The sequence below is a fragment of the Triticum aestivum genome, chromosome 7B (assembly GCF_018294505.1).
Source record: "Triticum aestivum cultivar Chinese Spring chromosome 7B, IWGSC CS RefSeq v2.1, whole genome shotgun sequence".
NCBI lineage: Eukaryota > Viridiplantae > Streptophyta > Magnoliopsida > Poales > Poaceae > Triticum > Triticum aestivum.
In genome coordinates, this window is record NC_057813.1 from 276,265,115 (window position 1) to 276,337,203 (window position 72,089).

Consider the following 72,089-nt stretch of genomic DNA (forward strand, 5'->3'; position numbering starts at 1 on the left):
ATTTGTGTAGTCTAACTTGGAGTCACGGTCCGGGTCAAAATATGTGGCCATGGAATATCTCGGGCTTAAGAGGATGAGTGTGCAATGTGTGTCACTGCACAGAACACGGAATGTTAGAAAAAAAAGAACGATCGAAATCTAAGAAATCATATGTTACGGGGCGGTGAGGGAATGACTTACTCGGGAAAGTAAGGCACGAGGAAGTTATCCTTATCTGGGTTTGCCAGAATGACGCCTTCGAGGTGTGATCTCGTGACTTGCCGGTCCCCAGCGCTGCCCAAGATCTTGGCACACATGTAGAAGGGTCGACTATCCCGATGTCCGGGGTCTTGTCTCGAATGATCCGCATCTCCATACTCAGCGGAAACAGCCGAACGAAGGTGTAGTGCAGCGGATGAAGGTTAAACATAGCAAAGATGTCATCAAACTGCAGGACGATCGTACCCCCGATGGCGCAATCCACAAAGCCCTTGCCCTCTGGCACCTTGGCCACGAAAACCGGGTATGCCACATCATTCTGGGAGAGACGCTGCTTCTCCAAAGAAAGAACACTGTCATGCAGACTCCGCATAGCACCGGTTGCAGCATTGAGCATATTTGTCGGTAGCATCGCCTTACCCGTCACATGCACCCTCCTCGAGATATCCTTAGGTGAAGGTGGCCCGTCCTGAGCACGGATCGTACTCGGTGCCGGCTGGCTCGCACCGGTGCCCTTGTTAGTCTTTCGTTTCCATCCCTTCTTCTTGATCTGCTATAATGGGACCGAGTTCTGCTCACAGACCGCCTTCTTGAGCATGTGGGGGCTGATAATATTTCGCACCTCAGCTATCTGAGGCTCGGTGAAGGCGGGAGCTGGAGGCGTCTCCTGAGAACTGAACGCCAGACGACGCCTATTGCAATTGGATTTCTCCGCCGTACCAGCTAGATCGCGGTCGTCTTGGTTGGGTTCTTGAGAAGGAGGCTAGCGGAACTCGTCAGCGTACCCATGTTCGGCAAAGTAATTATCGACGTTGGAAAAGGTACCGTCATCGTTGTCGTCGTCGTTCGGATCCTGTGCCATATGCATGTCCGGATCCTGTGCCAGAGGGATGTCCGGCATGTCCGGTAGCGTTGTGGCGTTCTTGCCATGGCTTGGCGCCGGCATGACTGGCGGTCTTGTCTATGGGGTGGTGTCCCCTGCCCCCAAACGAATCTGGCTCTTCGGCCAAAGCAGGGGCCAGCTTACGCAGGCGCTGATGGTCATCTCATCTTCTTCGTCGGCCCCAGCGGGTCGAATCGGAGGTAACAGCTCGTCGCAGCCTGGCAGCACCTGAACCAGTTCAACCCTATACAAGGTGGGTGGCATCGGATTACCGTGGAACACGGGGTTGCCCGGTTGAATGATTCTGCCCTTGGCGACATCAACCAACTTGCCGCCCACGAAGTGCAGGAGAGTGCAAGGAACATCGGCGGCGCCCTGCAAGCATGTAGGGCGTCAGGGATACCCAGTCAAAGGCAAGGAGATGAAGCCATCGGCCGAGAGGCTTAGTTACCATGATGCCATCGAGCTCGGCTAATGTCGAGGCACCGCCAACGGCGGGCATGCAACTAACGGAGGGGGTGCTTGCTGGCGAGGTGCCGGCCGGCGTACACCCGGGTGCATTAAGCTCCAATGCCCGTGCCGGCGCCGGAGACACGAATACCGCCTCCGCCGGAGACACCAATGGCGCCGCCGGAGACACCAATGGCGTGGCCTGTGCGTTGTGCGAGTTGCTGGCCGTGAAGCTGGGAACCGGGGGAGGCCCCTGTTGGCCGCCCGCAATCCACGTCGTCAGCCCATGAATCAACGTAGGCACCATGGCGATGGGCATCGTTCCCAGTTGTTGTTGCACTTGCTCTTGGACAATCTACGGAATCCGCGCCACTTGTGCCTTGAGTGCTTCAACCTCGCGCGACTGGCTTTCTGAGCTGGTCTTTTTCTCCTTTCACCCACCAGTGGTATAGTATGACGACCATTTTGTGGACAAGCCTTTGCCGGCCACACAACCAGCTGACGTCGGCTTACTGAGCTTATCCTTGTTTTTCATTACATTCAACGCCCTATTTAAAGGGGTGTCGAAAGGGGAGCTTTGAGACGACCCCGCGCTACTGCTTTCAGTGTCCTGCGGAAGGAGCGTGAACCATTTAGAAATATTGGGGATTAATTAGAATGCAACCATATGGAGCTAATTACGTGGGGGTGTATTCCTTACCAGAACAAGCTCGAGCACCCTGGTCTTCGGATCTGTGGTAAGCTCCTTTGTTACCGGGTCCTCCTTGTACCGGGCCCTGAGAAAGTTCATGGTCTGCTTGTCATGGTATTTCTCGAAGTGGGGCGGTAGGCCTTGCTCGGCACGCGCCGCGTCCTCCTTGTCCCATATAGGCTCTGCCACTCTGTAACCGCCAGGACCGAGTTGGTGGACTCCTAAGTTCAACTGCCGCATTTCTTTCCCCCACTGACTTGATTCAGAGGTTGCACTGCTCTCGCACTTGATCTTGAACTCCTTGTAGTCATCTTCGCGGATCAAAGGATATTTCGCCTTGATCTTCTCATAGCTATCACCTTTTTCAATCATTGCCTTCACCATGATTCTTCAAGTAGACAGGGCCGTGCTCATCCTCTTGAGGGCGGCACTGTTCACTTTGTTCCCTGAGAGGCGTGTGTTTGCAAATTCAGCGGGGAACTTGTATCGTTCGTGCAGCTTCGTGAAGAGGAGGCTGCGCAAATTCCCTCGGTCCTTATGCCTTAGGTTCTCGGTGTTGATCGAGACGGTGCTCCAGAGAATGCACCCGAGCTAAACCGAGTAACCCTTGACTACTTCTTTGGGCGCCGCCGGATGCCCGCCGGACATCACTTTAGTAAATTCCTCCTTGACTGTGCCGAGCACGCTCGGGCATCGGTCCTTCTGTTGCCTCTTTAGTTGGCTGCCATCTGTGCGTGTGCCGCCATCATCAGTGGTGGCATCCTCGGCGGCACCATCAGTGGTGTCATCCCCGACGCCACTAGGGGTTGTGTAGTCAGGATCGGTGTCTTCTGCAGCGTCCTCATAGCGGTGAGGTTCTTCCTCCAACTCCTGGGACAGCTCCCAGAATTGCTTGCCGCCCGAACCGCCGGCCTCATCGTTGTGGGCCATGTTTGACTGTAAATAGGAAAAAATTTGGTCAAAATGTTGGTTATTGTCAAGGAACAAGATCATGGTCTCATCATTTAGGGTTTGTCGACACCGAGGCATCCTAAAAGCTAAGCTTTTATCATTTAGGGTTTGTCGACGCCGAGGCACCCTAAAATCCTAAGCGTACGTCATTTAGGTTTTCATCGACACTGAGGCACCCTAAAAGCCAAGGTTTCATCATTTAGGGTTTGTCAACGCCGAGGCACCCTAAATGCTACGTTAAGTTTTCATCATTTAGGGTTTATCGATGCCGAGGCATCCTAGGTTGGGCCTAATCACTTGGCACTAATCACTTGGATCTATTGCCACCTATGTTGGGTTTATCATCTAGGGTTTATCGATGCTAAGGAGAATTCTAAGTTGGGCCTAATCACTTGGCTCTATTGCCACCTATGGTTTAATGCAGCAAGAATGGCGGGGCAGTTGATCCTACTTAATTAAGTACTAAGATACGCCGGCCCATGCATTAGTAGCAAGTACCCCATATGTCCGATTTTTAGCAAAGTCATGCTAAAATTCACGGAAAATTTCAGCATGACCTTTGCTGAAAATAGGACATATGGAGTACCCAAATTTGCCGAAACAGAAGTTAATCGACATTCCGGCAAACTCAAGGGCCTCTCGGGGTACAGCAGCAACATCACAAGTTGACAAAATGCCCAAGTAGTACAGGAGCAGCATCACAAGTAGTACCAATGAACATATAGTCCAGCAAGTTGAAAAGGTTGAAGTTCTCAGCATGAAGTAAACAGGAGTATCCAGAATAGTTATTTGCTTGATCTCAAGTTTGACATATACGATAGTGATAGATGTAAGGAGCAGAACAATGCCAAAGCCACAACCTCAAATCAGGAACAAATAAAAACACAAACTACAAATTGATGCGATCTAAATATACTTTTCCCTTACAACACAATAGCACTGTGATTTACAATGTAATTACTCTGAAAATAACACTGTGATTACTCTAAAATTACACTGTAAATAAAATGGAATTACATTCATGAAGCTGCTGTAAACTTAGATGCAATACTGCACAAAACATAGAAAAATAGAAGAAATGCTTGCTTAAGTGTCCCATTCTCTATTTAGTGATGAGGATTGGCAATTTGTGTCCATCTATTTATAATCCTTTTTGCTAAGCATACAGCTGGGCAGAGCTGTGATCTTGTTAACCCATAGAATGAAATTCAAACGATTATATAAAGTTATTGAATTGTATGAAAACAGTCTCATTTTTTGCCTCTGTTTTCCAATCAGTACTTCTATCAGTACTATACATCTTTGCACTTTTGCTCTGCCAAGGAAGACTGTCTTTTTCAAGTTCTTTTCAGGATCAAACATATGTGATGACAACCTTGTATGGAACCCCCTTGATCTATGAACTAACCATATGTATGTTGTCTTTGTTGCAAGGGATGTCAACAAATAGTAATTAGACATTCAGTTTGTTGCCGTACTACTCCAGGCCATCAGCTAGTAAATCGACATGGCAATTGAGTTTTGAGTCCAGCGCTACATCCACACACCGACCACAAGAGCTGCAACATAAATGCCAGCAAAATCCACCGCTAAGACCACACATACACCTACATCAAACACCAGGGAATCGAATGAAACCACCGGCTCTAGAAGAATCCCCACTACGTCAAACCAGGCTGGACTACCGAATGCACCCGAAAAACATGCCGCCTCATAAAGCCAAGTTTTGAAACCAGTTCTCTGTATTCCTCAGAGAACCAAACTGAACCTGAATGCCAAGTACGACCACTAATGGTGTATATACCTCCTATGAGACAGGGCTTTTGCGATGGCACTTGCACATAATCCAGTTCGAGGAATTTCGCATGATGTAAATTATAGCACATGGTACAACCTCGCAACAACAATGGAGCAATGATATTGAGACCAAGCTCTTCCAAAACTTAGGATGAGCACAATTGCGATGATATTAAGAGCGCAAGTCCATCCTGGAGGAATTACAATGCCAAGTCCTACTATTACATTGATGTTCGCTGAGATATCAAGGCACGAGTGATCTGTAATGCATGAACATAAGTACTGACCTGTACTTGAGCATCGAATATGCTATGTATAATCTAGTGCACTGTCAACTTACCAAAATGCAAACAATTTTCAGCCCAAGTATTTGAAGATCAAAGATCAATATTTCATGATGTAATACATGGTACAAACAATAGCAATCGGGAGCAATGGCCTAAGATTAAGCTCTTCCCAGTTTAGGTCCAATTTTGCTGACAAGTTCGGACATCTTCAAGGGCTATGCATCAGCAGGTCAGCAACAAGAACAAGAAACCGTCGCGGCCGATGTTAGTGCTGAAGACACGGCTATGGGCACGGAGAGCAGCAGGGGGAGAGGGGAAGCTCACCGGGTGGCTCAAGGAGGCCGGCGAGAGCTTAGTAGAAGCAGAGGGTGGCAGTGCCCGAGGGGGAAGACGAGGGCGATGCAGCGGAGACGAGCTCGAGGCCAGGGTCGGGGAGGACGAAGCGGAGCTCGTGGACTTGCTGCCGAGGTGCGGGGACGGCGATGGCCGCGGCTAACACAGCGGCGAGGGGGAAGACGAGGGTGATGCTGCGGAGACGAGATCGAGGCCGGGGTCGGGGAGGATGAAGCGCAGCTCGTGGACTTGCCACCGAGGTGCGGGGACGGTGATGGCCGCGGCTAACACGGCGGCGAGGCTCGGGATCTGGCGGAGAAGGCGAGCGGTGGAGAGGGCGAGAGGGCGAGCACGGTGGCGCGGCCGATGGAGCGGGGCGGCGGAAGGAGAGGGCACACGTGAGGGGGGAAGTGGATCTGGGGAGGGAGGGACGAAGGGATCGGGCGACTAGCTATAGGGGGGAAGAATACTAATGGCGCACCCCCGGGCGGTGCGCCATTAGTATGTTTTTTTGATAGCAATGGTGCACCCCCGGGACGGTGCGCCATAAGTAATCTTTTTTATATATAGCAGTGGCGCACCAGCCAGAGGTGCGCCATAAGTAGTTTTTTTATTATTTATTTTTTGTTGCATCTAATATTTTTTTAGAAAATGAATATGAATATGAAACAGTAACAATTTTTAATAAAAACAGTAATAATTTTTTTAAAAATATCATCAAATTTGTGGCGGCGGTGCGGGGGGTCGGCGGCGGTGGAGCAGGGGAGGGTGCGGTGGGTCATCGGCGGCGGTGGATCGGGGGAGGTTGCGGTGGGTCGTCGGTGACCGGTGGAGCGGGGGAGGGTGTGGGGGGTCGGCGGCGGTGGCCGGTGGAGCGGGGGAGGGTGCAGGGGGTTTGCGGCGGCGGCCGGTGGAGCGGGGGAGGGTGCAGGGGGTTGGCGGCGGCGGTGGAGCGGGGGAGGGTGCGGTGGGTTGTCAACGGCCGGTGGAGCGGGGGAGGGTGCGGGGGGTCGGCGGCGGCGGCCAGTGGAGCGGGGGAGGGTGCGGTGGGTCGTCGACGACAGTGGAGCGGGGGAGGGTGCGGTGGATCGGCGACGGCGGCCGATGGAGCGGGGGAGAGGGTGCGGGGGGTGCTCGGCGGCGAGGGGGACCGGATCTGGCAAGGTGGGATAGTGATCGAGATGGAGGGCGATCGAGATCGAGTGTCCATGAAATTTAAAAAATATTCATGAGTTCAAAATTAAAGTGCCCATGAAATACAATCGAGAAATGAAGGCTACAATTTAAATACAATCGATCTTAGCTAGCTATGTGTTCACAATCTTCTTGCCCTTATTTTTCGTAAATGGAGTTCTTCTCTTGAACGGACGTCCTTTAGGTAGGGTGGTCCTGCTTCTTCTTATGGTGTATGCTGATACTTCATCGTCATCGTCATGTTCCATCTTGGGGTCGCCGTACTTGTCGAAGTCTTGCTCATTGGCAACTCCATCCGTTCCGATGATCTTCCTTTTGCCTCTCCTCACAACAACACGACTGGGCTTTGGAGGGTCGGTAATGAAGAAGCATTGGTCCACTTGGGAAGCCAGTACCCATGGCCCATTTTTCGCGGTGACGTTTGCACCCGCGGTCTTGCATTTGACTTCGGGTATAACCATGGTGGTGAAATACCGGTCTTCTTTTATGATGCTCTTGGCCCATCTGACACGGAACATCGGGACCTTCTCTCCAGCGTAGCTCAGCTCCCAGATCTCCTCGATCCTTCCGTAGTATCTGTCCTTGTTGTTACCGGTGTAGGATTCCATCGTTACCCCGGAGTTCTGATAACCATCGCTCTTCATGTCCTTTCCCTCGGTGTAGAATGTGTAGCCGTTGATATCATACACCTCATACGTCATCAGTTTGTGCTCGGCGCCCTGTGATAAGGCGAATATAAGTTGTTCTTCCGCGGAAGAATCCTCATGTAAAGGGTACGACAAAAGCTTCTGCTTGAACCAACGCATGAAACATGAGTTGTGCTCTTTGATTATATCTCCGTCCGTCCTCTGTTGGCCTCGGTCATTGTACGTCTTCTCAATAAAGGTTTTGTGCTCTACCACCCAAGGATCGACCACGTCTATGTGTTGTAGCGCGACTAGGTTTGCTCTTTCAAAGTCGGCGAGTCGACCCTCGAAGTCGACATGCATTTTGCGGCGACCCTCACGGTGACCCCATCCAGCGAGCCTGCCGAGGTGCCTGTTGACGGGTAGACCAACGGGGTTCTTGATGCCTAGATAATTCGTGCAGTAGGAGATGCACTCTTCGGTCAAAAAGCCCTTGGCTATGCTTCCCTCTGGGCGTGACATGTTGCGAACGTATCCTTTGATGACACCATTCATCCTTTTGAACGGCATCAAGCTGTGCAGGAACGTCAGCCCGAGTTGGATGATATCCTCCACGATATGGACCAGCAGATGCACCATAACGTCAAAGAATGCGGGCGGGAAGTACATCTCAAGCTCGCATAGTATCACCATGATCTCTTCCTGTAGCCTTCTGAGTTGCCTCACGCCAACCGACTTCCGAGAGATGATGTCGAAAAAGTTGCATAGGCCAAATAGCGTTTCACGGACGTGTGCGTCCATGATCCCACGGATTGCAACTGGAAGTATCTGCGTCATCAGCACGTGACAGTCGTGAGACCTCATCCCACTGAACTTATGCTTCGCTGTGTCTAGGTATCTGCTTATCTTCCCCGCGTAACCATAAGGAAGTTTTACTCCTACGAGGCAGGTGAAAAACTGATCGATCTCCTCCTGACTTAGAGTGAAGCACGCGGGAGGGTAGTCATTTCCGGTCTTCTTGGCCTTATTGCCTTTGCGTCGACTTTCCGTGTCCCGCTTCACCTCATCATCATCATCATCATCATCATTATTAGCGTGAAGCTCCTCCGTGGTGCCCATTGATTTCAAGTCTGCCCTTGCTTTCGGCCCATCTTTGGTCCTCTCTGGCATGTTGAGCAGGGGTATCAAGCAGACTCTCGCACACGTTCTTCGTGATATGCATGACATCAAGGCTGTGAGGCACACGGTGGATCTTGCAGTATGGCAAGTCCCAGAAAACAGACCTCGTTTTCCATACCTTCAGCAGTGGCTCTGGTGCCTTTTGCTTCTTTCCCGGCTCTGGAGCCTTTTGCTTCTTTCCCGACAGTGGGCAATCTTTCCAATTTTTCAACAGCTGGTCTATTTCCTCGCCGCTCCTCGTACACGGGCGTCTTCAGGGTTCGGTTTCACCATCGAACAGATCCTTGCGTTTCCTCCACGGGTCATCGTCGCGAAGCCACCTTCGATGTCCCGTGAACACGGTATTCGAAGACCCGAGATCTCTATCTAGCTGGCGATACGTTGTGTCATCCATGCACCTGAAGCATCCAGAAAATCCATGGACCACCTGCCCCGCAAGATATCCGTAACCGAGATAGTCGTGCACCGTCGTGAGCAGTGCGGCTCTCATAGGGAAATATTCTTTCTCTGTGGTGTCCCACGTATTGGCTGGCGTTTTCCACAACGTGTCTAGCTCCTCTTTCAGCAGCCCCAGATACAAATTGATTCGTTCCCTGGTTGTTTCGGCCCTTCAATTAGCATACTCACGTGAATGTACTTCCTCTTCATGCACAACCAGGGGGAAGGTTTTACATCCACACAAACACATGCCAGGTGCTATGTGTGCTTCTTTGGCTGCCAAGCAGATTGACTCCATCGGTGCTCGTGCCCAGCACGGTGTTCCTTGGATCCTTCCCAAATTCTGGGTGTTCGAAGTTCAACGCTTGCCACTGGCTCCCATCCTTAGGGTGACTCAACATCTTGTCTTTTTTATTTATCTCCGGATCATTTGCGTCATCTTCTCGCTTCTTCTCCTCCCTATCCGCATGCCAACGCAGGAGCTTTGCTACCTTAGGGTCCGTGAAATACCACTGCAGACGAGGAGTGATTGGAAAGTACCACACCACTTTTCGAGGAGCTTTCTTCCTCTTCTGGTATCTAGTGACGCCGCACACCGGACATATGGTAGACTCCGCGTGCTCGTCCCGATAAATGATGCAATTGTTCATGCACACATGGTATTTCACGTGTGGTAAATCCAGGGGACACACGATTTTCTTCGCCTCCTCGAAACTGGCCGGGTACTTGTTCCCCTTGGGAATACGTTCGTGCCAGAATGACATGTTCTCGTCGAAGCATGCGTCGGTCATTTTGTGTTTTACCTTCATCTCCAGAGCAATGAGCATTACTTTCAGGCGGGTATCCTCGGGACTGCATCCTTCATACAATGGAGTAACCGCGTCTATCTCCAGTTGATCCAGCTTGGCTTTCTCTCGGGCGGCAGCTCTTGTGTTATCCGTCTGCTTGAGAAGCAGCTCTTGAATATGAGGGTCCTGCACCCAGCCCATCGATGGTCCATCATCGTTTGCTCCGCCGGCATCTTCATCTTCATGATCATTCCCTTCATATGCTCCGGCATCTTCCTCATCATCATGTCCTGCATCTTCTACATGATGACTGTGTATAGCATCACCGTCGTGATCATGTCTTGGAGATTCTTCGTCTTCTCGCCCGCCCGAGCCGCGGTGGTTGCCTTGCTGCCCTTCCTCATTTCTTGCCCGGCCCCCATGGACGACTTCATAGTTATCTTCATCACCTTGCCACTAATAGCCATCCATGAAACCACGCAAGAGCAGGTGGTCCCGCACCTGCCCGGAATCCGGGTCCGCAATAAGGCTCTTCAGCTTGCATCTTCGACATGGACATCTTATCTCCGTCTCGTTCTTTTGAAGCATCTCGGCCTTCGCGGAGCTCAAAAACCTATTCATGATGCCTTCGGTCATCGTGCGGACCATGGTCGCCTGCGGGGTAGAGCAAAACGAAATTTTAGAACCAAGAAATAATTTGGCATGACTTTCCCTAAAAATAGGACCAAAAAGAATGCATGGTGCCAAAATTCTCGTCGAAACGGAAATGAATCAACATTCCGGCAAAATATTGGCAACTATCGCATTTCAAATACCGGTACCTGCAAACACAAACATATATGCACCACCACAAACATATGCAACACCACGAACATACATAGATCTAGCTAGGCCATAAAAAGTGCATGTGCACGTTGTTGGAGGGAGAACAACATAAAGATAGCTTCCCCCCTTACTTACCTATCAAAAAAGGTAATTTAACCACTTAATTTGGATGAATCTATGGTGGAAATGAGGTGAGGAGGAGGAGGTAGCCGAGACAAGCTTGGAGGAGGAGGTGGAGACAATGAAGTGGGGAAAGTGAGTGGGTAGGTGTGGCTGTCCAAAATATCTTGTTGGTCCCAGGTTACTAATGGCGCACCACCTGCAAATGCGCCATTAGTAACCCTGGTTACTAATGGCGTACCTACTGGTGGTATGCCATTAGTAGTTTTGCAAAATATATATATATATATATATATATATATATATACACTAATGGCGCACCGTGGCATAGTGCGCCATTACTAGTTTAAACTAGTAATGGCGCACTATGCCACAGTGCGCCATTAGTAGTTTTGCAAAAAAAGAATAAAAAAACTACAGTAGTGGCGCACTGTGTGGCTGGTGCACCATTACTAGTTAGCACTAGTAATGGCGCAGTTTGCCTGGATGCGCCATTAGTATGTTTGGAAAAATAAAAAAAATTGTTACTAGTGGCGCACCATGTGTCAGGTGCGCCATTAGTGTCTTCCACACTAATGGCGCACCTGCACATGGTGCACCACTGCTATACAGTAGTGGCACACCACATGACAGGTGCGCCATTAGTATCCATTTAATCTATAGCCCTTTTCCTAGTAGTGCACCAAGGTTGTCACTGTGACAAATTGGGAAGCACCCACGTCAGTTGGAGAGATCCGGAGTTTTCTTGGACTCGCAGGATACTACAAGAGGTTCATTGAGAATTTCTCTAAGATTGCAAAGCCCATGACACAATTGTTGAAGAAGGACACCAAGTTCAAATGGACTGAGGAATGCGAGGCCCGTTTTAAGGAATTGAAGAAACGTTTAGTTACAACTCCAGTGTTGATTCTTCCAGATCAGTGCAAGGATTATCAAGTGTATTGTGACGCTTCTCGTCGAGCACTTGGAGCAGTGCTTATGCAGGAGGGAAGAGTTGTTTCATATGCCTCATGACAGCTTAAACTCCATGAGTTGAATTATGCTACGCACGATTTGGTAGCAGCCGTAGTGCATGCGTTGAAGACATGGAGACATTTTCTCATCGGAAATCACTGTGAGGTGTACACGGATCACAAGAGTTTGAAGTATATCTTCACACAGAAGGAGTTGAATCTTAGGCAGAGGAGACGGTTGGAGCTCATCAAGGATAATGATATGAGGTTGCATTATCATCCCGGAAAGGCTAATGTAGTAGCCGATGCGTTGAGCCGCAAGAGCCATGTCAACACGCTCATGACAGGAGAATTGCCCAAGGTGTTAGCAGAGGATCTTTGTGAGCTATGTTTGGAGATAGTTCCGAGAGGCTATGTAGCAGCGTTGGAAATTCAGTCTACTTTGATGGATAAGATCAGAGAAGCCCAAAAGACGGACAAGGAGATTGTCGATATCCCTTTGAGAGATACAGTGCCATTGGATTCAGTTGAATAGCGATTTGACTACGAGGAGAAACCAGTGAAGATTCTCGAGTTTGCCAGTCGAGTCACACACAACAAGGTTATCAAGTTCTGCAAAGTTCAGTGGAGCCACAATATAGAGGATGAAGCCACCTGGGAGCGAGAGGAAGACCTACGGAAGGACCACCCTCACCTATTTTCTAGCCAACCCGAATCTCGAGGGCGAGATTCATCTTAAGGGGGGTAGGTTTGTAACATCCCAAATTTTCAATTTGGAATGTTATACATTAGATCATCACTGCATATCATATTTTATTGCATTTTGGGTTGATCCTAGAAATTCTACGCAACTCAAGGACCCACGGAGAGAGTTGAGGATTTCATTATTTTCATATTTGAGTTTTCTCAAATATTGGAAAAAAGGATCATTTGGTTTTAATTATTTTTCTCTTCGAATATTTCCAATATGAAAATAAAAGAGAGGGGATAAAATGACTTCTCCAAAATAAATAAATATTGGAGGAAAAGTATTAAAATCAAATAAGATTTTTATTCGGAGTTTTATTGCTATTTTATTTGAATTAGGAAAAAAATGCATTTTTCAAAATTACATTAGAGGCCCAAATAAATGATCACTTTCTCCGCTATATTTCAGAGGACGGGGAAAATTTATTTCGGGATTTTTAAAGTCCGTTTAGTATTTCTTTTTCTTTGTTTTTCTACGCGTCCGAATACCTTTTTTTTAAAAACGAACAAACCTAGCCGGGCCGTGCCCAACTAGGACTCTGACCCGGCCGACCTTATAAGCCACCGAGGCCTGCCAGCCCCGCCGAACCCTAGCGCCAGCCCTGCCCTGCCTCGATCCGCAGCCGCCGCCGCCTCGCCTCGCCTCGCGCTCGCCGCACACAGCGCCGCCGCCGCCCCGTCTCGCCGTCGCCACCACCGCCGGAGCCCTGCCGCCGGAGCCGCTCGTCGCCGCCGCCACCAACCCCGCCACCGACGAGGTAGTTGGCGCCGCCGGTTTTCGCTGGAAAACCGTTCTGTTTTTTTTAGAAAACCCTAGTTTTGTTTTTATTAGATCGATTTTATTTTTTTCCTGGTTTAGTTAAATAGTGGATGTTCGTCCGTACTTTCATTTTAACGAACTATGTTCAACCGTTAGCCGTAGACAGCGAACGTTCCTTCGTTAGCCTGTTCATTAGTTTTTCTTTTTCCTGGGTTTTTCCGCGATTATTTTCGATCATGATTTCTGCCCTATTTTTCGTTTTAGTTTATCTTTTCGCTCGTTTATCGTAATCAGGCGATTCAAGCGCCTAGATCTTCATCTCGAAGCCCTCTTTCTGTTTAATCAACGTGAACAAGATTTTGTTACTGTAAAGTTTGACTTAAGTCTAGATTAGTAAACGGATCTTGTTTCTTTCGCAGTTTGAGTTTCGTTGCTTCGTTTCATTTGATTCCTCTTGCAAACTGGAGTTCTCAAGTTGAACTTTCTGGTTAGATATCTTATTTGAGTTTTACCCGTGCTTCTAGTTGATTGCTTATTGTATGCTTTCTTTGTTTGCGATCGAGTACCCGGAGTGTGAAGTGTGCTACTATAAGTCTCTAGGTTTCACGGATCATCAGCAAGGCAAGTAACACTTTGATCATACCTCTTTACTCCCCAGTTTTATTGAATTAGATCAACCCTCAAACATTGCATGGTTAGGATCTGAATAATATGTGGGTTTGGGAAGTAGATGATGAGGTAGAACCTATTGCCATGTTTATTATCAAACCTTTGGGAGTTTACTTCTACGTTATGCTTACATTGCTATGCTATGCTCGTAGACGTGATTTGGGTGAGTGTATCCATGACAGATGTGAGTATTGTTAATTAATGGTTAACTTAAGGTGGCTACTTAAATACACATCTAGGTGGATTGCTTGAGGCACCCTGGAGTACCCAGTGGTTGTCAGGACACCTGGAGAATCCAGTGTTTTCCTAGGATATCCCGGAGTACCCGTGTGATCATCCTACGGTCCGCCACTCAGGCTCAAAGGGATCATAAGATTATTCATGCTAGAAACTTCCGTGTGCAGCCACAAGCCAATATGGGCTCTGACATAGTTGAGTAAGTTGTGTGAAGCTCTTGAAGAGGTAGACTAGCAGATGTAGTGGGTTGCAGGTGGTACTGTCTATCCAGAGTAAAGAGTTAATGCTTCAGAAAGACTATGTCTTGAATCTCCGACCATGGATGTATTCGAGTCTTGTGGGGAAAAGTGCGCAAACCTCTGCAGAGTGTATAAACTAATCATGGTTAGCCGTGTCCGCGGTTATGGATATCTTGAGTATCTGGTTCTTGGATTATCATATTGATCTCATCACTCTAAATATAATTTGATTGGGTTTAATGATGATGTTTAATTGGGATTGAGTTGGAGGAACCTTCTCAATGTTTAACAACCACCATGATAGTTAAATAAAATTTATTCCTTTGTTGTAGGGAAAAAATGGCTTTATGCAAAATTGTAATCATAGAGCTTTCCACCAACCATATATGCAGGTAGTGATAGCAATTATTCTGTTCATTCCTCTATGTGTTACGTTGCTAGCATATTCCATGTGCTGACCCGTTTCGGGATGCAACGTTCATGTTGCAGACTTTTTAGACGTAGAATAAGGTGCCATAGGTCGTTGTCTTTCACTCAGTGATGCCGTTGGAGTTGATGGACTCACTTTATCTTCCAAGCCTTCCGCTGTTATCGGTTTTAGATGGCCTTAAGCCATATTATTGTAATAAGTTCTCTTTTGAGACATTCTATGTAATAAGTGTGTGATTTCTACTCTGTTATAAATCCTCGAGTACTGTGTGTGTCAGCATTACCAATCCAGGGATGACACTGATGCACAGAGATCAGACTGTTTGAGGTCTGGTCGCTAGATCCAGCTGCCGCTATTCTCCCTCTTCATGTAAACCTGGTGAAATAAGAGAGAAAAGGCATAACTATTGTGCTATAATGTGTAATAACAACCCATAATGCAATAAATATCAATGTAAAAACATTATGCAAAATGGACGTATTAACTCCCCCAAGCTTAGACCTCGCTTGTCCTCAAGCGAAAGCCAAAATCGAAAAATATGTCCACATGTTTAGAGATAGAGGTGTCAATAAAATAAAATAGGGACATGAGGGCATCATGATCATCTTTAGAACAACAACATACTTTGTCATATATTTTCTTATGCTAAAGTAACATTTCATTCACAAGGTAAAGCATGAATTAAAAACTTCATCGAGAACTAACAAACTATGATCTCAGTCATTGAAGCAATTGCAATTTATCATAACATTGGGAAGAGTCAATTCAAGAGCTTTTCAACAAGTCCACATACTCAATTATCAATTAGTCTTTCACAATTGCTAACACTCATGTGATACATATCATTTCAAAGCTTCAGTCGGACACAGAGAAAATAGGGGCTTATAGTTTCGCCTCCCAACCATTTACCTCAAGGGTAATGTCAACAATAATACTTTATGATAACCTACATCCGAGTGGATATATATATATATATATATATATATATATATATATATATATATATATATATATATATATATATATATATATATGGATCTTTCTCCAACACATAGTGCTTGCCAAAAAGAAAAAGTGTAAAAAGGAAAGGTGAAGATCACCATGACTCTTATATAAGGGTAGAAGATAAAATTAAAAGATAGGCCCGTCGCTGAGGGAAAGGTTGTCATGCACTTTTATGGTTGTATGCACAAAATCTTAATGCAAAATAACATCACTTTATATCACCGCTTATGATAAAGAACTTTATTATGCAGTTTGTCACTTTTATTTCTTCCATATCACAAGTTCGTATAAAGCTTATTTTGTCCACACTAAAAGATCATACATATTTGGAGAGCAATTTTTTTTGCTTGCACCGATGACAACTTACTTGAAGGATCTTACTCAATCCATAGGTAGTTTGGTGGACTCTCATGGCAAAACTAGTTTAAGGGATGTTTGGATGCACAAGTAGTATCTATACTTGGTGCAAAAAGATTTGGCTAGCAAAAGTGGGAAAAGCAAGCTCAACATGTTGGAGGATCCATAATAATATAACTTCTATTCGGATATAAGAAAGCATAACTCATCATGTTGTCTTCCTTGTCCAACATCAACTTTTTAGCATGTCATATTTTAATGAGTGCTCACAATTACAAAAGATGTCCAGGATAGTGTATTTATAGGTGAAACCTCTCTTTCTTTATTACTTCATATTAATTGCAACAATGACCAAAATTATGTTTGTTAACTCCCAACAACTTTTATTCATCATACTCTTTATATGTGAAGTCATCACTCTCCAAAAGATCATTATATGATCTATTTATTTAATTTTTTGCTTCTTTTTCTCATGATCATAGCAAGAAAGAAAACCCTAAACTCAAAACTACTCTTTATTATATATAACTCACGGACTCGGTTACACAGACAGATCTCAAAAGAAAACTCAAAGATAGATCATACTAAAGACTTTATTCTACTAGATCAAGATATAACCAAAAGGACCGAACTAAGAAAAAGCGGTAAAGGTAAAGGTGTGATGGTGATATGATACTGGGGCACCTCCCCCAAGCTTGGCAGTTGCCAAGGGGAGTGTCCGCACCCATGTATTTATGTCTCTTTCTTCGGAGGTGATGATGTGATATTCTTGGCGATGATGCCCCCTTCGGAGGTGGTGAAGGTATATCGCTCCATCATTGGTTGACTTCTTTGTCTATGTGCATCTAGGCTAGATATTATGCTTAGCATTTACATGTGTGCTCGATTTCAAGCGACACCGGAGGAATCACACCACCATGTTGTGAAACAATTTCTTCGATATTTAGCTCACACACCAACACTTGGATTATGGTATCCCAAGGGCTCACCTTTTGATCTAGCTGGATTTTCTGATTCTGAGTACGCTAGAGATCCCGTGGATCACAAGACTACATCAGGCACATGCCATTTCCTCGAAGATCTCTTGTCTGTTGGTCCTCAAAGAAGCAGACTAGCGGGGCACTTTCCAACGCTGAGGCTGAATACATTGCCACTGGTGCCTGCTGCTCACAGTTACTATGGATGAAGCAAACTCTCAAGGAGTATGACATCAACGTGAAGATAGTCCCTCTCTTCTGCGACAATGAGAGTGCTATCAAGATCGCCCACAACCCGGTCAACACTCCAAGAGGAAGCATATTCAGATTCGTCACCATTTTCTTGGCAATCATGTGCTGAAGGGAGACATTGTCATCGACCACGTGAAGAATGAAGACCAGCTTGCTGATATCTTCAGTAAGCCCTTAGATGAAAAGAGGTTATGCAAGTTGCGGTGTGAGCTAAACATCCTAGAATCTTCAAATGTCCTCTGAAGTGGACATGCATCCTAACACTTATGTGTCGGATATCGGGTTCTGTCAAAACCCTTAAGGTTTGAACTCTGGGGTGGGCACCAAGATCTTCTCCCTACCGATCCACGCCCCAAAACCTCGCCACGATTCTAAGCTAGCACAATGAACAACACAAGAGACACAAAGTTTATACTGGTTCGGGCCACCATTGTGGTGTAATACACTAATCCAGTGTGTGGTGTGGTGGATTGCCTCTGGGCCTGATGGTGAACATTACAGAGGAAGAACAACCTCGTGAGGGGTGTTCTTGAGCTGGTGTGGTTTTCTCCTAGGGAAGGATTCGATCCGCCTCTACTGTGGTGGCTATCTCTATTTATAGAGGCCCTGGTCCTCTTCCCAAATATTGCGCGGGAAGGGAGCCAACAACGGCCATTTTGAAAGGGGGCAGCTAGTACAAGCTATCCTGCGTAAAGGTGGTCTTCGACTACCAAAAGCACTAGTGATGACGCCATCTTGGGCTCCATGGTGATCTCCGTCCTGCCGCTCTGCTGGTCTTGGTCTCGTTGCACCGATACAGAAACCTTTGCCTGATGCCTCGGTACTCCGCGTTGGACCCCTTTGCCCCCTTTGCACCAAAGAGGAAACGAGGACACTGCGCTGGCTGGCGCCCGCCAGGTCTTGATCGTCATGGCTTGCATCATAAGCACCTTGCGAGGTACTCTTTTCCTTGATCTCTCCGCCTCCTCGCGAGCCTGCCTGGTGAGGCCGCCCCTGAGGAAGCCTTGCATCGTCCGCCCTGCGAGGCTTGGCCCCTCGCGAGGGTCTTGAGCGTTCGTTGATGAAGACGCGCCATACTGGGCCACTGCTTGACCCACGCTGCAGGCCGCAGGCAGGCAAGTCTGGGGACCCCCATTCCTAAAACGCCGACAGTAGCCCCCGGGCCCAAGGCGCGCTCAGACTTGGCTTAGCAGCGAAGCCAAAGGGCAAGTGCGGAGCGCCGCAGGCCCCAACAGTCCGCGGCCTTGGTCGCCGCGTGGCGGTTGATTGGACGTGGGCATCTCCGCTTCCCCACGCTGCCTCGGCAACTGCCCGATTTGATGAGTCCCTGCTTCATGCAAAAGAGTCATGATTATCTCTTCTCGCTCTGATTGCTCCTTCTTCCTTTCTCCTCCTCCATCTTGCTGCCAATGGCATTGATCCGCTCATTTTCATCCAAAGAGAAAGGAAAGGCCCCCGGGAGGGGCCCGACCCGCTCCAGCCGAAGAAACGGCCGGTCCCCGGCTGCTGCGACGAGGTTGCAAGGTCGGAGATGTCGAGGCCTTGGTACGAGCGGCCGCCTCCTGGGTTCCCGCTACCCCGTTACGCCCGGGCTGAGGGCCCTGGGGAAGGAGACTCCGAGCGGCGTCGCCCGCGCCGTCAGCGAGGTCGACGAGCCATGGCGATGCACGCTGTTGCTCCTGGAGTCCACGTCGCGGACTCCTCTCGCGAGCTCGTGCTCCACGCCGCGATGCCTCTGAGCACGTGGATCTGCTTTCCTCCCTTCTTCGCCTTCGAGATGCCGCCGAGGGGGCCTAGCGAGCTTTGGCTGCAGCACGCCAACTGTGGTACCCCGGCTACCGGAGCGGAGGTTGAAGTCGTTGCTTCGGGCAAGGTCTACATGACCCGAGGCTGGGGCAAGATCGCCCGGGTCTGCCGGACAGGAGGTGCCCTCGTGATTCATTTAGAATACAATGGCCCCTCCTTGATGTTCTTCAAGGTCTTCGATGAAAAAGGCCGCCAACTAGAGTGCTGGCCCAGACGGGGCAGCCAGGACATCAACGTGGCAAGGGCTAGGCCTGCCACCCGCTTCCCCAATGGCTCCTCCGGCAGTAGCGGCGATGCTTGGGAGTCCAGCAACTCTCCCAAGCTCTTCGCGACTCCGGACACGAGCGACGACAGCTACGTGCCCCCGATCTCGCATCGCGCCCGGAGCAAGGTGGCTGCGTTAGGCCGCCGGCGTGGCTGACCTGGATGGGGTTGGCGTCGGCCTCCTATGGCCCACTGTTGATGATGGCATTTGCGGCAGAGGCACCCATAGTTAGGGCTCCTTAGGTTTCACACCTTTTGTTTCCTGCGAGAAATTGAGGAAATATCCCGTGGGGGCATGTAAAGGGTCTGCAATGTCCTTTGTTCATATTATCCTCATTATGAGGCAATGAAAAATGCTTGTCCTATTCTGGCTTGGCTCCACCTTTCTAACCTCGCAGCGACTTGGTGCTCTACGCTGTGGTCAAGGACAGGAGGTGAGCAGCCCGAGGTCCAGTAAGAGCCCCTGAGGCGCGATGCTGAGGAGGTCCCCTTTATCGCCCAAGAAGCCGCCGAGAGGTGAGAAAGGAAGGCAACATCGCCGTCAAAGATCCACATTAAGTGGAGGTTTTGTGTCGCATCGATCAGCTATTCCAGGGGGGAGACTTATCTCGAGAGCCTGGAGTTGTTCATCCGCGAGGCGCCGGACTCGCGCGTCTGCAGCTGGATTGTAGCTGGTTAGGCCTTCGCGAGCTTCCCCTCTCTTCCCTGCACTCTCCTTCGTGCTCTACGTCCTCAGGTCCCGGCCCTCGAGCGAGCTCAGCCACCGCTGGTATGCCAGGTCGCGATGCCATGGACAAGGCCAGGGGGTGAGGGCTGGAGAGCCAGTAAGAGCTCCTGAGTCACGATGCCTAGGTGCCCCCCTTTTAACACGCAAGTGGATCGCGCGAGCAAGAGAGAAAGAGAGCTCGCGATGCCTCCCGTTTTAGGCCTCAGGAAGTTCCTGTAAACCAACACGAGAAAAGCACGGGTTGCCATTACGACTGCCGGCCGGCCATTGGTTGCTCCGAGAGTGGGGTGAGGGCACTGAGGGCCTGGTGAGGTGACGCTTGCGGGGATGCCGTGGGCCAGAGCTCGACCACTCAGATTTGTCGACGTTGCAGGGATGGGCCCATGCACAAGCGCCGTGCCAGCGCGAGCGGCTCCAAAGGTAGGTGTCAATCGAGTAGGCGATTATCACAGGTAGGTTAGGCATGAAAGGCAAATCATCTTAGATAAAAGCAGGAAGGATACATGCCACTGGGTCAGGCCCGAGCGGCTTGGGGATGATGCAGCCCAAGGATCGCCCCCAGCAAGGTAAACTAAAGACATAAGCAAAAGGGACACATGCCGTAGGGACAGACCCACGCGACCTGGGAATGATGCAGCCCTGAGGGTGCTCCCAGCTGAAATGAACTCGAAAGATGTCACCTCATACCATTGTAGAGGACGTGTTGAAGTAGATGAAGACGCGTGGTGATGAAGCCGACCCTCACGACCCACCGGAGGCCTGAGCCTCGGGGGGCTCCGGGGGCCCAGGTGGTTCCTCGAGGACCATCTCCATCTCCGCGAGGACCGCGTGGTGTTTGCCTCCTGAGCTACCAGAATGCTCGGCAGATGCCGCTGGTGAGTGGCAGCCGTGTTTGATAGACCAAAAGGCATGCGAACGTAGCTATGCGGTGGACCCACACAACGTCCCACTCGCGAAGGCTAGAGGCGCTCCTGATAAGCGACTTGGCTGAGCCCTGGGTAGTCGATGTAGACGCGCAACCCGCCATCCTAGCCTGGATGGGGAGCTACGCCGGGCAGACGGTGATCGCTGCGTACGACTCTTGATTCCAGCAGCTCCTGAGTGGTCTTGGTGATGAACTCCTGGGGGTTGGGCCTTCCTTTCCCCATGCCTTCCTGAGGGAAATGTTGTCGGTGTACTAGAGTAGGGGTACCCTTGTATCCCGAACTTGTGCACGGGCAGTTGCAGCGCCCCGCGGCAAGGCTTGCCGGATGGCCGCCGAGGCCCTCCATGGTTCCTTTGGAGCCATTCAAGAACAAAGTATTTAAGCTCAGGAGACAAGGCCCCGGCAAGAGGAGCTTGCCGGGATGGCCAACAAGGCATTTCAAGGAACTTGCCGCGACGCGCCGCATGTCCCGACAAGGCCCGGTGAGCGACAAGCTTCCGGACCCGACAAGACAACAGCCGCGGCAAGGCGCTTGCTGCGGCAGGCTACCACCCTGTACCCACGCTCCAGCACATCCACCAACGTGTCGCTCTAGGGGGCCTTTCCAGGCGCGCGTGGCGAGAGGCTGTGCAGCCAGCGGTGCGCGGTGGCATGCGAAGCTGACAAGATTGCCATCATGGCGAGTGGTGACACCCCTGATGGTCCCTTTTTGCACTGTTTGGGCGACGCAGACGGGCATTTAATGCCTTTGTCCCCTGCCGTCAGGGTTAGGTAGGATGCACTATGCAGGTGGTTGTACCAACCGCAACCCCCTTTTCCATTTTTACCCTTCTCTGTGTTGCCACCTGTCGGTGACCCCTTGAGCATATAAAAGGAGGCCCATGCACAACGTAGAGAGGGTTCGCTTCAGGTGAGAGCCCAGAAGATCACACACGCTCGGTCTCGTTAGCAGCTAGAGTGTACTGTAGCATTCAGCGCTCCCAAGCAAGAACACAATACAATCAGACAAGCAGCAGTAGGAGTATTATCTCTCCGGAGAGCTCTGAAGCTGGGTAAACTGCTCGTGTGCTTCGCCTCGATCTGCTCTTTGTGTGATCTCCGCCCCCCGCCAAACCGAAAGGGGCTTGGTCCGCCGGTCCCATAGGTGTTCGTGGATCAATTTCCCCGACATCTTTGGCGCGCCAGGTAGGGGGCGTCGAGATTGCATGAACCTGATCCGGCGTTCACATGAGCCAGATCTTCTTTTTCTTCATCGACATGCCACCGAAGAAGAAGACTTCGGCGGCAGCTGCTCCGTCCACGTCACTTCCACCACCACCGGAGCAAACGGGTGGTGGAGTAGACGCCGACGGAAGAACGGGCGTCGACAAGGAAGCTCACGATGCTGCCAGGTCCAAGGACAAGCCTGCGCAGACCTCGGCGTCCGTACATGTACCGCGCCCATCTCAGGAGGCGCAGGACCGACAGCGTCATGGTATTCGCAGTACCATACGTTCGTTGGGACAAGATCAAGCTGGTGGATCTCGGGGTGCTCAAGACTAGCATGCACGCCAACGTGCTGGCACAAGCGAGACACGGTCGCCTGGACGGGATACTGCTCCTTCTAACATAGTTAGAAGTCTGAGCATATCCCGCTCCTCGCACCGTTCGCCACTGCCGCCCACCACTCCAGCAGAAGCTTTGGCGCGAGCTCAACTGCTCCTGGATTACCCTCCAGCGGAAGACAAGATCGACCAATGGAGGGCCACCATTCAGAGTCTCATTGGCTTTGCCAACGACGACACTCCGCGGCAGCCAAGTGCATCGCGGCCGCGGCAGGACTGCCAGGCACGGGCTGGTGGCGACGAAACCGGTGGGGGTGCAACCACCATGCACTCTCCACCCCGAAGGCCAAGATCACCGACTCGTCGGATCCACCTCGACTGCAACTCCACTGCGTCATCGGATCCACGAGCTCGTCGTGATCAGCGCCAAGTTCTTCACGAACGACAGCAAGAAGACGCTCGTACTCGCATCGAGCACCGAAGAGAAGCGCGACATCAATCCGACAAGCGCGCTGGGCCCTCTGTTGACATGCATGCGCCAGGGGAGCCAGGCGACTTGCCGTACGCGGTAGGTTGCCCTGCGTTCACTCGTGAGCTGCGGCAAGTCCAGTGGCCCAGCACGAAGAATTTCAAGCCAGATGTACCAGAGAAGTACGACGGCAAGTCGCATCCGTCGGAGTTCCTCAGCATCTACACCATCACGGTGCAAGCTGCTGGGGGGGGGGGGGCAGGACGACAAGATCCTTGCCAACTACTTCCCGCTGGTGCTCAAGCCCAATGTCAGATCCTGGCTCATGCACTTGCCGGACAACTCCATATCCTCCTGGGTTGACCTGTGCCATCAGTTTGTCGGCGCCTTTACAGGCGGCCACAAGCCTCATGGCCAGGAGAGCGACCTTCATCTGCTCGCCCAGAAGGAAGGAGAGCCCCTGCGCAAGTACATTCAAAGATTCAGCCGCGTATAGCACAACATCCCAGACGTCCACCCTGCCGCGATGATCAGCGCGTTCCATCAGAACGTGCGAAACCGCAGGATGCGGGAGGAGATGGCGATGTGCAAGATCAGAGACGTCAGTGAGCTATATGCCCTGGCCGACAAGTGTGCACGTGCTGAGGAAGGGAGGAAACTCCCGGAGAGAACACGGGAGCAGGAGGATCTGATAGTGAGGAGACTGCCTCGGCAAGGAAGAACCGACGGCGGAACAACAGGAAGAAGAAAGGCAATGATGTGCTAGTTGTTGAGCAGTCCGGCAAGAAAGCCGAATATGGTAGCTCCGGCAAGGAGGTTGCCGCAGCTGTGGCAGTCGCCGACAAGCAGGACAGCACCAACAAGCAGTATTGCAAGATCCACCGCACCAAGGGCCATGACCTCCAGAGCTGCAAGAAGGTCGAGCAGCTTGTTGAGCAGCAAAAGGCTGAATACGAGCGGCGCGACAAGGAGAAAGCCCAGGAAGGTGCTGGAGGAGCTGGCAAGAAACGTCCCGGCCGAGGAGGACGCCGCGGCAAGGCCAAGCAGCGGCAAGGAGACAGACCTCCCCGCGGCCGCGACAAGGATGAAGATGACGACGACGATGAAGATATGGATGAAGACGAGACCGACGAGCAGGAGTTCCAGAAAGCCACAGAGGTCCTGTGCGTTGACGGCGGTGCTTCTCTGCATACTTCACACCGCCAGCTCAAGCAATGGGTGCGGGAAGTCAATGCGGCAGAACCACCCATCGAGTCACGCAAGCCTCTGAAATGGTCCAGCACGCCTATCATCTTTGATATTGAGGATCACCCTGATCGCATAACTGCGGTCGGGTGCTTGCCGATGTTGGTTTCACCAACTATCCGCAACCTCAAGGTCACCAAGATGCTAGTTGACGGCGGGGCCGGCTTGAACTTGATCTCCTCCGCGGTACTCCAGAAACTCCAGATCCCTGATAGCGAGCTCGAAGAGACCGGCACGTTCCAAGGAATCAATCCGGGAAGGAGCAAGCCGAAGGGAAAGATCACGTTGCCGGTAACATTTGGCAGCGAGTTGAACTTCAGGACTGAGAGGGTCACTTTTGACGTTGCTGACTTTCCATTGCCTTACAATGGGATACTTGGCCGTCCAGCACTGGCCAAGTTCATGGCAGCCTCTCACTATGCATACAACGTACTGAAGATGCCAGGCCCGATAAGTGTCATCTCTGTCCCTGGCGACAAGAAGGATGCTCTTATCTGCGCCGACAAGATCTACCGGGAAGCAGCAGCCGCAACAGATCGCAAGTCACTTGCCGCTGAAGCTCCCGGGGGGAAGAAGAAGACCAAGTCCGGCAAGAGCTCTGATGCCCACTCCGGCAAGCGCACCTCTTCGGAGTGCTGCGCTACCGTCGAGGACGCACCATCGAGCTCCACCGGCAAGTGTAAGAAGACAATGGCAGCTCCACCAGAGACCAAGAAGGTGTCCGCCAAGGAGGACGGCACTGGTGGTACCTTCACCATCAGTGCCACTCTCGACCCTAAATAGGAAAGCGCGCTCGTTGCTTTCCTGCGGGCGAACGTCGACGTGTTTGCATGGCAACCGTCTGACATCCCCGGTGTTCCCAGGAAAGTAATCGAGCACCATCTTGCCGTCTGTCCTCATGCGCGGCCCGTCAAGCAGAAAGTCAGGAAACAGGCATTGGAGCGCCAAGAATTCATTGCAGAAGAGATCAAGAAATTGGAAGCAGCAGGCCTTGTCAGAGGAGTGCTCCATCCTACGTGGTTGGCCAATCCTGTAGTCGTGCGCAAGGCAAACGGGAAATGGAGGCTTTGTATTGACTTTACCGATGTTAATAAAGCTTGTCCCAAAGACCCATTTCCCTTGCCGCGCATCGACCAGATTGTTGACTCCACGGCCGGATGTGACTTGCTTTCATTTCTTGATGCATACTCAGGATATCATCAGATCTTCATGGCAGAAGAGGATGAGGAGAAGACCGCATTCATTACCCCATGTGGCACATACTGTTTTGTACGGATGCCTTTCGGTTTGAAGAATGCTGGTTCAACATTTGCAAGGGTAGTCCATGACGCTTTTGAACCACAAATACACAGAAATGTGGAAGCCTACATGGATGACGTAGTGGTCAAGAGCAAGGACAAGGCGACTCTGATTCAAGATTTAGACGAAACCTTTGCAAATCTGCGCAAGATCAACCTCAAGCTCAACCCCGAGAAGTGCGTGTTTGGAGTCCCCTCCGGCAAGCTTCTCGGGTTCTTTGTGTCTCAACACGGAATTGAGGCCAATCCCGACAAGATCAAGGCCATTGAGCAGATTGAAGCACCAAAGCGCGTCAAGGATGTACGAAGACTTGCCGGTGGGGTAGCTGCTCTCAGCAGGTTTATCTCTAGGTCTGCTGAGCGCGCCCTGCCATTTTTCAAAATATTGAAAAAGGCAGGACCAATGAAATGGACTCCGGAAGCGGAGGCTGCGCTGCAGGACTTGAAGAGATACCTGTCCTCCACTCCAACACTTGTCGCACCTAAGCCACAAGAGAAGTTGCTGCTATATATAGCGGCAACCAATCAAGTGGTTAGTGCTGCGTTAGTAGCGGAGAGGGAGGCGGATGATGAGCCAGCAACCACGGTAGATGCATCCACCGACAAGCAGAGGACTTCACCGGCAAGCTCTGGTCCCGACAAGGACGGATCTGCGCAGGAGCATGAGAAGATGCAGAAGAGAATGGTGCAGCGCCCAGTTTACTTTGTCAGTTCCCTTCTGCAGGGGGCTAGGTCAAGGTACTCTGGTGTGCAGAAATTGCTTTTCGGCCTCCTCATGGCCTCGAGAAAGCTGCGCCATTACTTCCAAGCACATGAGATCACAGTTGTCACTCGCTTTCCGTTGAAGAGGATACTGCAAAATCCAGAAGCAACAGGCAGGATTGTCGAGTGGGCACTAGAACTGTCAAGCTTTGGCCTCAAGTTTGAGAGCACTTCAACTATCCAAAGTAGAGCATTGGCAGAGTTCATAGCAGAGTGGACGCCAACACCAGATGAAGAAATTCCAGAGACGAGCATCCCCGTCAAGGAAGCAAGCAGAGAGTGGCTCATGTACTTTGATGGTGCCTTCTCGCTGCAAGGCGCCGGTGCAGGCGTGCTACTTGTTGCACCCACCAGAGAGCACCTCAAGTACGTAGTCCAGATGCACTTTCCCAAGCAGCAAGCAATGAACAATACTGCAGAGTATGAAGGATTGCTTGCCGGTCTCAGGATCGCAGCAGACCTTGGGATTAAGAAGCTCGTTGTCAGGGGTGACTCACAGCTTGTCGTTCGCCAAGTGAACAAGAACTATCAGAGTCCGTTGGTGGAGGCATATGTTGATGAAGTGAGAAAGCTAGAAGAGCACTTTGACGGCCTACAGATGGAGCATGTTCCAAGGGCCCAGAATGACATTGCCGATGGCCTGTCAAAGTGCGCTGCACTTAAGTTAACTATGGAACCAGGGATCTTTGTGCTCAAGATGACTCAACCGTCTGTAATGCCATCAACTGCACAGAGCAAGAAGAGGAAGTTGATTTCTGGTGACTATTTTCCGGCAGAGCTCCCCGAGGCCGCCGCCAAGAAGGTCCCCAAAATCAACACCAAGGATGCTGAGGAGCAGTCTGCTCCGACAAGCCTTAGAGTTTGTTCCGTTGAAGCAGACGCTCCCGACAAGTTTTGCTCCGGCAAGCTTGCCGGGGAACATCAAGCTCCGGCAGAGCCACAGGTTCTTGCCGTAGAAGCGGATGTTCCCGCAGCAGCAGATGTGCCTTTAGTCCTTGTTGTCGAGCCGCAAGCTCCAGCATGGGCACACAGATTGTCCATTTCCTTCAGACAGGAGAACTTCCCGAAGAGCAAGAAGAAGCGGAAAGAGTAGCCCGGCAGTCAAGTATGTACCAGTTTGTCGACAACACACTGTACAGAAGAAGACTCAACGGTGTGAAATTGAAGTGTATTCACCGGGAAGACGGACAAAAGCTGTTGGCAGAGATACATGGAGGCATATGTGGTCACCACATTGGCGCAAGAGCACTTGCCGGCAAAGCGTTCCGGCAAGGTTTCTTTTGGCCGACAGCCCTCCAGGATGCAACTGCACAAGTAACCAAGTGTGAAGCGTGCCAGTTCCATTCCAAGCAGATACACCAGCCAGCTCAAGCTCTCCAGACGATCCCTTTATCCTGGCCATTTTCGGTCTGGGGGCTCGATATCCTCGGCCCCTTTCCCCGAGCTGTCGGGGGCTTTGAGTACTTGTACGTTGCAATCGACAAGTTCACAAAGTGGCCAGAAGTGGAACCAGTGAGGAAGGTGACAGCACAGTCAGCAGTCAAGTTCTTCAGGTCGATTGTTTGCCGTTTCGGGATCCCTAACAGGATCATCTCCGACAACGGCACGCAATTCACGAGCCGCACCTTCATGCAGTACGTCCAAGATCTTGGCGCCAAGGTCTGCTTCGCTTCTGTTGCTCATCCGAGAAGCAACGGTCAAGCGGAGAGGGCAAATGCTGAAGTGCTGCGCGGGCTCAAGACCAGAACTTTCGACAGGCTGCGCAAGTGTGGAAGAAACTGGATCGAGGAGCTGCCGGTGGTTCTTTGGTCGATCAGGACGACGCCAAATCGAGCCACTGGCCAGACACCTTTCGCTCTAGTCTATGGAGCAGAGGCAGTTCTCCCCACGGAACTCGTATACGGGTCACCTCGAGTGCTCGCTTATGATGAGCTTGAGCAAGAGCAGCTGCGACAAGATGACGCGCTGCTCCTTGAGGAGGACCGTCTTCAGGCTGCTGTACGAGCTGCTCGATACCAGCAAGCTTTGCGCCGCTACCATAGCCGCAAAGTTAAGCCAGAAGTTTCGAGGAAGGCGACCTTGTTCTTCGGCGCGTTCAGTCCGCCAAAAATTCCAACAAGTTGACGCCGAAGTGGGAAGGCCCTTATCGGGTGAAACGAGTCACTAGGCCTGGCGTTGTCCGCCTTGATAACGAAGATGGCGCACCGGTGAGCAACTCCTGGAACATTGAGCATCTTCGTAAGTTTTACCCGTAGGGCGCGGTTGCCGGAACCCGTTCCGGCAACCACCTTTTGTACAAGTCTTGCCGATGTTGCATGTAATCCTTTGTACAAAGCCGGGCGCAGATCCCGTGCATAAGTAAAGCTCATGTGCTCTGCACATCTTGTCAATTTCATGATTTTTACTTTATATTTGCATGCGTTACCTGACACTTTGTGCAGCACCTACCCCCGGTAAGCAATAACGAGCCGTAAGGCTCCATATCTTTATTTTCTCTTCTTTCTTTTTCTTAAAAAAGAAAAGAAGGTTCCCTCGTACACAAGTTTGCCGGGGGGAAAGGAGAAGATAATGGTGTGGACCAGGCATCGTTCAAGCAAGTTTCGCCTTGCCGGAAAGCAAGGATAATGGTGTGGACCAGGCATCGTTCAAGCAAGTTTCGCCTTGCCGGAAAGCAAACGACAGAAAAGCTAAGTTGCCAAGTTTGAGCAATCAGTTTTTAAATTTTTTAGTTATCTTCCTTGAACGGCCGTACTTTGTATGGAAAACCTGTGCGCAGAGGAACCAACTCGTAGCTAGTTGCGCCCTTACTTTGTTTCGAGTCCGCTCAACAACTTAAGTGAGCTGCGACTAGTTGCAACAAGGTTTCTTGTCGGTAGCGGCACCGCCAGCAGGCTGCTGACGTCCCGCACTCAGCGCTCGCGGCCCAGGTGCCTGCACCGACAAGTTCCCTAAAAGCGTAGGGTAAAAACATACAAAGGAAGGAATCAAGTAAAGGAATAACATAGCAAATCTCTACCCAAAATAGAGTTATATTACAAGATAGCTTGTCGCAGCTCTAATAGATGTTCTCGTGACATGACCAGCAGCGACAAAGAAAAGAAAACGGGCGGCCTAATCTACGCGATCGCCCTCAACCCTCTTAATCTCGCTCACCTTGTCCACAATGGGTGCGACAAGGGCCTTGAGCGAATCCAGATCAGCATCCGGCGGCAAGGATTTGAGGACGTTGGTGAGGTTGAGGCCTGGATTGCGGAAGGCCACCTTCACCAACACCTTCTGAAGAACCCCCGCGCAGATCCTGCGCGACTCGTCGGCCAGCTGCTTTGGGATCTTCTCCCGGAGTCGTTGGAGGGCCGTCGCCACGCCTTTGAAGAACAAGCTGAGCTTGGTGCTGGGTTGGAGATGCTCGTCGGAGGAGTACCCGAGATCCTCCACCCCCAGCTGCGCCAACTCCCCGTCGATGGCGGCGGCAATATTCACCAGACCCTCAGTCCAGTGCTCCACAGTCTCCCTGAAGGCGTCGTGGGCGGCAGCAGCATTCGCCAGCAGCGCCTCGTCGGCCTTGATCTTCTCCGACAAGGCCACCTCCCGCTCCCTGGCGCCGTCCAGCGTCTGAGTCAAAGTAGCGAACTTCAACTCAAGATCCGCATTGGAGTCCTTGGCGGCGCTAAGCTCCTTGCTCCTCTCTGCGAGGAGACCTTGCAGCTCACCATGAGCGGCAGCATCCTTCTCGCGCTCACGCTTGAGAGCGGCAAGCTCCTCGCCGCTCGCCCGGAGATCGGCTTCCAGCTGCGCCACCTTTGTCTCCAGCTCCTTCTTGGCGGCCTCGGCAGCTGCGGCAGCATCCTTTGCCTCCTTGAGAGCCCCGCCAATCGCTTGCTCGCGCGCGGCAAGCTCCTCCTCGTGGCTGTCAAGATTGACCTTGCGCTGCGCCAACTCTCCTTCCTGCGCGAATAAGTTTTCGGCGACAAGCCGTTGCTTCTCTTCAGCTTCAGCCTTCTCGAGGAGGAAGGCTTTCCGCTCCTCGAGAAGTTGCTCCCGCTCCTCCGCCAAGGATCGGAGAGCTTCCTGCCTGAGGCCTCGGAGCTCCTCCGCACGCTTCTCAATATCAACTCCCGCCTTCGCGACAAGTGCTTCTCGGGAGGCCAGCTTGGCTTGTCGGGCACGGTAGAGCGACGTCAGCTTCCGCAGTAGCCGCTCCTCCTCAGGCTCGTCGCTGCTGCTGCTTGGCGCGTCGACCACCGTCAGCCCAGCGGAGGCGAGCACCTCTCCGTCCAGGATTTCTCCCTTGACCGGCACCCTGGAGCTTGACGCCCAGGGAAGCTTGATGAAGATACCATCGCCGGTCTTCAGGTAGGCGCCGGGCTATGGCTCTTCGGAGCCTGGCTCTGTAGCAGCGGCAGGGGGATCGGCGGTCGGTGTAGCGCCAGGCGCTCCTGCGGCCTCGGGGCCATCAGTGCGATCGCCGGGTCCCTCGCCAGCTTCTGCGGCGGCAGCTTCGGCGGTCTCTTTGCCGGCAGGCTCATCAGCACCGGCCTCTCCTTCGGCGGCGACGGCGTCGTCGGCACTGCCACGCGCGCCCTCCTCGCCGGCGTCCTCGGTCTCCATTGGCTCTGTGGCAGGGGGATCTGACGAACGGAAAGGGGAGGGAAGTCAAGCAAATATACAAGAAGAAAATCAGAAGAAGAAGATCCCAAGGGAAGTTTTCAGGCAAGAAAATTACCTGTGCTAGGATCTGCGGTCGCGGTCTCAACCACCGGAGGATCACTGGTGCCGTCTCTTGCCGGAGAACTGTCCCTTGCCGGAGAGTTCTCCCTTGCCGGAGAGCGCTCCCTTGCCGGGGACTCCTCCCTTGGCGGCGTAGTCGAAGCAGATGGCACTTCGGGAGCAGCTTCCGGGCATTCCTGGTGAGGCTGTTCTGCTCCTACACAAATCCAACAGTCAAGATATCAGTAGAGAAAAGAGCACCCATGCGCGCCTGATGGCAGGAAGTAAACTATAAACTTACGCTGGGGGCTGCGCTGGGGGCTGCTTTGGGGAGTAGTTGCCGGGTCCGTCAAGGTGGTCTCAGACACACCCCCTGCTGACACGGTGGGATCATCTTCGATGACAATCACCGGGGCCTTGGCTCTCTTCGCCGCTCTCTGGGCCAGCGTCCTGAAAAGGAATGGATTCAGATCGAAGCAAGTCAGATACAAGACGAAAGCCAACAAAGATCGAAGAACAACAAGAACGGCAAGGGATCTTACTCTTCTTCTTCCTCGTCGGAGCTGAGCGCGGAGAGATCGAAGTCCGGCTCGCCTCCGGTGCGACGAGGCGGAGGAGTAGGCTCCCTCGCCCGCTTGGCAGGAGCAGTGGCGGTAGACCTGGAAGACCCCGCTCCAGTTGCCGCAGCGGCGTGAGGCGCTCCCGCGGCAACATTGCTTGCCGCGGTAGAGCGTTTCGCACGGCTCGGCGGCTGTTGGCTCATCTGCCGCCCCGCTGCGTCCCCGGCCTTGCGGAGACGCCTCCTTGCCGGAGCCGGGGGCTCCGCCTGCGGCAAGCTGTCTGAAGGTTCGGGCTCTTCCTCGCCGGGCTCGCTCGGCTCAGCTTCAGGGCCGGCAAGATCTTCCTCGCCGGCAAACTCCTCGCGCTCGGCAAGGCTTGCCGCCTCTGCTGCCTCTGCCTCCTCCACGGTGAACCCGAACTCGCCCGCGGCAACTGCTGCCGCCACCTCTTCCAGCCTGGTGGCGATGTGCTGCATCTCGTCATCAGTGGTGTCGCGGGTGAGGCTCTTCTGCTCATCAGCGCGGACCGGCACTTCTACCAAGTCGTCGAAGAACGCCCGCACGACGTCATCCGCAGGTTCTTGCCAAGTTGGGGTGATTCCGTGCGAATCGCACAACGGCATCATTGCGCGGATCCGGTCGAGCGAAGAATTGTTGCACAACGGAACAACATTCCTCGGCAACGTGAATGGATGCTGAGGATCGCGTTTGAACAGCTCCAGGAGCATCGCATCCAGCTCCAGGACGGTGAAGTTGAAGTTGAGGCCCGGGCGCAGCCTCATGATATCCGCCGAGTTCTTGAACTCCCAGGCGGGTCTCCCCCTCTCCTGCAGGGGGGCGATGCGGCGGCGAAGGAAATCTGCGCCAACTGCGCCCACAGTGAGCCCGGCAAGCCTGAGGCGTAGGATCCGGGTGACGGCGATCTTCAGCCTGTCGTCTTCCGGGGCCACGTTGCTCCAATCGTTGCCGCGCACTATTGGGGCTTGGCGCAGGGCGGTAAATGGCTGTGGGTTCTCCTCGACGATCCAGCACCACTCAGCTCTCCACTCCTCCCATTTGCTGCGGAGCTCTCCCTCCAGATAGGCTTCCTTCTTGCCGACCCTCGAGATCCAAGCGATTCCTCCGGCAAGGGGCTCTCCTCTCTCGACTCAAGGCATGAAGAAGTGGCGGAAAAGGGCTACGTTTGGGTGGACTCCAACAAAGTTTTCGCACAGATGTGCGAAAACTGCCATGGTCAGAACGGCATTGGGGGTGAAATCAAGGACGCGGAACCCGTAGGTGTTCATGATATCGCAGAAGAATTCAGAGAAGGGCGGGCAGAGCCCGCAGTAGAAGAATAACGCGAAGAAGGGGTACCCGTTCGGAGCCAATCTCGAAGCGCTGGCCGGGAGTACCTTCGTGCGCGGATGTGCTCGCGTCTCCGTCGACCAAAAGAGGTAGTAGTACTCCCTCAGCTCCTTCGCGTCAAGCTGAGGGGGGAAAATGGCCCGCTCCTTTCGCAGCGCCGCGAGCCGCTGCGCCTCGGCCGATTTCACGCCCTTCCCCTTGTCGGCTTTCGGAGCCATGGCGGAGGTGGCGGGGGAGATCGGCGGCGTCGGTGGAGCTGGTGGCAATGGGGGGCGGAGCGCTGCTCTCTTTCGGCTTCGGGAAGAAGGGGGGAGCGGCGGAGATTTTCGAGAATGAAGTAGCAACCGGCGAAGTAGGCAAACTGCCCCTGTTTCCCCTGCTTATAAAGAGGGAGGGGGCGGACATTTCGCCCTTCCGAATAAAGAAACCACCCATGATCTCTCCCACGATGCCGCATTCGACGCGTGCCGTTGGGGAGGGCGCGGTGGATACGGAGTAAGATACGGCGTAATCCAGGCCGCGCGTGCCCGTGCCCTGTTTTGGGCCTGGCCCAACAGCGCTCGGCACCGTGTGTGGCCCAGGCCCGGGGGCTCCTGTCGGTGTACTAGAGTAGGGGTACCCTAGTATCCCGAACTTGTGCACGGGCAGTTGCAGCGCCCCGCGACAAGGCTTGCCGGATGACCGCCGAGGCCCTCCATGGTTCCTTTGGAGCCATTCAAGAACAAAGTATTTAAGCTCAGGAGACAAGGCCCCGGCAAGAGGAGCTTGCCGGGAAGGCCAACCAAGGCATTTCAAGGAACTTGCCGCGACGCGCCGCGCGTCCCGGCAAGGCCCGGTGAGCGACAAGCTTCCGGACCCGACAAGACAACAGCCGCGGCAAGGCGCTTGCCGCGGCAGGCTACCACTCTGTACCCACGCTCCAGCACATCCACCAACGTGTCGCTCTGGGGGCCTTTCCAGGCGCGCGTGGCGAGAGGCTGTGCAGCCAGCGGTGCGCGGTGGCATGCGAAGCTGACAAGACTGCCATCGTGGCGAGCGGTGGCGCCCCTGACGGTCCCTTTTTACACTGTTTGGGCGACGCGGACGGGCATTTAATGCCTTTGTCCCCTGCCGTCAGGGTTAGGTAGGATGCACTGTGCAGGTGGTTGTACCAACCGCAACTTCTTTTCCATTTTTACCCTCGTCTGCGTTGCCACCTGTCGGTGACCCCTTGAACATATAAAAGGAGGCCCATGCGCAACGTAGAGGGGGTTCGAACCCAAAAAATCACACACGCTCGGTCTCGTTAGCAGCTAGAGTGTACTGTAGCATTCAGCGCTCCCGAGCAAGAACACAATACAATCAGACAAGCAGCAGTAGGAGTATTATCTCTCCGGAGAGCTCCGAAGCTGGGTAAAACGCTCGTGTGCTTCGCCTCGATCTGCTCTTCGTGTGATCTCCGCCCCCTGCCGAACCAAAAGGGGCTTGGTCCGCCGGTCCCATAGGTGTTCGTGGATCAATTTCCCCGACAAACGTGCTGTGAAGCACACCTCCAAGTGGTGCCCGAGCGCCTCGCTCGTGATCTTGGCAAAGTCTGAGGCCCTCCAGAAGAGAGCCCCCGAGGAGGGCGCCGGTCGCGCCTTCCTCTGCGATGGAGGGATGTGCCGCTTGCACGGGCGCGGATCCTGATGCGACACCTCCGGAGATGCCAATCTCCTGAGGCCTTTAACTGGTAGATGTCTTCTTCTTCTTGGGAGCTGCCTCAGAAGGGTTCTCGCCCCTGTTGTCTGGGTCCTCGATTGATGCAGCTTGGAAGGCACGCTCGAGGGAGCACACCGCATCCTTCTCTTCACAGGGGACTGTGATGATTCCACCGCTTCCTGGCATCTTGAGGACGTTGTAGCCATGGTGGGTCACTGCCATGAACTTGGCCAGTGCTGGATACCCGAGGATGGCATTGTATGGCAGGCGAATGTGGGCAACGTCAAAGTCGATGAGCTCGGTGCGGTAGTTCTTGTGCTGTCCGAATGTGACAAGGAGGCGGACCTGCCTTATCGGGGTGGTGGAACCGTCAGTGACTCCTGAGAAAGGATTGTTTGGCTGAAGTTGATCATATGGCACTTGAAGGTTGTTGAACGTCTCGACAGACGGAACGTTGAGTCCTGCGCCACCATCGATGAGAGTCCTGGTAACTGGCACATTGCTGATGACTGGGGAATAGAGCATTGGGAGGATGCCAGCTGTAGCCGCACACTTGAGTTGATCCGCCGAGCTGAAAGTGATGGCGCACGTGGACCACTTGAGAGGACACGTGGCCTCGAGCTTGGGGAGGACTGCATTCACGTCGCGAACAAACTGCTTGAAGATGCGCTGAGAGGCTGGGGCCTGGGCACCGCCCAGGATGCAAGCGATTGCACGCAGCTCCTGGAAGCCCCCAGCCCCCTCGTCCTGGTGGTGGTCATCATTCCTTCTTGGCGGTGGTGGCGGAGGAGGTAGGCCTGTGTTGCCCTGCGGGCGATCCTCGCGAGGCTGATCCCTCCAAGCCCCCTCGCAAGGCTGGTCCTGCCAGCGATCCTCGCGAGGGCGGTCACGCCACTCCTGGTGAGGGCCTCGATCGTCGCATCATCCTCCACCTCTTCCTCCTCCTCGGCCGTAGCCCCGGCCGATGCGTCCTTCTCGTCCGGCCCTGAGCTCCTGGCATTCGTTGGTGTTGTGGGTGTAGAGGTTGTGGTAGGCGCAGAATCAGGTACCCTTGGACGACTTTGGCTGGTCCCTACCGTGCTTTCTGTCTGGTTCTACTGCGAGCATAGCTGCTCCTTTGAACTACACGTCCTTGGCCTTGGCTTTCTTCTCTTCTGGGTTAGCAGTCAAAAGCTCGAGGAGGGAGAGGCGCCCCTCCTCAGCTCTTGCGCACTTGGTCGCCAGGTTGAACAGCTCCAGAGATGTGCACAGATCCTCATGGATGGCAAGCTCCTCCTTTGTCTTGACATTGCAGACGTCGTGAGAAAACACTGAGATGATGGCCTCCTCAGTCACCTTGGGAATCTTGAGGCAAGCACTATTGAAGCTGTCGGTGTTCGGGGAACGGGGGTCCCCAGACTTGCCTGCCTGCGGCCTGCGGCGTGTCTCGAGTGGTGGCTCAGTACGGCCCATCTTCATCAGCACAAATCTCAAGACCCTAGCGAGGGGACAAGCCTCGCGGGGTGGACGACACAAGGCTTCCTCAGGAGCGGCCTCACCATGCAAGCTTGCGAGGAGGTGGAGAGAACAAGGCAAGGGTATCTCGCAAGGAGCTCGTGACGCAAGCCGTGACGATCGAGGCAACGCGGGCACCAGCCTGCGCAGTGTCCCTGTTTCCTCTTTGGTGCAAAGGGGGCAAGCACAGGCGTGGAGTACCGAGGCATCAGGCAAAGGTTACCATTCCAGTGCAACGAGACCAAGAACAGCAGAGTGGCAGGATGGAGGTCACCGTGGAGCCCAAGACAGCGTCATCACCAGTGCCTTTGGCAGCCGAAGACCAACTTTAGTGAGGATAACTTGTACTAGATGTTCCCCTTCAAAATGGCCGTTGTTGGCGCCCTTCCCGCTCAATATTTGGGAAGAGGACCAGGGCCTATATAAATAGGGCTAGTCACCGCAGTAGAAGCGAGGAGAGAATATCATCTAGAGATGGGCAAATCCATCCCATGTAGAACACCGCATCAGCTCAAGAACACCTCTCGCAAGGCAGCTCTTCCTTTGTACTATTCATCATCAGCCCCTGAGGCAATCCACCACACCACACACTGGAGTAGGGTATTACACCACAGCGGTGGCCCGAACCAGTATAAATTTTATGTCCCTCGTGTTGTTCAACGTTTAGCTTAGATTCTCGCGAGACGATCAGACACAGATTGGTAGGGGGAAGACCTTTGCGTGCACCCCAGAGTTCGAACCTTAAGGGTCTGCCGGAACCCAACATCCAACATTTGGCGCGCCAGGTAGGGGTGCGTCGGAATCTCTCTACCACAGTTTCACGTTCGATCACCCGTCGTGTCCATGGCTGACGCAACCCAGGCTCGCGCCGAGCGTCGGACTGCTCTCGCCGCACGCGTCGCCCACACGGCTCCCGTTGGTGGGTTTCCCCATCGTTCCCCGTCGCCTGCCGCCAACGCCACCACCGGCCCGGCGGGGAACAAGCAGCAGGCCTCGTTGCTGCATCCTTCAGTGCGGCGGGAAGGCCGCACCGCCACCCCGTCGCTGACTCCTGCTAGTTCGTCGTCCCACGCCCGTCGCGCCCCACGGACGCGCACGCCGTGTTGCTCCTGGCACGTGAGCTCCTGCACTAGCATCCCGTCGACAACCTCTACGAGGAGTGGCTCGCTTGCATCACCAAGCTCGTCAGCGCCGCAGGGGGCTCCCCTGCGCCGTCCCTCTCGCTGCCTCACCCTCCGTCTTGCACAGGTGGTGCATTCCAGGAGGTGCCTCTGCCACCCCCTCCCCAAGAAGGCGCCCTAGCTCGAAGGCGCGCGGCCCCAGGGAGAGATCCACCACGTCCAGCGCCCGCGCGACAAGAAAGGAGCTGCCAAGAAATCCCTCGTCCCCAAGAAGGTGCTCGCGTGATCCCGGCACCACCACGTCATGACCGCATCCCTGTGCCAGCACGTCAAGACCCTACGCTGCTCCAGGCAGCGGCACGCAGGAATCCCCAGGAGCAAGCCCCGCATCAGCAGAGAGCTCTGGTGGCCACCGCAGGCTGCCGCGCCTTCACCACCGAGCTATGCAGTGTCGCCTGGCCGGGCAAGTTCAAACCTGACCTGCCACCTCGCTATGACGGCACTGCCGACCCCGCGGAGTTCCTGCAGCTCTACGAGCTGGGCATCGAAGCCGCCAACGGGGACGAAAAGGTCATGGCGAACTGGTTTCCCATGGCACTCAAGGACGGTGCCCGCACGTGGCTCCTGAACCTGCCTCCTGGCATGATCTACTCTTGGGACGAGATGCGCACTCGCTTCATCGCCAACTTTCAGGGCACTCGCGACCATCCGCCGGTCGTGGGCGACCTGCGCCGCATCAAGCAGCAACCCGGGGAGACCTTGCAGAAGTACATCCAGCGCTTCAACAACGCTCGCCTCAAGATTCCCAAGGTGACCGAGGAGGCCATCATCTCAGCATTCTCTGACGGCGTCTGTGATGTCAAGATGAAGGAGGAACTGGCAATCCACAAAGATCTGTGCACGTCTCTGGAGTTGTTTAACCTGGCAACCAAGTGCGCAAGGCCAAAGGAGGGACGCCTCTCCCTTCTCGAGCTCCTAGCTGCACATCCAGAAGAGAAGAAAGCCAAGGCCAAGGATGTGAAGCGCAAGGGAGCAGCTGTGCTCGCAGCAGAGCCGGACATGAAGCGCGGCAGGGACCAGCCGGAGTCGTCCAAAGGCAACCGGTACTGTGTGTACCACGATCTCCACACCCACAACACCAACGAATTCCAAGAGCTCAGGGCCGTGCGAGAAGGCCGTGTCGGTCGACGCCCTGAGCAAAACGATCGAGGCTATGTCCGAGGCGGAGGAAGAGGTGGAGGACGATGGGACGACCGAGGCCCTCGCCAAGGATGGCGTGACCGGCCTCGCGAGGACCCCTGGCAGGACCAGTCTCGCGAGGGGGCTTGGAGGGATCAGCCTCGTGAGGATCGCCCACAAGGCAACGCAGGACTTCCTCCTCTGCCACCACCACCAAGAAGGAATGACGACCATCATCAGGACGAGGGGGATGGGCGCTTCCAGGAGCCGCGTGAAATCGCTTGCATCTTGGGCGGTGCCCAGGCCCCAGCCTCTCAGCGCATCTTCAAGCAGTTTGCTCGCGAGGTGAATGCAGTCCTCCCCAAGCTTGAGGCCACGCGCCCTCTCAGGTGGTCCGCGTGTGCCATCACGTTCAGCTCAGCAGATCAGCTCAAGTGCGCGGAAACAGCCGGTGTCCTCCCGATGCTCTGTTCCCCAGTCATCAGTAATGTGCAAGTTACCAGGACCCTCATCGACGGCGGGGCAGGGCTCAATGTCATGTCCGTCGAGACGTTCAACAATCTCCAAGTGCCATACGATCAACTTCAACCAACCAAGACTTTCTCAGGAGTCACTGATGGTTCCACTGTCCCGATAGGGCAGGTCCGCCTCCCTATGACCTTTGGGAAGCGCAAGAACTACCGTACCGAGCTCATTGACTTCGACGTCGCCCACATTCGCCTACCATACAATGCCATCCTCGGATATCCCGCCCTGGCCAAGTTTATGGCAGTAACTCACCATGGCTACAACGTCCTCAAGATGCCAGGAAGTCGCGGAGTCATCACGATCCCCTGTGAAGAGAAGGAGGCGGTGTGCTCTCTTGAGCGCACCTTCCAAGCCGCGTCAATCGAGGACCCAGGCAGCAAGAGTGGAAACCTTCCTGAAGCAGCTCCCAAGAAGAAGAAGACATCACCTGGCTCAAGGCCTCAGGAGGCAGGCACCTCCATAGGCGCCACATCAGGACCTGTGCCCATCCAAGGGGCGCCACCCTCTGTCGCATAGGAAGGCGCGCCCGGCGCCCTCCTTGGGCAAGGCTCGGGGGCTCTCTCCTGGGAAGCCCCTAACTTTGCCAAGATCACGAGGGAGGCGCTCGGGCACCACTTGGAGGCGTGCTTCATGGCACGTTTCCCTCAGGAAGGCATAAGGCAAGGAGGGCCCAACCCTCAGGAGTTCATCACCAAGGTCGCTCAGGAGTTGCTGGAATCGAGAGTCGTGCGCGGCAACCGCCGCCTGCCCAGCGTAGCTCCCCATCCAGGCGAGGATGGCGGGCTGCGCGTCTGCATCGACTACCCAGGGCTCAATCGAGTTGCGTCTCAAGAGCGCTTCTGGCCTTCACGCGTGGGGCATTGCGAGGGTCCACCGCACAGCTACGTTCGCATGCTCTGGCCTTCCTAATGAGGAGCATTCTGGAAGCTCAGGTGGCCAAGCACCGCGCACTCCTGGAGGAAATGGAGATGGACCTCGCCGAGCCGCCCGGACCTCCCAAGCCTCCCAAGGCTCGGAGCTCCGAAGGCTCGTGAGGATTGGCTTCTTCACCACGCACCGTCAGCTACTCCGACACTCGCTCTCCAATGGTATCAGGTGACTTCTCTCAAGTTTTATTTCAGCTGGGAGCGACCTCAAGGCTGCCTCATTCCCAGGTCGCGTGGGTCTGTCCCCGCGGCATGTACCCGTTTTGCTTATGTCTTCAGCTTACCTTGTTGGGGGCGCCCCTCGGGCTGCATCATCCCCAAGCCGCTCGGGCCTGACCCAGTGGTGTGTACCTTTCTCTACATCTATCTAAGTTGATTTGCTTCTTCATGCTTAACCTGCCTATGATTATCGTCCGCCGCCTACCATGGGCCTCTCCTCCCTCACGCAAATCGCTTGCACGTTAAAAGGGGGGCGCTTAAGCATCACGACTCGGGAGCTCTTACTGGCTCTCCATCCCTCACCCCCAGGCCTTGTCCACGGCATCGCGACCTGGCATACCAGCGGGGGCTGAGCTCGCTCGAGGGCCGGGACCTGAGGACGTAGAGCATTTGCATTTTAACCATCTTGCAGGAACGTACCACCATCAAAGGCCTAGATCCAGGCACAACCCGCCTCGAGGTAGGGCCTCGTGAGTCCCGCGCTGGCTCATGGGTGCCCAGATACACCACTCCTAGCCCTACCGTGTCGGCCACGTGTCAGGGCGGGGCTGTACACGCCTCGGGGGCTCCTCCCAGAGGGGATCCCCCCTCCCACGTACCAGTTGAAGCACCATGCTCCGTGCTGGCTGACGACACTGCCGAGGAGCGGCTATGCCCGTACACATACGGAAGCACTATGCTCTGTGCTGGTGATAAACAACTGAGGGCATCCCACGGCTGTATCAACCTCAGGGAGCCCAGAGCTGAATGTTTGGCCTCATCGCAATGCCTCCCCTCAGGAGCGCCACGCAAGGGGGCTGGGCACGAGGGCTGCACCTAGGCCACGCCCCAGCACACACCACCTAGCCAGGTCCCTTAGACCTGGCCAACGTCGCGCGCCCCTCGCCGAGCGGAGCCAAGGTACGAAGACCCATTTGAGCGTCAAGGGGGACTCCTGAGCATCACGACTCAGGAGCCTAACTGGTCACGTAGCCCCTCACTCCTTAGTTCCGAAATGCTAACGGCGCTCGAGGTATGCGCGGGGCCGGGCCCTGCCGACGTAGAACGACAAATCCTCTCTTCCACCCCCTCCCTATTTGCTATTGGCGTGTCAAGGGGGATTCTTGAGCATCGCAACTCAGGAGCCTAACTTGCCACGTAGCCCCTCACTCCTTAGTCCCGTCCTAGTGATCCGGTCGGGGCTAACGGCGGCTGAGGTATGCGCGGGGCCGGGCCCTGCCGACGTAGAACACAAGCAAATAGGAAGGAAACTGCAAAATCTAGCAAATCCAGAAGCAAATATTACAGACCATAGATTGTTCTCACAATACCAGACAGAAATTTAAGCGCCTCCACGAGGCACGGTGCATGTTGCAGAAATCGAAGCAGGAAAGAGGCCGCGAGAAGATCACCCTTGGGCCGCGCCACCACTCGTGATGGAGTCGCGCTTGTCATCTCCACCCCCCGAGGCCGCGGAGCCGGCAGCGCCTCGCTTGGGCACGGTGTTAAAGGCGTGAAACTTCGCCAGCAAGGCCTCCGCTCGACCCTTTACGACCTCGGCAGCAGCGGCGGAGCGCTTGGCGTCCACGGCCTCCAGCAGGTCGTCAAGGTTGGCGTCGGGGTTGCGGAGGTAGACGTGGCTGAGGATCCGCGTCAGCGCTGCAGAGGAAAGGACGCGAGCCACAACTTCGGCCATGGGGCCGATGCCGATCACGGCCTCCTCAAGCGCCTCGACGAGGAAGGGAACCAGCTTGGCGGGGCCTTCTGTGGCTCCGGCCAGCAGTTTCTAAAGGTCCTCTTTATAAAGCGTCTTCAGCATCGTGCGAGCCCTCTCCTCATAGCGCGTGAAGGTCGCGTGGTCCTCGGCCAAGACCTCCGCCTTGGCATCCAGCTCAACCCTCTCCGTTTTCAATGCTTGCTCTAGCGTCTTCAGCCGGCCGCAGTCGGCTGAGAGTTTGGCGTCGTGGTCCTTCACGGTAGCCTCCCGAGCCTTCATCTCCTCCTCCTTCGGCTAGCGGTCGCGAATCTCCTTGGCGAGCTCATCACGCAGCCCTTGCAACTCACCCTCCAGCGTCTTGCAGCGGCCCTTGACAATTGAAGCATCCTTTAACGCCGCGTTGCGAGCGGCTATGGCCTGGGAGATGACTTGCTTCCCCTCCTCGGAAGCCGTCACAGCCTGGCTCAGCGCCGCTCGGATGGAGGCGTCAGAGCGAACCCAGCTGGAGACCAATTCCAGGCGCCCGACCACCAGGCGGGGGTCGGCGCCCCGGAGATCCTCCCACAGCCGACTCAGCTCGTCGGCAGCGCGGTCCAAGGCGACGAAGGAGGCAGAGGAGACAGGAGCCTGCGGAGTAGGAGGAGAAGATCGGAGCGTGATAACAGCTTGGGAGGCAGGGACCTCCTTAGCCTTGGCAACTTTGGCGACAGCATCAAGCACAGGCGCCTCCAAAGTCAGCGGGGTCATGGGGGCTGACTCCTCGCTAGAGCGTCCCTGCTGGCCTCGCGAGGATGATCGGGCAGGGGAAGTGCGGGCCCCGCTGCCTCCCTTCCTTGTGAGTGAAGACGTGGCCACAACCGATGAGCCGGGTCGCCGCGTCTCCCTTCATCCTCTTCGCCGTAGGTGGTAGCCTACCCAATAAAAGATGTTAGGCCTCGACGGCAAAAGACAGGAGCAAAGCGGAGTTCGCATAATTACTGGTCGGCTGTCGCGAGATCCCACGGACTTCGGCCAAGCTTGAAGCCCGAAAGCCTGTTGCGTGGCTCAGCCTCACGAGGCCCAGCCGTAGAGGAAGGCGCACCTGAAGGGCTAGAGCTGGCTTCGACCGGCACCAAGATTGGGGTAGACCCTCGGGAGATCAGCCCAGACATGTCCTTCTTCGGGATCAAGGGCGGGTCCTCCCCCCCTCGCCTGGTGCCGGCCTCGTCGTCATCAGGCATGGAGCAGAGGGCACTGGACCTGCGCCAGGGGGAGGTCTCCCCCGTCCCCTCGAAGGTTGCCTCCGAGTCACGCTCCTCATCCTCTTCATCGTTTTCCTCCTCTCCCCCACCGGAGTCATCAGAGGAAAAGTCCACCATCGACGTCGCCGCCTGGCCCTCACGGGCCTCCGCCGGCACCAAACCGACCCCGTCGAAGGTGGGCATGGTGTCCACCACCCGCTCCCAGTCATCGCGAAGGAACAAGGGGACCAGAGCATCCTCCGGGCCTGCCACGTCCTCTCTGACCAAGAAGAAGAGGGCTGCGGTCGGATCCTTGTCATTTAGGGAATCCGAGCTCAGGCGGAGGACGACGTCCGCATCCTCGAGCCTCCATAGCGGGCGCGAGTGCGCCTAAAGAGGGGCCACCCAGTGCGACATGAACTCCGTCAAGAGCGTGGCCCCGGTCAGCTTCGCCGCCCTCAGATTGCCTGGCCTCAGGTTAGCGTTCATCTTCTCTAGCACCAGCTTCGCCCGCAAGTCGTCAAGCTTCGCGCGGGACCATGCCTCAGTGGCCTCGGGCTGCTCTGTGGGCAGCTACAGCAAGGGGTTGTTGCACCTAGCGTCCACCATGACCCACTTGCTCTGGAAGCCGTCGGCCCTCTTCCCGGCCTTCGAGATGGCGTTGGCCTTGGAGTACGTGACAAAGCTCGCGCACGCCGAGATATTGGCGCTAGTGACCCAGAGGGAGAAGAAGTGGCGCAGCAAGGCCACGAAGGGCATCACCCCGACGTGCGCCTCATAGTAGTAGGCGAGGATCGACAGGAGGAGAACGGAGTTGGGGTGGAGATGCAGATCATGCAACTGATATTGGCAAAGGACAGCAAGGAAGAACTCAGAGAAAGGAGGCACCAGACCAGCAATGACGGCGCTCATGAAGAAGGGGTAGAAGGTGCTCCCCTTGTCTTCCGGCCGGGAGGAGCCAGGCCAGAGCGCGGTATCCCCCATCTCGTTGCTCTGCGCCGCCGCCATCTGGCATGTGAGGGCGATATTCTTCTCCGTTAAGTTGGGGGAATCCAGAGCCGGCGAGTACAAGGCCGGTGGAGCCCCGGCCGCGGTCTTGCGGGGCGCCATTGCTCGCCGGAGATGAAAGGCTGTGGCAAATCTGGAGATTTCGGAAGCAGGAGGGCGAAGAGCAAGGAAGGGGATCTAAAGCAAGGCGGACGAGAGTAATGAAAGTAATGCTAACCCCGGGCCAGCCTTTTTGTCACTTGGGCAGTTGTCGAGGCAGTGTGGGGAAGCGGAGGCGCCCACGTCTGATCAACCGCCACGCGGCGCCCAATGCCGCAGGCTGATGGGCCAGCGGCGCTCTGCACTTGCCCCTTCGCTTCTCTGCTAAGCCAAGTCCAAGCGCACCTTGGGCCTGGGGGCTACTGTTGGCATTCTGGGAATGGGGGTCCCCAGACTTGCTTGCCTGCGGCCTGTGGCGTGGCTCGAGTGGTGGCCCAATACGACCCATCTTCCTCAGCGCAAAACTCAAGACCCTCGTGAGGGGCCAAGCCTCGCGGGGCGGACGACACAAGGCTTCCTCAGGAGCGGCCTCACCAGGCAGGCTCACAAGGAGGCGGAGAGATCAAGGCAAGGGTATCTCGCGAGGAGCTCGTGACGCAAGCCGTGACGATCAAGGCCAGGCGGGCGCCGGCCTGCGTAGTGTCCTTGTTTCCTCTTTGGTGCAAAGGGGGCAAGCACAGGTGTGGAGTACCGAGGCATCAGGAAAAGGTTACCATTCCAGTGCAATGCGAGCAAGACTAGCAGAGCGGCAGGATGGAGGTCACCATGGATCCCAAGACAGCGTCATCACCAGTGCCTTTGGCAGCCGAAGACCAACTTTAGTTGGGATAACTTGTACTAGATGTTCCCCTTCAAAATGGCCATTGTTGGCGCCCTTCCCACTGAATATTTGGGAAGAGGACCAGGGCCTCTATAAATAGGGCTAGTCACCGCAGTAGAAGCAAGGAGAGAATATCATCTAGAGACGGGCAAATCCATCCCAAGTAGAACACCGCATCAGCTCAAGAACACCTCTGGCGAGGCAGTTCTTCCTTTGTACTGTTCATCATCAGCCCCTGAGGCAATCCACCACACCACACACCGGAGTAGGGTACTACACCACAACGGTGGCCCGAACCAGTATAAATCTTGTGTCCCTCATGTTGTTCAACATTTAGCTTAGATTCTCGCAAGGCGATCAGACGCGGATTGGTAGGGGGAAGATCTTCGCGCACACCCCAGAGTTTGAACCATAAGGGTCTGCTGGATGTACTTCTCCAGGGTCTCTCCCGACTGCTGCTTGATGCGGCGCAGGTGACCCACGACTGGAGGACGATCGCGAGTGCCCTGGAAGTTGGCGATGAAACAGCTGCTCATCTCGTCCCAAGAGGAGATCGGGCCGGGAGGCAGGTTCAGGAGCCAGGTGCGGGCACTATCCTTGAGCGCCATGGGAAACCAGTTCGCCATGACCTTTTCATCTCTGTTGGCCACCTCGATGCCCAGCTCGTAGAGTTGCAAGAACTCCGCTGGGTCGGCCGTGCCATCATAGCGAGGAGGCAGATCTGGCTTGAACTTGCCTGGCCAGGCGATGCTGCGTACCTCTGTGGTGAAGGCGCGGCAACCTGCGGTTGCCATCGGAGCTTTTTGCAGATGTGGGGCTTGCTCTTGATGGTTCCCACGTGCCGCTACCAGGGGCAGCATGGGGTCTTGGCGTGCCGGTGCAGGGATGCGGTCTTGCTGTGCTGGAGCAGGTCCTTTCTTGTCGCGCGGGCGCTGGACGCGGTTGGTCTCGTCCAGGGACCGCGGGCCTTGGAGAAAGGGCGCCCTCTTGGGGAGGAGGTGGCGGAGGCACCTCCTGAGCTGCATCGCCCATGTAGGATGGCGGGCGAGGCAACGAGAGGGATGGTGCAGGGGAGCCCCCTGCGGCGCTGATGATCTTGGTGATGCAAGCGAGCCACTCCTCGTAGAGGTCGTCAATGGGCAGTAGTGCAGGAGCTCACGTGCCAGGAGCAATGCGGCCTACGCATCCGTGGGAGCTTGACGAGCGCGAGACGATGAACCGGCTGGAGTTAGCGATGGAGTGGCGGTGCGGCCTTCCCGCCGCACCGAGGGGTGCAGCGAAGATGCTTGCTGCTCGTTCCTCGCCAGGCCGGTGGCGGTGTTGGCGGCGGGTGATGGAGAACGACGAGGAGGCCCACCGACGGAAGCCGTCTGAGCGACGTGGTCAGCGAGAGCAACCCAACACTCGGCGCGAGCTCGGCTAGCGTCTTCCATTGATGCGACGAAGCGATCGAATGCGGAACAGGGGAAAGAGGATTCCGGCGCACCCCTACCTGGCGCGCCAAATATCGGATATCGTGTTCCGGCGAAACCCTTAAGGTTCGAACTATGGGGTGCGCACGAAGATCTTCTCCCTACCGATTCTAAGCTAGCATGATGAACAACACAAGAGACACGAAGTTTATACTGGTTCGGGCCACCGTTATGGTGTAATACCCTAATCCAGTGTGTGGTGTGGTGGATTGCCTCTGGGCCTGATGATGAACAGTACAGATGAAGAACAGCCTCGCGAGGGGTGTTCTTGAGCTGGTGCGGTGTTCTCCTAGGGAAGGATTCGATCCGCCTCTACTGTGGTGGCTATCTCTATTTATAGAGGCCCTGGTCCTCTTCCAAAATATTGAGCGGGAAGGGAGCCAACAACGGCCATTTTGAAAGGGGACAGCTAGTACAAGCTATCCTAACTAAAGGTGGTCTTCGACTGCCAAAAGCACTGGTGAAGACGCCATCTTGGGCTCCATGGTGATTTCCGTCCTGCCGCTCTGCTGGTCTTGGGCTCATTGCACTGATACGGAAACCTTTGTCTGATGCCTCGGTACTCCGCGCCTGCGCTTGCCCCCTTTGCACCAAAGAGGAAACGTGGACACGGCGCTGGCTGGCGCCCGCTTGGCACCCGCCTGGTCTTTATCGTCGTGGTTTGCGTCATGAGCACCTCGCGAGGTACTCTTTGCTTTGATCTCTCCGCCTCCTCGCGAGCCTGCCTGGTGAGGCCGCCCCTGAGGAAGCCTTGCGTCGTCCGCCCCGCGAGGCTTGGCCCCTCTCGAGGGTCTTGAGCGTTTGTTGATGAAGACGGGTCGTACTGGGCCACTGCTTGAGCCACGCTGTAGGCCGCACGCAGGCAAGTCTGGGGACCCCCGTTCCCAGAATGCCGACATTATGCATTGTTGATGACTTTGATGCACAACACATGAAGTAAATTTTTCTTCAATAAATGAAGACTAACCCTCTAAGTGTGAAGAAATTAATGAAGAACTTGACTCTCAGAACCCTACAACAATTGTAAGCGATGTCTGAAGTCTCATAGTTCTTATACGGTGGGTAACGCCACAACCTCTTTATGACATTCTTCAGATTTGAGTTTTTTTGTCATTTGCTATTTCTTCAAACTTTTCAAATGCTTCATTTGAGGTTATTCTTCACTGCTTAATATTTATGATTTTATTTGAGCTTTTTTGGTCCTCAGTAGCATCCAGATATTTCTCATTCTTCAATTTGATTTCTTCATCTATGTGGATGTGATCGGACCCGCTCCCCTCTATGCTAAGATGAACCCACTCTATTCACAAATTCTACATATGCGTACTACTCGACACCATTCAAAGTCTTCACTCTGTCCTTCACAACTGAAGAAATTGTGAACTCATTTTAAAATCTCAAAATATATTTTTGGCGGTTGCCACAGTAAGCTCATCCCGCGCTTCACATGCGTGGATAAGTGCAAAAATGCATGTGTGATGCGTGTCATCGAGATGCGAATAGTTAAAGGCCTATTCGTCCAAATTCTTCGGACCCCTCAGTTTTCACTACGGCTATAAATAGCCTTGAATTGGTCAACATTATTTCACTTCGCCTCCAAGCTCTTATCACTCTCAAACCTCAAACCCTAGTGTTGCCGCTAGATTTCATCACCTCCGGAGAAGAAGAGCTTCACCGCCTCGACTTCTTCGTCGACGTACTCATGCCAGACGAAGATTTCTTCACCTCCGCCATTGCCGTAGACGTCTTTCGTCACCGAGTTAGGTGATAACCCACAAGTATATGGGATCGCAACAGTTTTCAAGGGTAGAGTATTCAACCCGAATTATTGATTCGACACAAGGGGAGCCAAAGAATATTCTCAAGTATTAGCAGTTGAGTTGTCAATTCAACCACACTTGGATAACTTAGTATCTGCAACATAGTATTTAGTAGCAAAGTAGTATGGAAGTAACGATAACGATAGCAAAAGTAAGAGTAGTAGTTTTGTAGTAATTGTAATAGTAGGAACAGTAAAGTAAATAAGCAAAGCACAATATTTGAAAAGCTCGTAGGCATTGGATCAGTGATGGATAATTATGTCGGATGCGATTCCTCGTGTAATAGTTATAACATAGGGTGACACAGAACTAGATCCAGCTCATCAATGTAATGTAGGCATGTATTCAGAATATAGTCATACATGCTTATGGAGAAGAACTTGCATGGCATATTTTGTCCTACCCTCCCGTGGCAGCGGGGTCCTAATGGAAACTAAGGGATATTAAGGCCTCCTTTGAATAGAGAACCGGACCAAAGCATTAGCACTTAGTGAATACATGAACTCCTCAAACTACGGTCATCACCGAGAAGTATCCCGATTATTGTCACTTCGGGGTTGTCGGATCATAACACATAATGTCAGGACCCCGACTCAATGCCACATCGATCTAGCATGTAACACCTCATATCACTTTGCGGCCTCACGCACGGTATTCCCACGGGTGTCGCCTTACCTTTGCCCGGGACCGTTTGCGCCTTTTGGCACACGTATATGACAGTGTCGCTAGCATCCATATGATAAGGAGCCCGGGCTGACATGGCTAGTCGTAAACCCAAAGTGGCACAAACTTACAGGGACAGGCATCCATGACCCAGCATCGAACGTGTCGGTCATCAGCAAGTGGGTCCGGGCTGTAGCACTGGGCTAGCAGGACTCCGGTAAACCGGGCTGTAGCGGGCTAACAGGACTCCGGTACTCAAAGCGTGACATTTCCCCGAAGGGACAGACACAGGAACAAAGAAGGACACATGCCGGCCAGCCTAAGTGTTCTGGAGCAGTAGCAAGCTACCATGGCTCGGTGGAAACACTAGGAGACATTTCCCGGTAAGAGAGGCTACTAAAGATAAACAACTAGATGGTCAGATCCCACGCATACCAAGCATTTCAATAGCATACACACAATATGCTCGATATGTGCAAATACAACATGGCATCACAACATGACTCTACGACTCAAGTAATTTATTCAATAGGCTCCGAGGAGCGAGATATTACAAACATGGGTCTCATGACCCAACAATCAGAGCATACAAGTCAAAGCACAAGCGGAAGCTATCATGTCTGAGTACAGACATCTATAAATGAAAAAGGCTGAGAAGCCTGACTATCTATCAGATCCTGCCGAGGGCACAAGATCGTAGCTGAGGTATCAAGCTAAACGTCGAAGTCCACGTGGAACTACTAGCAAGACCGAAGTCTCTCTGCAAAAACATAAAATAGGCAAACGTGAGTACAAATGTACCCAGCAAGACTCACATCAGAACTATCTACATATGCATCATTATCAACAAAGGGGATGGAGGGGTTTAACTGCAGCAAGCCAGCTTTGACTCGGTGGCTATCCTAAACTACGACTGCAAGCGACTCTTTTGAGGTGGCGCACACGAGTCCACATATTCACCAACCAATACACCACTATGGAACCGCTCCCGTCTCCCTACGAGAACGCCATCCATAGCACTCACGCTTATCTTGCGTATTTTAGAGTATCCACTTTCACTTGTCTATGAACTGATATAAGCAACCCAGAAGTCCTTTTCCGCGGACACGGCTATTCGAATAGATGATGTTAACCCTGCAAGGGTGTACTTCTTCATACATGTTTCCACCACTTAGCGTCTTCACACGACATGTGCTCGGCAGACTTCAAGCGAAAGCCGACGTGGGTGTAGACCACGACCTACCTAAACACTCAAGTCTCTAGTCCAGGTTTATCGCCTATTCAGGTTCCATCCGCAGGGAGTCCGGCCGAGGTTTCCCATACGGCCCCGAACGATGTGAACAGGGTTCCCGAGATACCTAACGGGTATTCGGTACACCCGGCCACGTACCTACCGCATCACAGCCCACCCCTACGGTCAGCGCTGTCCACGGCCTCCAGTAGGCTACAAATACCAGAAACTACTTGCAACTCCTGGACAGAGAGCTAGGGTGAATAAGAAGTCGAGCGGGGTCATATTTCAGGGCCCAATGTATGGTAGTAGCTGAATCATGGATCACAAACACAGAACTCAGTTCCTGAGGACGGCTTCAATGAGACAACCCACCATGTACTCCTACATGGCCTCTCACCGACACCTTTTACCAAATCGTGTTCACACACTTAGCTCACCCACAGTAGGACATGTTCACACGCCTCTGATTCATCCCCGATGAATCAGACCTGACTCAACTCTAAGCAGTAGCAGGCATGACAAACAAGCATGAATGAGTAGGCACAACAGGGCTCAAACAACTCCTACTCATGCTAGTGGGTTTCATCTAATTTACTGTGGAATGACAGGTCATGCAGAGGATAAAAGGGGTTCAGCTACCGCAGCAAGTAACAGATGAATCGATGTTGTCCTAATGCAGTAAAAGAGAGCAGGAGCGAGAGAGTAGGATTGTATCGGAATGAACAAGGGGGTTTTGCTTGCCTGGCACTTCTGAAGATAACATTGGGTCTTCATCAGTGTCAACGATCACATCATCGGTATCACGTCTATCGAGAGGGAACAAATACCGGCAACACAGAAAGGAACACAATCAATGCAATGCACAATATGATGCATGATCATGACATGGCAAAATGAATGTGTTTTGGGCTAATGCAACTAGCAACAGATTAAATGAAGTTGGTTTGAATACAAGATTCAAATTCAAACTCCATATGTGATTATTCAAATGCCATTTAATTGATTTGTGCTAAACAGCAGCTATAAGTTGTTCTAACATGCATGAAAATGGTACAGATGGATTCCTTGAATTTTTCTGATAATTTTTCATATATAATTTATTAAATTTGGAGTTACGGTTAATTTTCTATGAATTTTGGAAGTTTTAGTCATTTTTTGAAATTTATAAATCATTTAGGATTTATTTAAATTCCAGAACAAATACTGCGTCAGCATGACGTAATAGTGACGTCAGCAGGGTCAACCGAGCGCCCCAGGTCAAACCTGACGTGTGGGGTCCACACGTCAGTGACACAGGGACTAATCCCGCGTTGACCCGGGCTGGTTAGCTTTGACTAAGCCCTGGGGCCCACTTGTCAGCGTCAGTAGGTGGGGGGGTTAGTGACTAATTAACTAAGCCACGTCGACTTCGCCGGAGTTCGGCCGGCGACGACCAAAACTGCGGCGGGAGCTCGCCGGAGTGGCGCTGCGAGGGGTTTTGGGCCAAGCCAAGGGCACCCGAGGGTAGCCCGTGCCCGTGCGCATCTAGGGGGGCCATCGGGAGGTGCGGGGGTGGCCGGAGCTCGCCGGAGTGGGGGCCGCAGCGGCTGCCGGAGCTCGGGTTTGGGCGGAGCGAGGTTACGGGGCGCTAGGGGGCTGGCTGAGGGGCTATGCGGACTCCTGGGGCAGCTAGGAGCACGCTAGGCTCGTCGGACTGGCCGCAGCAGCACGTCAGTGCCATGCCCGGCGTCCATGGCGGACGGCGGCGCTCGGGAATGTGGCCGGGGTGCTACGGCACGGAAACGAACAAAATGGAGGAGGGGAAACGGAGTGGAGCTCACAGGGATCGCGCAGGGAGGGTCAGCGAGCTCGGGGGCGCGCCGGAGTGGCCGAATTCGACGGAGAAGATCCTCGGCGGCCGGCGAGGGGGAAAACGTCGGGGGCGGCGTTCCGGGGCTCTTCTGGTCGCGTGAGACGACGAGGAGGACGAGGGAGGACTTGCGGAGCTCTGGGAGGCGTCGGGGAGGCGAGAGGAGCACGGTGGCTGCGGCAATCGGCGTCGGTGGCGGCGGTGGTTCTCGGGTGAGAGGGAGAGAGAGCAGGGGAAGAAGGGGAGGGCGAGGGAGAGTGAGAGCGGTGCGGGGCAGCTGCGTGGCTTCGTCCGGGGCATCGAGGGAGTCCGGGGAAGCAGGAGGTGGCCAGCAGGGGGGGAAGGTGGCGCGCGCGCGTGCCGGCGAGCGTCGGGCACACGCCCTCGTCCTCCTGTCCAGGGAGGAAGACGACAGGGAGGCTGTGGTGGTGGGCTGGGCCAGCGGGAGGAGCTGGGCCGGGCAGGTAAGCAGGTAAGTGGCCCAGGTGGCCGTCTCCCTTTTTATTTTTGCTCTGTTTTATTTTTTTAATCATTGTTTTCTATTTGTTTCAATCTGTTTTGATTTAGTTCAAACACTAAATCATTTTTATTTCTTCCAATAATTTTTGCAGGGACTGAAAGTAATATTCTAGAGCCCCTCACAAAATATCAGAATTATTGAAGCATTAAAAATATATATAACATATATTTGCTCCAACTCAAATACAATATATATTAGTTCAAAGATCCAAAATGACATGGAAAAATGTGCATCATCTCTGGTTACTGTTTCCAGCATTTTTCCAAAGATGAAGAACATTTTTGAAAGCCACTTGGATTGACTGAAAATATTTTAGGTGAACCTGGTGAATTCTTAAAATGCTAGGGTTTGGACAATCCCCATTTCAACTTTCTGTAAAAGTAAACATGATGCATCACCAAAGGCTAGTACTAGTGCAATGCCAGAAGCTAGGGATGTGACAACTCACCCCCACTAAACAAGAATCTCGTCTCGAGATTCAAGCGTAGGGTAAGGTGAAGGGTAACGCGGACTAGTATAATCTTCACGATCCAGGGTGCACTTCATAGAAACGTTGATTCGAACACCATCTTTGTCTTGTCGTCTTGCTCTGAGAAATCCTGCCAACATGACCTGGAGGGAAAGAGACTCTAGAAGGGTCGATCTTCTCGAAGATCGAACAACTCACGGAATGAGACATAGCAACATCTCTTGAGCTGGGAAGACGAAGTACAGATTTGAAGAAATGGAGTGGAACAGATGACGAGAGTTCACTAGGTAGACAACGATCCCACACCTAAGAAGGTGGTAATCGATTGTCAACGTAGCGAGGAGTTGAGTTGCCATGAAACCACAACGATACACCTTAGGGAAGGTGACTCGTAGAGATATCCCCTTAAGTGGCAAAAAGAATTACTTTTGATTCAAAGATCATTGAAACTCTTTAAACCAGCCTAAGGCAATTCTCGAGCGATCGTTTGGAGGGGGTCAGTAGAATGGCATACTCGGACTTGGATGATGTGGATTATCTTGTTGAAGACAACGCAATGGATGAATTTACTTATCACCGGAAATGGAAGGGACATTGGTGGTGCAAGCTGGGAACAAAATGCAAATGCTGGGAACGATTCTGGTAACTGGGGAAGAACCCAACAATAGAGAGTGAATTCACTGTTGGAGTGGTTATAGCATAACCGAGGAAATCTGGGGCAATCCCAGCTAGTGCCGATGATAAGACGTAGCGCTTGTGCGTGCTCTCAAGAACTTGAGCATTTCCACAATCATCAAGGTTTTATCAACAACCGCGTCAAGGGTGCTGACAACACAACATACTACCATGATGAATAGCGATGGACGATGCAGATGCGAAGGAGGATAACACTTTCTCAGATTTCACCTTAGCGAGGCCAAGCAAATAAAATCTGGATGATCGACCGAGAGACATTTAGCACTCCGCTTCTAATGTTCTCCTTGATGTGCTAGTATAACCCATTCATAGATATGGTTTGATATCTAAAACATCAAGTAAAAGGTCGGACTTCGGGAACATAAAAATCCATAGGGGCAACTAGGGAGTAAATCCTACGAAATCCCTAGGGGGGGTGGCCAACTTCCTCAAACAAGATACTATAATAATAGGTCTACCGGATGGGTGTGTTGGCCACGACATCCACCTTACCGGTTATCGAGAGACCAATATTATAGTTCTTAGGGAAATATTCCAACCATCATATCTGCCTGAGATTCAGCTCTGGTTGGTGTTAGGATATTCCAGGCTCATCGAGTCTTAGGAAGAAAAATGAAAGTTTGCAACACAAATCGACGAGATGACGTTGCGGGATTCTCGGGAGATGAACTACGATAGCAAGCTCCAAAACATGAGCTGGTTCTGCTACAAACATGTGAACACGTTGTCCCAGACAAGCATGACCACGTGGTAGTCTTATAATAAAACACTACCGAGTTCAGGAGGGGGAACCATCAACGAGGGTATCGAAGTCTTGTGCATTACCATGGATTAACACTTAACTCCTTTTCTCGAACAAATCAGTCAGTGGCTTGGTGTGCTAGGGATACATATAGATTGAAGGTTGCAAGTCTTCAAACCACAGCATTCTTCGCACGTGTGCATGACTGATTTGGAATGATTCCAAGGAAAGCAACATTGACTTTCTCGAATCCACGGCGGCAACTTGCATCAGATGCACATGAATTAAAGGAAGTCACTACCTTCATCCAAACATATGCTTCATGAGCTAGCATGAACAAATGCTTTCAAAAGTTTCCAACACTAGCTTAATGTTCAGCAAAATTATGGAGAAGACAAGGATGTTGTCAATGGGCACAACAACAATTCATCTGGGTTTCCTTTTAAAAGGAATTCTATAGTTAAGTGAACAAGTGATAGCATTGGTCAGACCTAAAAGATATAATGGTGTATGCTCGAGGGATCAACCACGAATAAGACAACATTACGAGCATCGTTGGTACTGATTTGATTTGACGATAGCCCACACTCAAATCAAAGGATTGATAAGACAATAGGTCCAGCAACTGATCACAAGGACCAATCGATGAAGATATCATCTTTCTTCAACACACACTACACAAGAATATCCCTTTGGATGAACTAAATCGGGCAAGCTTCTATCTTCCAACTCTCCAAGTTGATGCATAGCTTAACCAACTAGCTCAGGGGTATCCAACACGGATTCTTGGAGAAAGGGTGGTTTACAGGATAAACCAACTTGATCACGAGCTTAACATAACAGTCAGGCGACAACCTGGTGATACTTTCGAGAAGATATTCGGAAAATCACGAACCACCGATATGTTACTAAGCTCGAGAACAATCTTGCTTTTGAGGGCAAGACGATATGATCAAATGAGTGAGAACTTGACAAGATCCTAACTCATCAATCGAAGGGTGCACCGAAATAAGGACTAGGTAGCACAATCAGTCTTAGAAGGATGATTCGAAAACCAACATACTAAGAATGAAATTATTATCCTATAACTACCAAGCAACAGAGTTGCTAGCAGTATTGATTTCACACATCACAATTCATTTGTCGGTATTCCGGTTGCATCAACACGAGGGCCGAGAAATGAACAGTGATGGCAAGAAGTATCACTGTACCAAGAGTTCATGGGATGGTGTGCAATTCCTATAACAATCTCGATATAAAATATGTAATACTCCAAGGTAGAGCAGAACCAAAAGCTGGATTGGCATTTGATCTGCGGAATACAACTACTTTGACCCAATCCTAGATATGGAAGAGGTACTGGAGTTTGTTTCTCCTAGTCATTCCGGAATAGAATGGCTTGACAGACCACAAGAGTCATAGGCATCGATGAACGAACGCACGCATACTCTTGACTATCAATTGATAGACGAGGGTCAGAATGCAACTAAAGAGAACAACTCAAAGGAACATATAACTTTCTGAGTTGTGGATGCATAGATTAGTATGTCGAACCAAGTTCAACATATTTCTTCCGGATAACCCATGCAGAAAGGTAGAACTGGCAGAGTCACGATTTATGAATGGAGAACTCCTCAAGAGTACTCTAATTGTGATTTTTTTTTGATCCAATAAACATCTGCCATAAGTAGTTCATGGTATTTGGAAGAAGAAGATACCACGGACTTCAAGGACTATCGCAAAGGTTACTAATATCCTAAAGGCACTAGCAATTACTATCAACATGAAGTAGGTAGAGTGAATCTCGGGTTCAGAACCCAGGAGTAGAATACCTACTACTAAGTAGCATCACGGGATGCTTCCGAGAATAAAGGCCAGAATCATTCACACTGGGGATCACAAAACATTGCTAGACTACTAGGTGACTCCCCTAAACACTTAGGGCCATAATAATAATTCCAACATATATGTCGAGGCAATAATTACCTCAACACACCGATTAGTGTGGTTAATCTGGCCCATGGGAACATCGGAAACAGAAGGAAGGGATTTGCAAATGCATCGGACTATTTAGAAACCTGGGATGACTCGGACAGCATAACGGCTATAATTGCTCAAAAAGATTTGAGACAATCACAAAAATGGTGGCATAACCACTCAGAAGCACAATATCAAGGTTTCCGAGATCAACAATTAACATACGGAAGTAGTAGGAACTGAACTGAGACTTAAATCCAACAATCTTATAAGTCTACTGATTAGTAACACGTGATCCTAATAGAAAGAAGAGATAGCCTAGTTCTTAATCCCCGCAGGAAAGATAAGATGACTCAGATCAGAAGGGCATCAGGTATAAGGAGTAAAAAGAGCCTTACGTTCCATCCCACAATCAATTCCCTTATATAACTAAAGAATTTCTAGACTCAACTTCGACCAGTTTGGCTTGGTAATCCTACAGGCAGTCAAGCTCTGATACCAACGCTGTCAGGACCCCGACTCAATGCCACATCGATCTAGCATGTAACACCTCATATCACTTTGCGGCCTCACGCACGGTATTCCCACGGGTGTCGCCTTACCTTTGCCCGGGACCGTTTGCGCCTTTTGGCACACGTATATGACAGTGTCGCTAGCATCCATATGATAAGGAGCCCGGGCTGACATGGCTAGTCGTAAACCCAAAGTGGCACAAACTTACAGGGACAGGCATCCATGACCCAGCATCGAACGTGTCGGTCATCAGCGAGTGGATCCGGGCTGTAGCACTGGGCTAGCAGGACTCCGGTAAACCGGGCTGTAGCGGGCTAACAGGACTCCGGTACTCAAAGCGTGACATTTCCCCGAAGGGACAGACACAGGAACGAAGAAGGACACATGCCGGCCAGCCTAAGTGTTCCGGAGCAGTAGCAAGCTACCATGGCTCGGTGGAAACACTAGGAGACATTTCCCGGTAAGAGAGGCTACTAAAGATAAACAACTAGATGGTCAGATCCCACGCATACCAAGCATTTCAATAGCATACACACAATATGCTCGATATGTGCAAATACAACATGGCATCACAACATGACTCTACGACTCAAGTAATTTATTCAATAGGCTCCGAGGAGCGAGATATTACAAACATGGGTCTCATGACCCAACAATCAGAGCATACAAGTCAAAGCACAAGCGGAAGCTATCATGTCTGAGTACAGACATCTATAAATGAAAAAGGCTGAGAAGCCTGACTATCTATCAGATCCTGCCGAGGGCACAAGATCGTAGCTGAGGTATCAAGCTAAACGTCGAAGTCCACGCGGAACTACTAGTGAGACTGAAGTCTCTCTGCAAAAACATAAAATAGGCAAACGTGAGTACAAATGTACCCAGCAAGACTTACATCAGAACTATCTACATATGCATCATTATCAACAAAGGGATGGTGGGGTTTAACTGCAGCAAGCCAGCTTTGACTCGGTGGCTATCCTGAACTACGACTGCAAGCGACTCTTTTGAGGTGGCGCACACGAGTCCACATATTCACCATATCAATACACCACTATGGAACCGCTCCCGTCTCCCTACGAGAACGCCATCCATAGCACTCACGCTTATCTTGCGTATTTTAGAGTATCCACTTTCACTTGTCTATGAACTGATATAAGCAACCCAGAAGTCCTTTTCCGTGGACACGGCTATTCGAATAGATATAGTTAACCCTGCAGGGGTGTACTTCTTCACACACGCTCTCACCACTTACCGCCGTTTACACGACATGTACTCGGCAACCTTCAAGCGGAAGCCCAACGTGGGTGTCGGCCACGACCTACCTAATCACCTAAGTCTCTAGTCCAGGTTTATCGCCTATTCGGGTTCCATCCATGAGGAGATCCGGCCGGAGTTTCGCTCACAGCCCCAAACGATGTGAACAGGGTTCCGTGACACCAAACGGGCGCCCGGTTTACCCGGCCACGTGCCTACCGCATCACAGCCCACCCCTACGGTCAGCGCTGCGCACGGCCTCCAGCATACTACAAACACCAGAAACTACTTGCAACTCCTGGACAGAGGACAAGGGTGATCAAGAAGCCGAGAGGGTCCATTGGTTTCGGGCCCAATGCGTGGTAGTAGCTGAATCATGGATCACAAACACAGAACTCAGTTCCTGAGGACGGCTGCAATGAGACAACCCACCATGTACTCCTACATGGCCTCTCACCGCTACCTTTACCAAATCGTGTTCACACACTTAGCTCACACACAGTAGGACATGTTCACACGCCTCTGATTCATCCCCGATGAATCAGACCTGACTCAACTCTAAGCAGTAGCAGGCATGACAAACAAACATGAATGAGTAGGCACATCAGGGCTCAAACAACTCCTACTCATGCTAGTGGGTTTCATCTATTTACTGTGGAATGACAGGTCATGCAAAGGATAAAGGGGTTCAGCTACCGCAGCAAGTAACAGATGAATCGATGTTGTCCTAATGCAGTAAAAGAGAGCAGGAGCGAGAGAGTAGGATTGTATCGGAATGAACAAGGGGGTTTTGCTTGCCTGGCACTTCTGAAGATAACATTGAGTCTTCATCAGTGTCAACGATCACATCATCGGTATCACGTCTATCGAGAGGGGACAAATACCGGCAACACAGAAAGGAACACAATCAATGCAATGCACAATATGATGCATGATCATGACATGGCAAAATGAATGTGTTTTGGGCTAATGCAACTAGCAACAGATTAAATGAAGTTGGTTTGAATACAAGATTCAAATTCAAACTCCATATGTGATTATTCAAATGCCATTTAATTGATTTGTGCTAAACAGCAGCTATAAGTTGTTCTAACATGCATGAAAATGGTAAAGATGGATTCCTTGAATTTTTCTGATAATTTTTCATATATAATTTATTAAATTTGGAGTTACGGTTAATTTTCTATGAATTTTGGAAGTTTTAGTCATTTTTTGAAATTTATAAATCATTTAGGATTTATTTAAATTCCAGAACAAATACTGCGTCAGCATGACGTAATAGTGACGTCAGCAGGGTCAACCGAGCGCCCCAGGTCAAACCTGACGTGTGGGGTCCACACGTCAGTGACACAGGGACTAATCCCGCGTTGACCCGGGCTGGTTAGCTTTGACTAAGCCCTGGGGCCCACTTGTCAGCGTCAGTAGGTGGGGGGGTTAGTGACTAATTAACTAAGCCACGTCGACTTCGCCGGAGTTCGGCCGGCGACGACCAAAACTGCGGCGGGAGCTCGCCGGAGTGGCGCTGCGAGGGGTTTTGGGCCAAGCCAAGGGCACCCGAGGGTAGCCCGTGCCCGTGCGCATCTAGGGGGGCCATCGGGAGGTGCGGGGGTGGCCGGAGCTCGCTGGAGTGGGGGCCGCAGCGGCTGCCGGAGCTCGGGTTTGGGCGGAGCGAGGTTACGGGGTGCTAGGGGGCTGGCTGAGGGGCTATGCGGACTCCTGGGGCAGCTAGGAGCACGCTAGGCTCGTCGGACTGGCCGCAGCAGCACGTCAGTGCCATGCCCGGTGTCCATGGCGGACGGCGGCGCTCGGGAATGTGGTCGGGGTGCTACGGCACGGAAACGAACAAAATGGAGGAGGGGAAACGGAGTGGAGCTCACAGGGATCGCGCAGGGAGGGTCAGCGAGCTCGGGGGCGCGCCGGAGTGGCCGAATTCGACGGAGAAGATCCTCGGCGGCCGGCGAGGGGGAAAACGTCGGGGGCGGCGTTCCGGGGCTCTTCTGGTCGCGTGAGACGACGAGGAGGACGAGGGAGGACTTGCGGAGCTCTGGGAGGCGTCGGGGAGGCGAGAGGAGCACGGTGGCTGCGGCAATCGGCGTCGGTGGCGGCGGTGGTTCTCGGGTGAGAGGGAGAGAGAGCAGGGGAAGAAGGGGAGGGCGAGGGAGAGTGAGAGCGGTGCGGGGCAGCTGCGTGGCTTCGTCCGGGGCATCGAGGGAGTCCGGGGGAAGCAGGAGGTGGCCAGCAGGGGGGGAGGTGGCGCGCGCGCGTGCCGGCGAGCGTCGGGCACACGCCCTCGTCCTCCTGTCCAGGGAGGAAGACGACAGGGAGGCTGTGGTGGTGGGCTGGGCCAGCGGGAGGAGCTGGGCCGGGCAGGTAAGCAGGTAAGTGGCCCAGGTGGCCGTCTCCCTTTTTATTTTTGCTCTGTTTTATTTCTTTAATCATTGTTTTCTATTTGTTTCAATCTGTTTTGATTTAGTTCAAACACTAAATCATTTTTATTTCTTCCAATAATTTTTTGCAGGGACTGAAAGTAATATTCTAGAGCCCCTCACAAAATATCAGAATTATTGAAGCATTAAAAATATATATAACATATATTTGCTCCAACTCAAATACAATATATATTAGTTCAAAGATCCAAAATGACATGGAAAAATGTGCATCATCTCTGGTTACTGTTTCCAGCATTTTTCCAAAGATGAAGAACATTTTTGAAAGCCACTTGGATTGACTGAAAATATTTTAGGTGAACCTGGTGAATTCTTAAAATGCTAGGGTTTGGACAATCCCCATTTCAACTTTCTGTAAAAGTAAACATGATGCATCACCAAAGGCTAGTACTAGTGCAATGCCAGAAGCTAGGGATGTGACACATAATAGGTGACTATAGACTTGCAAGATAGGATCAAGAACTCACATATATTCATGAAAACATAATAGGTTCAGATCTGAAATCATGGCACTCAGGCCCTAGTGACAAACATTAAGCATAGCAAAGTCATAGCAACGTCAATCTTAGAACATAGTGGATACTAGGGATCAAACCCTAACGAAACTAACTTGATTACATGGTAAATCTGATCCAACCCATCACCGTCCAGCAAGCCTACGATGGAATTACTCACGCACGGCGGTGAGCATCATGAAATTGGTGATGGAGGATGGTTGATGATGACGATGGCGACGAATCCCCCTCTTCGGAGCCCCGAACGGACTCCAGATCAGCCCTCCCAAGAGAGATTAGGGCTTGGCGGCGGGCTCTGTATCATAAAACGCGATGAAACTTCCTCTCTGATTTTTTTTCTCCGTGAAAGCAAATATATGGAGTTTGAGTTGAGGTCGGTCGATGTCCAGGGGGGGCACAAGGTAGGGGGGCGCCCTAGGGGAGGGGGCGCGCCCCCACCCTCGTGGACAGGGTGTGGGCCCCCAGACTTTGATTCTTTCGCTCATATTTTTTATTAATTCTGAAAAGTTGCTCCGTGGATTTTCAGGTCATTCCGAGAACTTATATTTCTGCACAAAAATAACACCATGGCAGTTCTGCTGAAAACATCGTCAGTCCGGGTTAGTTCCATTCAAATCATGCAAGTTAGAGTCCAAAACAAGGGCAAAAGTGTTTGGAAAAGTAGATACGACGGAGATGTATCAACTCCCCCAAGCTTAAACCTTTGCTTGTCCTCAAGCAACTCAGTTGACAAACTGAAAGTGATAAGAAAAACTTTTACAAACTCTGTTTTCTCTTGTTGTTGCAAATATGTAAAGCCAACATTCAAGTTTTCAGCAAAGATTATGAACTAACCATATTCACAATACCACTTAGGTCTCATGTTTACTCATATCAATGGCACAATCAACTAGCGAGCAATAATAATAAATCTCGGATGACAACACTTTCTCAAAACAATGATAATATGATATAACAAGATGGTATCTCGCTAGCCCTTTCTGAGACCGCAAAACATAAATGCAGAGCACCTTTAGAGATCAAGGACTGACTAAACATTGTAATTCATGGTAAAAGAGATCCAGTCATAGTCATACCCAATATAAACTAATTGTAATGCATGCAAATGACAACGATGCTCTCCAGCAGGTGCTTTTTAATAAGAGGGTGATGACTCAACATAAAAGTAAATAGATAGGCCCTTCACAGAGGGAAGCAGGGATTTGTAGAGGTGCCAGATCTCGATTTTGAAATAGAGATAAATAACATTTTGAGTGGTATACCTTCACTGTCAACATAACAACTAAGAGATCTCGATATCTTCCATGCTACACACATTATAGGCGCTTCCCAAATAGAATGGTAAAGTTTATACTCCCCCACCACCAACAAGCATCAATCCATGGCTTGCCCGAAACAACGGGTGCCTCCAACTAGCAACAATCCTGGGGGAGTTTTGTTTGCAATTATTTTGATTTGATTTGAGCATGGGACTGGGCATCCCGGTGACCAGCCATTTTCTCATGAATGAGGAGCGGAGTCCACACCTCTTGAGAATAACCCGCCTAACATGGAAGATACAGACAACCCTAGGTTATCATGAGCTGTTCGAGCATACAAAACATAATTTCATTTGAAGGTTTGGAGTTTGGCACATACAAATTTACTTGAAACGGCAGGTAGATACCGCATATAGGAAGGTATGGTGGACTCATATGGAATAACTTTGGGTTTATGGAGTTTGGATGCACAAGCAGTATTCCCGCTTAGTACAGGTGAAGGCTAGAAAGAGACTGGGAAGCGACCAACTAGGGAGCAACAACAGTCATGAACATGCATTAAAATTAATCAACACTGAGTGCAAGCATGAGTAGGATATAATCCACCGTGAACATAAATATCGTGAAGGCTATGTTGATTTTGTTTCAACTACATGCGTGAACATGTGCCAAGTCAAGTCACTCGAATCATTCGAAGGAGGATACCACCCTATCATACCACATCACAACCATTTTAATAGCATGTTGGCACGCAAGGTAAACCATTATAAGCTCTTAGCTAAATAAGCATGGCATAAGCAACTATAATCTCTAATTGTCATTGCAAACATGTTTATTCATAATAGGCTGAATCAGGAACGATGAACTAATCATATTTACAAAAACAAGAAAGGTCGAGTTCATACCAGCTTCTCTCATCTCAATCAGTCCATCATATATCATCATTATTGCCTTTCACTTGCACGACCGAACGGTGTGGATAATAATAATAGTGCGCGTGCATTAGAGTAAGCTGGAATCTGCAAGCATTCAATTCAAGGGAGGAGACAAGGTAATATGGGCTCTTGGTTAAATCAACAATAATGCATATAAGAGCCACTAAACATTTTCATCATGGTCTTCTCCTCTGGACCCCCAAAGGAAAGAAAAGAAATAAAACTATTTACACGGGAAAGCTCCCAACAAGCAAAAGAAGAACGAGAAATCTTTTTGGGTTTTCTTTTAATTACTACTACAAGCATGGAAATTAAACTAACTAATTTTTGTTTGGTTTTTCTTAGGGTTTATCAAACACACAAGAAGAAAGCAAGAAAAGAAAATAAACTAGCATGGATAGTACAATGAAAAAGTATGAGCACCGACGACTAGAATGAGTGTGTGAACATGAATGTAATGTCGGTGAGAAATGCGTACTCCCTTAAGCTTAGGCTTTTGGCCTAAGTTGGTTTATGCCCATGGATCACGGCTACTCTCTCTAGTGTGCTGAGGATTTTCATTAGGGTACCACTGGCTGGCAATCTCCTCCGGATCCCACTGATAAAAGGATGGACGATAAGAGTCAAGTGGTGGTTCCGGCTCAAGCTTTGGAGCTGATGTCTGGCTCCGATACGCATAAACGGCCGCTGGCAAGACAAGATAAGGGCCTGCAGTTAAATCAAACAAAGAGGGCGCAGGCAAGATAATAGTCTCACTGTGTTTCTTATGAAATCTCAAATTATACTTAAGCATATTCTCATCATTTTTAACAATAAACTCATGTGCTACCATGCTCTTATAATCTAGAAAATATGGGGCAACAAATTTTCCTATTTCTCAACATGCCTAATAGGTATCCTGAAATATTTAGCAAGGCGTGAAGCATAGATACCTCCAAAGATGGGGCCCTTTGTACGGTTCACGCTTAATTGTTTAGCAATAATAGCGCCCATACTAACAGAGTTATCACGAAATAAAGCATGGAACATAATAATAATATCAGGGACACTAAGGTTTCCATAGTTTCCGCGACCAATTAAGCATCGACTAGCAAATATTGCAAAGTAGCGTAAGACAGGAAAATGTATGCTAGTAATTCTTGCATCGGAAACCTTCCTCGTTTCTCCTACAATAATAGTATCAATAAATCCATCCACATCTTTACGATGTGGTTCCTCTAAGCTTCCCCCGAAGGGTATCTTGCAAACCATGCAAAATTCATAGAGTGACATCTCCCTAGCCACATCATATAAATGAAACTCTACTAAAGGAGGTGATTTCTTACGATAAAAGTAGAAATTTTGCACGAAAGTATTGGTGAGTAAGAGATACTGTTCGATCTGGTCATGGAGGAAGTCAGTGAGGCCCGCATTATCAACCAACGAATAAAAATCATCATGAATCCTGGCTGCTCTCAAGAAATCATCACACGGCCATTCACACGGCCGTACTTCCGGCACACGAGGGAGATTATACCTGGGCTTTTCATTCTCCTTAGCTTGTTTATCCTTAGAGCCTTGGCTAGAAGAGCCCCTCAAGAAAAATCTCTTCATCTTTTTCTGAAATTTTTTAGTAACTCAAAATAAAAGTGAACCAAACTCAATATAATCGATAGCAACTACTCCCACAAGTGCATAGAGACTATATCATGCATTAGAATTACTTGGGACCATATAAATTTGACATGCAAGCTCAAGAACATGGTCACCTAGGCAGCAAAAAATTGCAATGAATAAAGCACTAGAACAAAAATTAATTGAACCATTGGAGGAGTCACATACCAAAGAACAATCCCACAAAGTAGTTTTGTGAATGGAGCTTTGAGCAAGGAGATAAAAAATGGCAGCAAAGTGAGCTAGAACTTGTGCTTGAGCTGGATAGTGATTTTTTTGGGAGGAAGAAGAAGTATGGGGGTGCAGGAATAAGTGGAGGGGGCCACCGTGGGCCCACGAGGTAGGGGGCGCGCCCTATAGGGGTCGGCACGCCCTGGACCCTCGTGCCCAGGTGCTAGCTCCCCCTGCTGTGTTCTCAGTGCAAGATATTCTCAAATATTCCAGAAAAAATCATATTAAATTTGCAGGGCATTTGAGAACTTTTATTTTCGGGGTATTTTTTATTGCATGGGTAATTCAGAAAACAGACAGAAAACACTATTTTTGCTTTATTTAATCTAAATAACAGAAAGTAAAAGGAGGGTCCAGAAGGTTGTGCCTTCTAACTTCATCCATCTCATGATCATCAAAAGGAATCCAATAACAAGGTGTATCAAGTCTTGTTAACAAACTCATTCCGAATAACATGGAACCAGAGAAATTTTGAGTAACACTAGGTTACCTCAACGGGGATATGCACATCCCAACAATAAGAATATCATATTTCTACTTGACAGTAGGAAGAGGAAATTCAAAACCTCTAATAATAATAGTTGGAATTTTTCCAATAGAATTGATGCTATGAACTTGAGGTTGTTTCCTCGGAAAGTGTACCATATGCTCATTACCATTAACATGAAAAGTGACATTGGCTTTGTTGCAATCAATAACAGCCCCTGCAATATTCAAAAAGGGTCTACCAAGGATAATCGACATACTATCGTCCTCGGGAATATCAAGAATAACAAAGTCCGTTAAGATAGTAACGTTTGGAACCACAACAGGTACATCCTCACAAATACCGACAGGTATAGCAGTTGATTTATCGGCCATTTGCAAAGATATTTCAGTAGGTGCCAACTTATTCAATTCAAGTCTACGATATAAAGAGAGAGGCATAACACTGGCACTGGCTCCAAGATCACATAAAGGAGTTTTAACATATTTTCTTTTAATGGAGCATGGTATAGTTGGTACTCCTGGGTCTCCAAGTTTCTTAGATATTCCACCTTTAAAAGTATAATTAGGAAGCATGGTGGAAATTTCAGCTTCCGGTATCTTTCTTTTATTTGTAATAATATCTTTCATGTACTTAGCATAAGGATTCACTTTAAGCATATCAATTAAGCACATACATAAGAAGATAGGTCTAATCATTTCATCAAAGCGCTCAAAATCCTCATCATCCTTTTTCTTGGATGGCTTAGGAGGAAAAGGCATGGGTTTCTGAACCCATGGTTCTCTTTCTTTACCATGATTCCTAGCAACAAAGTCTCTCTTATCATAACGTTGATTCTTTGATTGTGCGTTATCAAGATCAACAACAGGTTCAATCTCTACATCATTATTATTGCTAGGTTGAGCATCAACATGAACATTATCATTAACATTATCACTAGATTCATGTTCATCACCAGCTTGTGTTTCAACATCAGAAATAGAGATATCATTGGGATTCTCAGGTGTGTCTACAATAGGTTCACTAGAAGCATGCAAAGTCCTATCATTTTTCTTTTTCTTCTTTTTAGAAGGACTTGGTGCATCTACATTATTTCTCTGAGAATCTTGCTCAATTATTTTAGGGTGGCCTTCAAGATAGAAAGGTTCCTGAGTCATTTTACCCGTTCTAGTAGCCACTCTAACAGCAAAGTTGTGACGCCCGGATAATTAAGCTACAGTGATCCTCTGCTAATGGTGCCACGTCACCTCGTTTATAGTTGCTAACTCGAGATTAGCAACTATAAACGAGGTGACGTGGCACCATTAGCAGAGGATCACTGTAGCTTAATTATCCGGGCGTCACAATTCTCCTCCACTACAAGAAATCTCGTCCCGAGATTTAAGCGGTGGAGTAAGGGGGGAAGGTTTCGTAACGAATATAGCGGGTCTTCTCATCCTGGCGTGCTCTTCTCGAAGAGGCCAATCCAATATATTGATGCCTTCTTATTTCTGCTTCAGGTCAAAATGATGAAGTCATCATCCTTTCTTCGGGATCTTCATCGTACTTACGAATAGGTAAGGGGCAGCTCTACAACGATAGGATGTTACAAGGGAAAATCTTCTGGGGGTTTCCCAAGTATGAACATATGAGTATCTCTCGAGTTGAACAAATGAAACACATCGAGAGCAAAGTAAGACGGTGCAATAAGAAGTTTCAAGCGGATAGGCAATCGTTCATTGCCTGAAACAGAGTGTGAATGGGGTTCAGAGCAACGGGAATAAGTATTGTGTCCGATACCAGAATTGATCACTAGGAAGGTGGCTCGCAAATTACATACAAAGTCAAGCTATAGGAATAACTTTGGCAGCAGGGTGTATAGGAGAGTCAGGTTTCGATCCTGTGAAACTGTGGGTTATGGGCCCACCATGTGGTTCTTTTTTTTATTAATAGGAGCAGTGACAACTTGCACGATCATGATAGCAAGGCATGTCAGGGAGTACCATGTCAGCTATGGCGGCAACAACGTTGGTACCAAGGGCGAGGGACGAAGAGAACCATTTTCCTGCTCGTTGAACGAGGCGGACCAGTAGGCAAAGTTCTCGTCCATCGGTGGTTACCGGAATGTCATCGACAAAAGTAACATGGTCTTACTGACAGAATTGTACAACAAGATGTTTACATAAGCAGGAAAATAGTACTTCTCAGATCATATAGATCACAAGAAAGGTTAAACCAACAATGGAAGGAAAATATGATCATCAGATTAAACAGAACAATGGAAAGGAAAATGTGTTTAAACACATATTTCAGGGGTATATCCTTCCCAATGACAAGCAGAGCATGATATCCAAGACATGATATAAAGTAGAAAACCATTTAGGTAAGGGGGGAGGAATCTCATGATATTACCCATACAACGGTTTTAGGATAAGTGATAAATAAATTTTAGCATCGTGCTTCGGATGTTCTTGTTGAAAATCAGAGTATCGCAGACATGCTTCGAGATAGCATTGACATGGTCTTCATGTGAAGATCAGACTTTGAAAACACGAAGGATCCATCAGGAATAACTTGTAGAATAAGTCTTACAATTTCCTCATGGATGAACGGATAACCTTGCTGAAAAGGAATCTATAAGGATAGGTCCTCCAGCCGGGGGGGGGGGGGTGCTAGGCATGACATCATGTTACCGGGTCATCAAAGGATCAACTTCATGACTCTTGGAAAATTGTCCCAACCATCATATCTGACCGAGATTCAGATCCGATTGGTGTCAGGATACCTCAGACTTAGGATACCTGAGCAGAAAAGGTGCAACGCAAATTGACGAGATGACATTGTAAGATTCTCGGGGAAATGAACTACGAAGTGATTTCCGTTAACAAGAGTCCATCATTAACCCAAGGAGAGGACAAGGAGGTGTCTGGTGAACTCAACGGCAATTCATCGAGATTACCAAAAGATGGATTTCCACAATTAAGTGAACAAGGATATAACATTTGGCATATCAAATGATATAAGGAAGTATGCTCGAGGAAAACATACACAATTAAACATTGGTTGAAAGGTGCGCCCGAAATATGGGTTGGGTTGCACGACCAAAGTCAGAATGGTGATTCAATAATCAATAGCCTAAGAATGAACCTTCGACCATTAACTTAAAAAAAAATAGGGTTGCTAGAAGGAAAGAATCCAAACAACACCGTCCACTTGTTGAAATTATCACGGGGACCAAGAAAAAATGGTGATGGTGAGAAGTATTTCTATGTCAAGAATTCTCAAGAGGTGGAACAAATCTCAGAACATTCTTGACATAAAGGATGGTAATACTCCAAGGTAAAGAGGAACAATTGCTGGATAGCAAGGAACTCAAGGTATAACACCAAACATGAACAAGCTTGTGTTGGTGGGAGGGCAATAAAGTGGCCGACGATAATCAATTTATCGAGGGCAAGGATGGTATTTCTCATCATTAATTCACTTGATATCCGGGAAGAGCATCAGAATGTAGATGGTGATCATGACACATTTGCCGAGAGATTCCACGAAGATGTAATCGATCCGCGATCACATCAAGTCAAAAGAATGATGAAGCAAGAGGTTATTGGAACCATAGGTACGACACAAACCTGAAATCAAGATTGTTGTTCAAGGCGAACTGATATGACGAGGAAGATCGACGTAAGCTTAGCTCATTGTCAAAGTTGTGCTCCGGGATTAAGGACCAGGTAGCACAGTTAAAATTTAGCATGGTAATGATATAACCGATTAGGCTAGGAATGACATGATCGGGTACAAACTCGTAAGTAAAGAATATTAGTAAGAGTTGTTGAACCGTAATGCGGACTCGGTTCAATTATCGGTGTCTTTGAGTGTTTAATAACTCAGAGTCCATGAAAAATTGTAATCAGTGAGTATGTAGTACTTGATGAAGAACTCATAGGAAGTTATGCAGTACCATGATAATCTCGAGATACCAGGGGGGGTAATACTCAACACAAGATCAAAGTAAAGGTTGGACTGGTGTACCGATCCATAGGAGACAAATGTTTTAACTTGTCCGAGAAATGGAATCAAAGAAGAACAATCATGGTCGGAACCACGGTTGCAAGGGATCAATTCACAGATACCATATGTTAGCTATCAAGGAAATAGTTATTATTACAAGAAGCTTCCATGATAGGATATACATCGCGTCCATGGGCATGAACACAAAGTTCAAGGTCGACTCCCACTTCCTCAATGCATAATCTTCCATTCACCTCTCGTATTTCGAAGATGACATTAGTTGTTGAAAGTTTTACCTGGTGCAATACCAGATAAGTATGACTCGTGAAAACTTCCGGGTTCACACGGTTTAGAGAAGGCATATGTTCAACCCATAGGGGCTTCTTAGAAACATATACCACAAGTTTCCAGAGTAAATAACACAAGCCCGAAAGCAGAGCATGGTTGGCCAAGCAGAGGATACAACTTAACAAGGGCATCATGTATAAGGGGAAGAACTCACGAGGTGATTGAGTATGAAGGACACTGTCGGATAACAATCCAACAATGGATCGGGTGATCCACAACGGAGCTGATGTGAGTGTCGGTACTCCATCAGAGGAAGAAAGAATGCACGAGCATCATATTGTAGAACATCAGAATAATTTGATACTTAGATAACAAAGGAATTATGATTTCCAAATCAAAGGATCAGAAGCAGACGCTCTGATCAAGGATGGATAAGTTGTATAGACCAGAGGCACAATTGACGTCAAATAGTTTGGTCGGGAACCAGCTCATTTTCAAAATTGACGTCTAAGCCAGAAAGATAATTTAGAAGGCTTGCTAGATGATTGTGTGCGTTCGCACACATGTTGAATCAACATGATCAAAATGACGGTGTCAAAAGGTACTAGTGAATATTGCTAGCGACATGGGAACATCCATAATGTAAGCAGACAAGTATTTGCAGAGCAGTAGTTTGAAGAGGATGCTCAGAAGGTCGGATAGTATTTCAGAGTATCTTATGAAGCATACGAACAACGGGGGATGATAGATACTCAATAAGTGCGAGGAATTTTCAGTAGGGATATTCATGTGGTAAAGAACCGCAAGGCAGTAAGCTTAAAGGATTTTTAGAACAACGGGGAGCAATTTAGGGCATCTTGTAATAACAAGACCACTGGGGATGACATAAGAATAACAACTGTAAGTAGTTACCCATAATGGTTGATGGTGGAAGGGGAATTGCAAACGCAATGAACACAAGTTCTCGGGTTAACAGCGGAAAGTATCTTCAGGGTCTTCATGTGCAGCAGACGATCATCAGTAATAAGGGGCTCTCCGGGTGAAGGTGATAACGAGATCCTAATGTTAGATTTAGCAAAATTCATTTAACCCGAATGGAAGAGAGATCAGAGTCCCAGAGTAAAGGTTGAGGAGTAAAAGATCCTAGTACCACCCAATGGCGACGTGGGCCCGTAAGGCACACAGCCATGTTAGTAAAAGTTTTGTAAAGTTTAGACTCGACTTCGGCCAAGGAGTTGGAAGGGGGATTCCTACAGGCAGTCGGCTCTGATACCAACTTGTGACGCCCCCGATTTAATCGTACACTAATCATGCACGCAAATGTGTACGATCAAGATCAGGGACTCACGGGAAGATATCACAACACAACTCTACAAATAAAATAAGTCATACAAGCATCATAATACAAGCCAGGGGCCTCGAGGGCTCGAATACAAGTGCTTGATCATAGACGAGTCAGCGGAAGCAACAATATCTGAGTACAGACATAAGTTAAACAAGTTTGCCTTAAGAAGGCCAGCACAAACTGGGATACAGATCGAAAGAGGCGCAGGCCTCCTGCCTGGGATCCTCCTAACTACTCCAGGTCGTCGTCAGCGGGCAGCACGTAGTAGTAGGCACCTCCGGTGTAGTAGGGGTCGTCGTCGACGGTGGCGTCTGGCTCCTGGACTCCAGCATCTGGTTGCGACAACCAGAAGGAAAGGAAAGGGAAAAAAAAGGGGGGGAGAAAGCAACCGTGAGTACTCATCCAAAGTACTCGCAAGCAAGGAACTAAACTACATATGCATGGGTATATGTGTAAGGAGGCCATATCAGTGGACTGAACTGCAGAATGCCAGAATAAGAGGGGGATAGCTAGTCCTATCGAAGTCTACGCTTCTGGCAGCCTCCGTCTTGCAGCAGGTATAAGAGAGTAGATTGAAGTCCTCCAAGTAGCATCTCCAAGTAGCATCTCATAGCATAATCCTACCCGGCGATCCTCTCCTCGTCGCCCTGCGGAAAAGCGATCACCGGGTTGTCTGTGGAACTTGGAAGGGTGTGTTTTATTAAGTATCCGGTTCTAGTTGTCATAAGGTCAAGGTACAACTCCAAGTCGTCCTGTTACC